Here is a 72,089-nt window from a genome sequence, read left to right as displayed (position 1 = left end):
GACACCAGGTTTTGGGAGTGTTTATATATGTATTAGTGAGTTTTTCTTCCGCTAAATTTAGATATTATATTTTCAAACTTAAAAGAAATTATGGTTTATTGAGATTATTGGCTTGCCTAGTATCGAGGGGTGAGATTTTGGGTCGTGATACAATTCATGGTAAGTGATTCCTACCTATTGCAAGTTAAGTACTTGGTTTACATATGGATTTAAACATGGAAATTAGTAGGGATTTGGGATTTTGAAGAAAAACCTAGAAATTTGTATTTTTGGATTTTGACCACGAATGGGCATCGAATTGGATGAAAATTATAAATTTGAGTTCTTGAGATCATGGGTAACGTCTTCCTCCGTAACTTTTCGGAATCTGGGCATGTGGGCCTGTGGTAAATTTTAAGAATTTTATCATATTAGGTTGGGTAATTAATTTAATAGTCTAAATTTAAATTATTGAGCATGTATTAATTATTTTGTATAACATTTGAATAGTTTTAGATTTTTCGGCACCGAATTGGGATTTTTACACGACATCATGATCGGAAGTGGGCTTTGAGACAAGGTAAGCCTCTTGTCTAACCTTGTAAGAAGGAATTTACCCCATAGGTGATTTAAATTAATAATTATTGCTAATTGTAGGCTACGTACGCACGAGGTGACGAGAGTCTGTGCGTAGCTACTCATATTGCTAAAGTCCGGATAGTTTAGGAATCGCGCCGCACGTCCCTCGGCAGTGTACACGACACTCTGGATCGGGCCGAACGACCTCGGCAGACATCGTGCCTAATAATAATAATTACACGATACCTTGATATTTTATTGCAGCTTGTGAAGCAAATTGATAAATGAAAAATTATTGGAATTTAATGAATTAATTATTTCTGCTGGTTAAGGAATATTATTGTCATTTCTATAAATCATGTTGATTTAAATATTTCCATTTTAATATTACTGACCCTTAGTGAGTGTCAAAGTCGACCTCTCGTCACTACTTCTTCGAGGTTAGACTTGATACTTACTGGGTACACGTTGTTTACATACTCATGCTACACTTGCTGTATATTTTTGTGCAGGTACCGATATGTCTAGCGGCCTTGTGGGTGCAGATGTGTGATTAAAATGCGGGGACTTAGCTGAACTGCATTCTATATTACGATCCGCAGTCAACAAAGTCTCCTTCAGAGTTATTTATATTTTCCTGTCTAATTTATATTCCGGGCAGATGCTGTATTTTATTTTACTCTCTAGTTAATGCTCATGCACTTGTGACACCGAATTTTGGGGGCACTTATGACTTGTTCAGTAGTGTAGTTGGGAAATATTATCATGTACTCTGTAGATTTTATTCCTTATGATTTAATTGAAGAAAATCTTTGATTTCAAAAATACTAAAATGGGTACTTAAGTTAATTAATTATGGTTAGCTTGCCTGACGGTGGTGTTAGGCGCCATCATGACCTCTAATGGATTTTGGGTCGTGACATTAGCTGTCACGACCCAAAATCCATTAAAGGTCGTGATGGAACCTAACTCCACTATCAGACAAGCCAACAATAAAAGCTTAACTTAATTACTCATTTTAGTATTTTTGAAATCATAAATTTCCTTCAGTTAAATAATTAGAAATAAAACTTACAGAGTAAATGATAATATTTTCCCAACTAAAATGTTGAACAACTCATAAGTACTCCCAAAACCCGGTGTAACAAGTGCATGAGTATCAACGAGGAAGTAAAATAAAATACAACATCTGTCCGAAATATAAATTAGATAGGAAAAATACAAATAATCCTGGAGGAGACTCTGCCGGATGTGGATCGTAACCTGAAATGCAGCTCGCGGCAAGTCCCCGCATCATCCGTGCCTCCTTGCCCAAAGGACCACCGGACATAAAAATACCTGCACAAAAATATGCAGCAAGTATGAGTACATAAATTAACGTGTACCTAGTAAGTATCTAACCTAACCCCGGAGGAGTAATGACGAGGGGTCAACATCGACACTCACTAGTGGTCCAATAATATTAGGTACAGTAAAGAGGTGAACAAATATGACGCAGAGTAAATAAATAAAATAAACAAGTATAAATACGTGGTACAATTCTCTTCTTTACAATAGGCTCAAGCTCTCAATTAGCAAATTTCCTCCTCAACCGGAGTATATATATATATATAATCGGAGCATATATATAAATATATAGTGGACCTCACCAAAATGGGTCGTTATACTTCAAATCAGGAAGAACTCACAGATACACTGGCTTCTTGCCAAATGTTACGCACGATTTCATGAGGATATTTTATAGAAATGCCGAGGCGTACGGCCCGATCCCATCATAATATGTGCACTGCCGAGGGTCGAACGGCACGAACCATAGATGCATCTATTAACCTACCGAGGCGAACGGCCCGTTCCCATGAGAGTATGGTACATAAATTCTGCCGTGGTGAACGGCCCGATCATATTAGAGTGTGGTACATAAATCCTGCCGAGGTGAACGGCCCGATCCCATTAGAGTGTGGTACATAAATCCTTCCAAGGCGAAAGACCCAATCCCATTAGAGTAAGAATCTTTAACGGGTCCTTGACCCTACTTACGAATAAACGTGTGAGTTATAATTTCTTTAATGAAAAACTTTTCAATGAAACATACATATATATATCACGGACAAATTTTCATAAGAGGAGTACAATTATTTCGTGACTAATCATGAAACTCGTGAAGTCTCTACAATAACGAGTCTATCACTCTACGCATGTCTAGTCTCAAGTCGTAATGCGAAATAAAAGAATTAAACGAGTAGAGATAATCTCTATAGTGCAAGTATAGTATGGTGTGAACCTAAGTCTACCCGGACAATAACATGAATCTAGTTATGTACGGACTCTCGTCACCTCGTACGTAGCCCCTGCATCAAGTTACACATATTAAATATATCACCTAAGGGTAGTTTCCCCCTCACAGAGTTAGATAGGAGACTTACCTCTCTTCAAAGTTCCGTAACCGGATCCAATGTCGCTCTAACACCTCAAACCGGTGCTCGTCGCTCCAAAACTAGTCAAACAATGTGCAAACTAATAAGAATATACTCTAATACTCATAATAAATCAATTTAGACACTCCGCTCGAAAAGTCGATAAAGCAACCCTCGGGCCCACGTGCCCGGATTCTGAATATTTTCGAAGATGAACATTACGCATAACACAACGAACTCAAATATATAATTTATTCCCAATTCCATGTCCAATTTCGTAGTCAAAATTCAAAAATATAAATTTCTAGGTTTTCCATCAAAATCCCAAATTTTCACAAATCTTTATGCCTAAATCTATGTATAAACCTTGTATGAAACTCACAATTAGTAGAAATCACTTACCTCATGCTTGGTGATGAAAGTGGTGCTCCAAAATTGCTCATAGGTCGACTCCCATGGAGGAAAATGAAATGAAAATGGCTAAACTCCCATTTTTTAAAACATCACTGCCCAGACGACCCTCTTCGCGAATGCGGCAAGCCCCTCGCGTTCGCGAAGCACAAATCAGCATCCAAGCAAAACCTTCTTCGTGAATGCGTTAACTCCTTTGTGTTCGCAAAGAACGAAACCAGAACCAGATATAAGCAGCAGCAACTTAGCCCAACTTGGTCCGAAACTATCCCGTAACATACCCGGGGCACCGAGACCCCGTCCAATCACACCAATCAGTCCCATAACATAACACACACCTGCTTGAGGCCTCAAATCACATCAAACATCATCGAAATCATGAATCGTACCCCAATTCGAGTTTAATGAACTTTAGAACTTCGAACTTCCACATTCTATGTCGAAACCTATCAAATCACATCCGATTGACCTCGCATTTTGTGCACAAGTCATATTCGACACTACGGACCTACTCCAACTTTCGAAATCAGAATCAGGCCCCGATATCAAAAAGTCCACTCCAGGTCAAGCTTCTTAAAAACCTTCAAATTTCTAACTTTCGCCAAATGACCCTGAAATGACCTACGGACCTCCAAATCCACATTCGGACGCGCTCCCAATATTAGAATCACTATACAGAGCTATTCTCAGACTCGAAATCCCAAACGGACATTAATAACATTGAAATGCACTTCAACCCAAATTTATGAAATTCTTCCAAAACGCCAACTTTCCACAATAAGCGCCGAAACGCTTCCGGGTCATCCAAAACCCGATCCGGACATACGCACAAGTCCAAAATCATCATACGAATCTATTAGAACCTTCCAATCCCGATTCTGAGGTCGTTTACTCAAAAATAAACCTTAGCCAACTCTTCCAACTTAAAGCTTCTAGAATTAGAATTTTCTCTCCAACTCAACTTCGAACTTCCCGAATTCAATTCCGACCACACGTACAAGTCATAATACCTGAAGTGAAACTACTCAAGGTCTCAAACCGCCGAACGACGCGCTAGAGCTCAAAATGACCAGTCAGGTCGTTACATTAGCCATTATTTTCGTTAGGTAGGCCATTTTAATGACTTTTTTCAGCTACCACGCGCTCCCAGGCGAGTATCTACACATGTTATGCCATGTCGGCGACGAGGGATGGGGGTTTAATACGAATGGCAATATAGTTCAGGGGGGTTTTGAGGACACCAAATAGTTTAAGTAGGAAACTGACAAAAATATGATAGTTTAAGAGGAATTTAGGGTATTAACTCTAATTTTTATTGAATTGGCTAAATGGAATTAATAATCATCATTTTCTTGTACTTACACTTTGTCTTTTACTTTTATTATATATCTCAACACAAATTTAAATATAATATTTATATAATTTCAAAAATAGTATACCTATTGAGACAGAATACACGCGCAACATGCGTGTGGGGAAACTAGTTATTATAAAAGTAGGAACCCCAAAAGTTAAAAGTTGAATTACCGAATTACCCTTTTAAATAACCTAAACAACTTATTTAGGTATTTAAAAATAATATTAAATAATATTAAATAAATAAAATAAAATCTAATTTAAAGTGCCTCTTCTAAAAGTTGTGTTCTTTTATAGAGTAACTACAAGTATTGTATCCCTTCTAAATTAATAAACCAACAAATTTATTTAAAGGGGTGTAATCCTTCAAATAATTAGTCACTAATGTAACTACCGTTTCTATTTTTTATTTGGTTTGGTTTCAATTGCTGCTACTGTGAAATTACCAAACCACCCTTTTTAAATACCCTATTTATTAAAAAACCTTATTTGAAGAGGTGTAATTTGATTTTGAACCATCGCTACCGTTGGCTATATTTAAAAAAAACGGATTTTAACCAAATAATTACAACATCTTATTTAAATTATGACCCAAAGGAGACTTGAGAAGACAAGATTTTGGACATAGAAGCTCCAAACAAAATGAATTATCAGCAAGGTTCTAGGTAATTACTCTTTCTTTTATTCTCGAAGAGAAACATATATAAATTTAAAATTATCTAACAAGATCTGTAAATGGTGCAAGACTCTAAGGTGTTCGTGTTTACTTTTACTTAGTTTTAAAATTGTACTGAGTGTAAGTACTTGCTTTTTTAATAAATATGTTTAGTATTAATGAATGATATACACGAATAATTATGAAAAAAATAACATAAATAAGATATTATTGCACAAACATATTATCTGATAAAGGTATGTAAAAATTTGTTTTTGAGCTCCAATTAATATTTTCTTTTACATTTTTTGATTGTCAAATGACAATTATCCATGTTAAAAAAAACTAAAACAAAAGAAAATCCAAGAGATTAAAAGAAGTAACATAATTATCAATTGAAGCAGAGAAAAAAAATACATATATTGAAGAATAATATTAGAAGTCTAAGAATACTATAATGGATTATTGCTGATAGATTAAAAGTTTATATGTCATAAATATCAATTTAGGAGAGCAATAAATTAGGTGGGACTATCAGTTCATGTAACTACTTGGATTCAATAAGTGTATATGGACGATTAATTTGTTATTAGAATTATTAGTTTATTCATGTTTAATATGTAATAAAATAAAGAGTGTATACGAAAACGGCAAAAAATCTTGCTACCGGGCTATGTTTTTATAAGTAACAAACTAACTTTTAACCAATCAAATACAATATCCTATTTAAATTATGATTCAGAAGTGTAACGACCCGACCGGTCATTTTGAGAGAATTAGCCCCGAACCCCTATTTATTGCTCCCTCTACTTCAGTTAGTGGTTATGTAACTTGCCGGGAGGATTTATTTTTGGTTTCGGAGTGAAATGAGACACATAGTCCCTAAAATGGAGGTTTAAGTCAGGAATTTACCATAGCTCGAACTGTGTGAAACGACTCCGGAATGGAGTTTTGACGGTTCCTATAGCTCCTTAGGGTGATTTTAATCTTAGGAGCGTGTTCGGATGTTGAATTGGAGGTCGTAGGTCATTTTAGTGTGAATTGGCGAAAATTGAAATTTTGATAAATTTTGGGAAGTTTGACCGGGAGTGGACTTTTAGATATCGGGGTCGGATTCTGATTCCAGAAGTTGGAATAGGTCCGTAATGTCAATTATGACTTGTGTGTAAAATTTGAGGTCAATCGGGCTTGATTCGATAGGTTTCGGCGTCGGATGTAGAAGTTTGAAACTTTGAAGTTCATTAGGCTTGAATCGATGTGTAATTCGTGTTTTTAGAGTCGTTTGATGTGATTTAAAGGCTCGACTAAGTTCATGTGATGTTTTAGCACTGGTTGGTAGGTTTGGTTGAGGTCCCGGGGGGCTTGAGTGAATTCAGGGTGGTTAACGGACTAGAATTGGACTTGTGAGGATTGCTGAAGCTGGGCATCATCTAGTGCAATCGCACCTGCGGAGCCCCATCGCAAGTGCGAGCTCACAGAAGCGAGCAATGGGGCGCATGTGCGGTTTGGAAGGAAAGGGCCAGAGATCTCAGGTGCGATGTGGAGACCGCAGAAGCGGAGTCGCTCCTGCGGAAGATGGAACGCAGAAGCGGAAGACCAGGAAGGTCGTCGATCGCAGAAGCGAAAGTACTCCACAGAAGCGGGCGCGCAGGTACGGCCCTTTTGCTCGCAGAAGCTGAATTTTGGACTTAAGTAAAGTCTTGTAACAACCCAGCCGGTCGTTTTAAGTATTATAACCTCGTTCCTCCATTTACTGCTCTATCTGTTCTTTACAGTTGTTTTATGACTTATCGTGTAATGATCCAATCGGTCATTTTGACTGTTAGAACCTCGTTCCCCTAAATTAGACTTCCCGTATGTGCTTTTACTAATTTATGACTTGCGGGAATGGTTGGTTCGGGATTTGAAAGTGTTCGGGTTGAAATCGGAGCACTTGGTTCCTTAGTTGGCTTTAAAAAGGGCGAGTTTGACTTCGGTCAACATTTTTAGAAAATGACCTCAGAATCGAGATTTGATTGTTCCAATAGGTTCGTATGATGATATTGGACTTGGGCGTATTTTCGGATCGAGTTTTGGATGACCCGGGAACATTTCAGCGCCTATTGTAGAAGTTGGAATTTTGGAAGAATTTCATAAATTTAGGTTGAAGTGTATTTTAATGTTATCAATGTCCGTTTGGGATTTCGAGCCTCGGAATAGCTCCGTGTGATGATTCTGGTCTTAGGAGCACGTACAAATGTTATTTTGGAGGTCCGTAGGTCATTTCGGCGTCAATTGGCGAAAGTTGGAAATTTGGATGACTTTTGAGAAGTTTGACCGGGAGTGGACTTTTTGATATCGGGGTCGGATTCTGATTTCGAAAGTTGGAGTAGGTCCGTAATGTCAATTATGACTTGTGTACACAATTTGAGGTCAATCAGATGTGATTTGATAGGTTTCGACATTGATCGTAGAAGTTTGGAATTTCAAAGTTCATTAAATTTGAATTGGAGGGTGATTCATTATTTGGCGTGATTTGAGGCCTCGACTAAGTTCGTAGTGTATTTTGGGACATGTTGATATATTTGGTTGAGGTTCTGAGGGCCTCGGGTGGATTCCGGACGGTAAACGGATCAAGTTTGGATTTTTGAAGAGCAGTTGTTGCACCAGGCTTCTGGTGTAACCGCACCTGCGGAGGACTAGCCGCACGTGCGAGCTCGCAAAAGCGGCCAAGTGTTGGCGGCTCAGAAGTCGCAGGTGTGGACGTGAGGGGCACAGATGCGCGACCGCAGGAGCGGTCCAAGGACCGTAGAAGCGGGATCCAACGCAGGTGCGGCGCATGCGCAGCAGAAGCGGTCTCGCTGAAGCGAGCCGCTGATCACAGAAGCAGACAAGCCGCCTAAGGGGGAAAGCCGCATATGCGAGGTTATTTCCGCAGATGCGGAGCCGCAGATACGATTGGCTAGCCGCAGAAGCAGTAATCGTGGCTGGGCAAAATGTTTTTAAAGCTGGGTTTGGGTTCATTTCACCCATTTTTCACACGGCTTGGGCGATATTTGGAGCTCTTCAAGGGAGTATTTTCGCCATCCAATGCAAGGTAAGTGATTCCCACCTATTGCAAGTGAAGTACTTGGTTTACATATCGATTTAAACATGGAAATTAGTAGGAATTTGGGATTTTGAAGAAAAATATAGAAATTTGTATTTTTTGATTTTGACCATGAATTTGGGCATAGAATTAGATGGAAATTGTATATTTGAGTTCTTGAGATCATGGGTAACGTCTTCCTCCAAAATTTTCGGAATCCGGGCACGTGGGCCTGGGGTGAATTTTAGGAATTTTACCATATTGGCTTGGTAATTAATTTAATAGTTTAATTTTGAATTATTGAGCATGTATTAATTATTTTATATAACATTTGAATAGTTTCGGATTTTTTGGCAACGAATTGGGATTTTTACACGACATCGTGATCGGAAGTGGGCTTTGAGACAAGGTAAGTCTCTTGTCTAACCTTGTAAGAGGAAATTTACCCCATAAGTGATTTAAATTAATAATTATTATTAATTGTGGGGGTTACGTACGCATGAATTACTTGTGATAATTGTATCCTTATTTAATTAAAGCAATAGAATTATGTTGTAAATTGTTAGAGGAAATGGTAAAAGATTGAACTCTCACATACTTGAAATTTTGTTCAGAATATTTAACTGTTGTAGAAATTTGTACATCCACCTGCGTTAATCTAAAAAATGTATAAGAAAATATCCTCCCTTCTTGTGGAGCAGGCCGAACGCCTCGGCAGTATAGATACATCTATGGATCGTGTCACACGTCCCTCGACAGTGTACACGACACTCTGGATCGGGCCGAACGACCTCGGCAGACATCGTGCCTAATAATAATAATTACACGATACCTTGATATTTTATTGCAGCTTGTGAAGCAAATTGATAAATGAGAAATTATTGGAATTTAATGAATTAATTATTTCTGCGGGCTAAGTAACATTATTGTCATTTATATAAATCATGTTGATTTAAATATTTCCATTTTAATATTATTGACCCTTAGTGAGTGTCAAAGTCGACCTCTCGTCACTACTTCTTCGAGGTTAGGCTTAATACTTACTGGGTACACATTATTTACGTACTCATGCTACACTGGCTGCACATTTTTGTGCAGGTACAGATATATCTAGCGGCCTTGTGGGCGCGGATGTATGGCTAAAATGCAGGGATTTAGGTGAGTTGCATTCTATATTACAATCCGCAGCCAACAGAGTCTCCTTCTGAGTTATTTATATTTTTCTATCTAATTTGTATTACGGACAGATGTTGTATTTTATTTTACTCTCCAATTAATGCTCATGTACTTGTGACACTCGATTTTAGGGGAACTTATGACTTGTTCAGTAGTGTAGTTGGGAAAATATTATCATGTACTCTGTAGATTTTATTCCTTATTATATTATTGAAGAAATTTTTTTATTTCAAAAATAATTAAATGGGTAATTAAGTTAATTAATTATGATTGGCTTTCTTGACAGCGATGTTAGGCGTCATCATGACCTCTAATGAATTTTGGGTCGTGACAACATGGTATCAAAGCACTAGGTTCACTTAGGTCTCACGAGTCATGAGTGAGTCTAGTAGAGTCTTGCAGATCAGTACGGAGACGCCTGTACTTATCTTCGAGAGGCTACAGGTTTGTTAGGAGCACTTCCCTTCTTGATTCCTCATCGTGCAAATTGATTCCTTTGAGGCTTATGCCTTCGTTTCCTTCCTATTCAATCTTATGCGACGTGAAGCGCTTGTTATAAATTGGGAATCGGGGAAGTTTAATGGTACTACAGATGTGGTGCAGGATGTTTCTCGAGGAATTTGAAGGCCGCTCTGTCGTTTCAGCTCAGTATCAGTATTACCTAAGGTTTTGAGGTTTGGCATTGATTGTTATGACAATTCGTGTGTTGCTATCGCACAGTATTCGTGTAATGGTAGGAGGCTTGTCTATGCTTCGAGGCAGTGAATGACTTGAAAGTATGTTTTACTCAGTGCATGATTCAGAGATTCAGTATTTTATTTCCGACGAAGAAAAGGCAACCGGACTATGAATGCTCAGGTTTAGGTCGATGGGGTAACGAGACATGGTATTTTCGAGCGTGGTGGAATTTTTCGTCTGTGATGTGGTGACGTCATCCTTGATGGAATGTGTTAAGTTTGCCGGTGTTATGGTCCTCTTCAATTCGCCTTTGGGGCAGAGTGTTGTGAATGGTGCCGGGGATGCGGCTGTTAGGGGTCGCAGTGTGCTGTGGTTCAGAATCAAATCGGCGATCCTAATGTTGATGGCTCAAGGAAGATGATCTTCGGGGAGGTTTAAAGTTGGTGGAGATCTATTAGTTCAAGTGCTACGGAGATAAATATTGATTTAAGGAAACAACTAGGCAGCGAAGGATGAGGAAGGACATGTGGGAGGTGTCTCGCGGTGGTTAAACTTCTAGAAGGCCAAGCGTGAGAAACAAGAGTCGAGTAATTGCTTAAATGAGCGAGTTTGACCAAAGTGGGAGAGTGTCAGAGTAGCATATGGGTTCAGTGGTAGAATGAATATACGCCTTGAGAAAAGTTTGGAGTGATTTAGGATTCATGGTGGACAGTGACTAAGTCTACGGACTTAATTTGGAATGTTGGTTGTTATACTGGGAAAGATTTGGATGCGGCAGAAATGCGTTTGCTTGATATGAAGAGGAATGCAACATGACTTTGGATTGGAATGTATTGTCTCACCTTTAGTTGATGTCCATGAGGAGTGAACGGACTTGTACAACTGGTGAACAAGCACGAGCTTAGGATGGTTTATTGGTTTCGTGGTAATTATACTCGGTGCAGCATGGTTGGAGGATGTCGGCATAGAATTTTCACAGGTGGAATATCTCCTACGAGCAGGTTAGTGGTTGCGTGGTGTTGATAGAGATCCTACAAAGAATTCTACTGACTACCCAGTAAGAGGTCGAATATGTGAATGTGGTTAGTGATTCAGAATGTTCATGAAATGTTTAACATAAGGATTTCGAGGAATTTGGTGGGGCGATTATGCGAGATCATGTCAATGGGGGATAAGGAGTCTTGGTGGGTTCCAGAGTTATGTAATTGTAGCTTCAAGCTAAGTGGGAGAGCCCCACCGTCTACGATTGGATTGCATGGTTATTTACTTGTGAGGTTTCTGGTTATCTGCACATTGTTGAGTTATTACGACTAAGGAAAGAAAACACCCGTGGTAGTTCGAGCGAAAGATTGGAGGAATGTGTGATGTACTTGGGCTTTATCAGTTCATGTTCAGTTTTGAGAAGACTCAGTGTTTATGCTTCGTGTGGAGGTGATGTACAAGGAAAGTGATCGAGCCGGGTGCTTCTTTGAGAGGGTGTTCATGTGCTAGCAGGGCCTTGAAGTTGATTATAGTCGAGACCAAGTCAGGGTGAGTGACTCTCAACAACGGTCTTAGTGGATTAAAAATAAATTAATATTAAATTAAGTGTGGTGCCTAAGGATTTCGAGTCCGTAGTATGGTTAAGTATCGAGCTTTTGCAGCAGATTATAAAAAGGGCTTGGAGTGTTCTACGTTATCTTCGGGCTGCGATGTAGCATGGGAGGAATGGAAGAAAATGACTTCGGATTCATAGAGGAATTATCACAATGGGTGTACCAGTTGAGGATGTAAACATGCGCACAAAGAGGGTATGAGATGGTACTTGGGTTTTGAGGCAATGCGGGCCTGTGAAATGGAGTCACTCGGGGCGAGTGCGGATTGAGTTCGATATAATTTAAATGGAGCTATTGTTATTTCTAAGGAAAGTCTAGGGTAAAATTAGAAGAAGTCGGATCAGTTAACAATGGTTGAATTGGCAGGATGGTGGCAATGATCAGTTCCTTCAGCGTGTTAAGTTATACATGTGGTTGGTGGCGGTACGTACGAGGCCCTGACGGCCGCCGTAATTAATTTTATTTGGAGGCACTCGAGTATTATGGCTTGTTATGTGTAAATGGATCCAGAAAAAGTTATGGTGGTTTAGACCACTACTTGAGGATTGTGTTTTATGCGGTTATGGGAATTCAGTCGCGTGTTGCAATGATTCACCTGAAATGCATTAAGTAAAAGGTTCATATATGATGAAGTGTGTATCCTATTAGTGGTTCAGGAGTTATGATGAAATTCTTGAGTTTTCGCGTGTTGGTGCAATAGGTGCGGTTTGAGAGTTGAGGATCAAGGTTGCAGTTCGGTATTGGCAGGGATGTCACGAGCTCAAACGAGCAGGGAAAGATTCAGATGTTTAGAGTAAGCTGGTATTGTCTTTAGCGTCACTGAGATCGGTGTCATGTGTAAGAGGCTTTGTGTATTGATTTGCAGACTTTCGATTCGCTTACAACACTGTTTGACTGGTGGTCTGGATATGTAGACTTTGCTACCTGGTGCGGAAGGTCGTGTGAGTATATCCCACAGGAAGATTGTATAAGTGTGACATGTAGTCACTTGATCGATTAAAGATTTAGAACCAAGTATGGAGATTATGGTACTATCGCTAATGTGTGAATTTATGCCTGAAGGGTGCTCGGTTTATTCGATTTTGGAATGTAAAAGTCTATTTCGGATTTGACGGTTGTTCTTGTGTGTCATGGGAAAAAGGGTTATTGTGGATCCTTGAAAGGTTATTAGCATAGTGCGGTACGATCAGAATCGGCTTGAGACCAGTGGATGGATCTAAATATGAATGTGGGCTCTATATCAGGTTGGATGTGTTCATTTCGGCATATCGTTGTTTTTGGAGAGGTCTTCGGGCCTTGGATGTTATTTCTGTTATCGGCCCTTCCGTGTGGTCTCTATTGTGCCATATGGGTTATGAGGTGGTTTGATTATTCTCACTCGTATTGAGATCCCGTATAGTTTGTGGTGTTATATGAGCGGGGTGGCTCTCGAGATGCAGGTCATTTATTGCACCTTAGTCATGTTTGAGTTTTGTAGCGTATGGCGCTATTTGTCTCCCCAGGGATAGTATTGTGCACTTGGCGTGCTTGTGGTTGACATTCGGGTATTTCGTAGGTATAAGCGTTTTGGCTTGATGGGTACTTCTCTATTTATTGTCATGTGTGGATCGGGTGGCACGCCGCCACGGGTATGTTGTTTGGATCGGGTTGCACGCCGCAATGGTATCATGTGTGGATTGGGGTGCACGCCGCAATAGTGTGATGTTGAGTGCAGTTCCCCATATCTATTCCTGCGTGTCTTATTTCTCATGTTCTGAGAAATGTTCATAACACCTTTTCGGTTGTTTAAATTGCTACGTGGGTTGAGTAGTTCCTTCCAGAGTTCGTTTTTCCTTATGTATCACATTCGAGTTTGTAGCTTGTTGAGACATTGTGGTATCATATGAGATTTTTGGCAGTATCCGAGGTGGCTTATTGCCTGAGCAGCTTATGCTGGGTGAAGCGAGATCTTTGGACCTGGATCAGTGCGATTAGATTTATATGAAGCATGTTAAAGAGCAAATATATTTATTTGGTTCATAATGAGATAATGGTTCTTGTCAAGAGGAAAAACTCAATGATTTATTGACTAGGTAGTTGGTTATGAATCTCTACACATCTCTTCCGTCGTGGCAGCATTGCAAGAGTTGGGACATGACTTATATGTGTCTTGATGTATGTTGTGGGCATCAGATTCTTGGAATTTCGGCTATTGTTATCGAAGGATGTTATTATGATCATGTGAATTATGCGGTGCATGGTGTGAATTCAGTGAGAGTAAACAATCATGTAGTGGTACATCGTGTAGCGATTGAAACGGTGTTCGTATGTTGGAAGCAGGCCTAGTAGAGAATTTCGGATGATGAAATTTGGCTCTAAGGATTATTTGCCTAAATAAAGGGGAGGATCTTCAGATTTGCTCGAGCTAATGTGCTCAACTGAGTTGTGGTAGCACGGGTAGGTGCACGAGGGGCTAGACAATGATTTCTGCAACTCCGGAGCAGTTCTTAGCACATTCGAGGACGAAAGTATACCTAAGTGGGAGAGAATGTAACGACCCAATCAGTTGTTTTGACTGATAAAACCCCGTTACCCTAAATAAGACTCCCCGTATGTGCTTTTACTAGTTTATGAGTTGCGGGGATGGTTGGTTCGGGATTTGGAAGTATTCGAGTTGAAATCGAAGCACTTGGTTCCTTAGTTGGCTTTAAAAAAGGGCGAGTTTGACTTCGGTCAACATTTTTAGAAAATAACCCCCGAATCGAGATTTGACTGTTCCAATAGGTTCGTATGATGATTTTGGACTTGGACGTATATTCGGATCGGGTTTTGGATGACCCGGGAACGTTTCAACGCCTATTGTAGAAGTTGGCATTTTGGAAGAATTTCATAAATTTAGGTTGAAGTGTATTTTAATGTTATCAATGTTTGTTTGGGATTCCGAGCCTGGGAATAGCTCGTGTGATGATTCTGGTCTTAGGAGCGCGTCCGGATGTTAATTTGGAGGTCCGTAGGTCATTTCGGCATCAATTGGCGAAAGTTGGAAATTTGGATGATTTGGATTTTGACCACGAATTTGGGCATCGAATTGGATGGAAATTGTATATTTGAGTTCTTGAGATCATGGGTAACGTCTTCCTCCAAAAAAATATTGGAATCCGGGCACGTGGGCCCGGTGTTAATTTTAGAAATTTTACCATATTGGGTTGGGTAATTAATTTAATAGTCTAATTTCGAATTATTGAGCATGTATTAATTATTTTATATAACATTTGAATAGTTTCGGATTGTTCGGCACCGAATTGGGATTTTTACACGACATCGTGATCGGAAGTGGGCTTTGAGACAAGGTAAGTCTCTTGTCTAACCTTGTAAGAGGGAATTTACCCCATATGTGATTTAAATTAATAATTGTTGCTAATTGTGGGGGATACATATGTGCGAGATGACGAGAGTCCATGTGTAGCTACTAATATTGCTAAAGTCCGGGTAGTTTAGGACTCAAATCATGAATTACTTGTGATAATTGTATCCTTATTTAATTAAAGCAATATAATTATGTTGTAAATTGTTAGAGGAAATGGTAAAAGATTGAACTCTCACATACTTGAAATTTTGTTTAGAATATTTAACTGTTGTAGAAATTTGTACATCCTCTTGCGTTAATCATATATATATATATATATATATATATATATATATATATATTCTCATTCCGGAGGTTCATAAGAAAATGTCCTCCTTTCTTGTGGAGCGGGCTGAACACCTCGGCGGTATAGATGCATCTATGGATCACGCCGCACATCCCTTGGCAGTGTACACGACACTCTGGATCGGGCCGAACGACCTCGGCAAACATCATGCCTAATAATAATAATTACATGATACCTTGATATTTTATTGCAATTTGTGAAGCAAATTGATAAATGGAAAATTATTGGAATTTAATGAATTAATTATTTATGTTGGCTAAGGAACATTATTGTCATTTCTATAAATCGTGTTGATTTAAATATTTCCATTTTAATATTATTGACCCTTAGTGAGTGTCAAAGTCGACCTCTCGTCACTACTTTTTCGAGGTTGGGCTTGATACTTACTGGGTACACGTTGTTTACGTACTCATGCTACACTTGGTGCACATTTTTGTGCAGGTACAGATATGTCTAGCGGCCTAGTGGGCGCAGAGGTGTGGTTAAAACGCGGGGACTTAGGTGAGTTGTATTTTATATTACGATAGTCAGCCAACAGAGTCTCCTTCAGAGTTATTTATATTTTCCTGTCTAATTTGTATTCCGGACAGATGTTGTATTTTATTTTACAATCTAGTTAATGCTCATGCACTTGTGACACCGGGTTTTGGGGGCACTTATGACTTGTTCAGTAGTGTATTTGGGAAATTATTATCATGTACTCTGTAGATTTTATTCCTTATTATTTAATTAAAGAAAAATTTTGATTTCAAAAATACTAAAATGGCTAATTAAGTTAATTAATTATGGTTGGCTTGCCTGACAGCGTTGTTAGGCACCATCAAGACCTCTAATGGATTTTGGGTCGTGACATACCGGGTTACTTGTTTCGGGTCCGGAAAGATTTCGGAGTGAAATGGTACACTTAGTCTCTTAATTGAAAACTTATATTGAAAAAGTTGACCGGATATTGACTTATGTGTAAACGACCTCGGAACTTAATTATGATGATTCCAATAGCTCAGTATGGTGATTTTGGACTTAGGAGCATGTCCGAAAATATTTTTGGAGGTCCGTTGTGGAATTAGGATTAAAATGGCGAAAGTCAAATTTTTGGGGAGTTTGACCGGGGGATTGACTTTTTGATATCGGGGTCGAAATCCGATTCTGGAAGTTGGATGTGACTTGTGTGCACAATTTTAGGTCAATCGGATGTGACTTGATATGTTTCGGCATCGGTTGTGAAAGTTGAAGTTTCAAAGTTCATAGATTTTTGATTTGAGGTGAGATTCGTCGTTTTGATGTTGTTTGATGTGATTTAAGGCCTCGAGTAGGTCTGTGGTATATTTTAGGACTTGTTGGTGTATTTGGTTGAGGTCCCGGGGGCCTCGGGTGAGTTTCAGACAGTTAACGGATCAAATTTGGACTTAAGGAAAATGTTGGAACTGCTGCCTCTGATGTGATCGCACCTGCGAGGGTCTTGGCCGCAGGTGCAATGCCGCAGGTGCGGCGGGGTTGGCACAGATGAGGGACTTGGGCTGGCCTGGGGTCTTCGCAGGTGCGGCGATTTTTGCACAAAAGCGCGACCGCAGATGCGGTCCTACGCATCGCAGAAGCGATCTGGGCTGGCCAAACTATTCTCGCAGAAGCGAGTTGTTTTCCGCAGAAGCGAGGGTCGCAGGTGCGACCTCTTGTCCGCATCTGCGAAAGGGCTGGACAGAACCCTTTAAGTTCGAGGGTTCGTGATTTTTCGCCATTTTCGGATTTTGGAGCTCGGTTTGGGCGATTTTGGAGAGGAACGTTTCCACATGATTTGGGGTAAGTGTTCTTAACCCCCTAATGATTATATTCCATGAATCTATCTTCATTTTTGCAATTGGTTGACGAATTTAAAGAGGAAATTAGGGGTGTTGGCCTAAAGTTTATAATACGAATTTTTGAGTTTTGAACATCGATTTGGAGTCGAAATTGAGTGAAATTAGTATGGTTGAACTTGTAATTGGATAGGTTGTCGAATTTTGTGTGTTTCGTCAGATTCTGAGACGTGGTCCCCACGGGCGATTTTTTAGCTAAATTTCGGATTTTGTGGGAAAATATTAGTATTTTGATATGGAATTAATTCCTATAAATTGTGTGGACTGAATCAAATTAATTGTGACTAGATTCGAGCCGTTCAGGAGTTGATACGTACAGAATGGAATTTCTGGAGCATTTTTGACCTTGCTCGGAATTGGATTCGTCTTGTTCGAGGTAAGTAACTCTTCTAATCTTGGAGCTGAGGGTATGAACCCTGAATATACATATTATGTGAATCGCTTAGAGGTGACGCACATGTTAGGTGACGGGCATGTGGACGTGTACCATAGAAATTGTGACGTAATTATTTTCGTGGAATTCTGTAGTCAAATAATCTTGGCATTTTCCATGCAGTTTTATGTGTTAAAGAAATTAAGATGAGAATCATATTAAAAATCATGTTGAGGCTATGTGCCAGTATTATTGGGACCCACAGAGGTCATATTGCGGTGAATTATTTGTTTTAAATTGAAAATTTATACTCAGTCATATTTATTTCATTGCATATCATATCTCAGTCTCTGTTGTTATTTATTGATACATCATATCATCATTTTCGGGTTTTTTCATGACATTGTGAGCCCATGAGAGAGAGACTGGAGATATTGATGACTAAGAGAGGCCGAGAGCCTAACTGTGAGGATATTATTATGTGGATCGGAGCTGCCCGCCTGCAGCAGGCCATATTGGCTTTACATATATTATTGTTATTACGTGGATCAGGGTTGCCGCCTGTAGCAGACCTTATAGGCTTTATATAGCGCTTGGGCTGAAGGAGCCCCTCCGAAGTCTGCACATACCCCCAGTGAGCGCGGTTGATATTATTGAGGGATGGATCTTCCCTGGACATTGATCGTCCGAAGTATTATATACCTGGAGATGGATCTTCTCCACGGGCTGGATTGGCCCTACTCGGTACTGGGTGACTGATGATCAGTTGATGAGTATATTCCGGGATGGATCTTCCCTGGGCCGGATTGGCCATATACAGTACCGAACGATTGGGCATGATGAGTGGAATGTGTGAGAAAGTGATATTGAGTCATCTGAGAGTGTGAGTACATGAGTTCATCTCTAAGATGCATTGTATTGACATGCACACATGACATATAGGCATAGAGATGTATTTTGCTCATGTTGTACGGTATCACATTATTCATGATTTCTCACACATATTGACAGATGGGCATAGTGATGCATTTGTTTTGCGCTGGTTATCTGGAAAGAAAATGAAACATCTTAGTAATGACCCGACGGGTCATTTTGAGAGTAATAGCCGAGATCCCCTATTTACTGCTTCTCCCATATCTATTCATGCTATTGTGACTTGCCTAAATGGAGGTTTAAACCTTAGAATTTGGACCGTAGTCGGACCTGTACGAAGATGACTCCGAAATGGAATTCCATCGGTTCCGTTAGCTCCGTTAGGTGATTTTGGGCTTAGGGGCGTATCCAGATTCTGTTTGGAGGTCTGTAGCTCAAATAGGCTTGAAATGGCTAAAATAGCAATTTAAGTTTGGAAGTTTGACCGGGGAGTTGAATTTTTGATATCGGGGTCGGAATCCAGTTCCGAAATTTTTATAGCTCAGTTATGTCATTTATGACTTGTGTGCAAAATTTGAGGTCAATCGGACTTGATTTGATAGGTTTCGACATCGAATGTAGAAGTTGGAAATTCTTAAGTTTCATTAAGCTTGAATTAGGGTGTGAATTGTGATTTTAGCGTTGTTTGATGTGATTTGAGGTTTCAAATAAGTTCGTATGATGTTTTAGGACTTGTTGATATTTTTGGTTGAGGTCTCGAGGGCTTCGGGTGAGTTTCAGATGGTTAACGGATAAAAAGTTGGACTTAAACAGCTGCTGCAAAAGCTGCTACAATTTTCTTCTGCTAGAAATGCAGAAATCGAGCCCAGAAAAAATCGAGCCCAGGATCGAAGCCCAGAAATCAAGCCCAGGGTCGAAGGCCAGGGTCGAGGGCCAGGATCGAAGCCAGGGTCGAGGGTCATGATCGAGGCTCAGGATCGAGGTCCATGATTGAAGGCTCAGGATCAAGGGCCATGATCGAAGGCCAGGATCCAGGGCCAGGATCGAAACCATGATCGATGCCCAGGATCGAAGGTCATGATCGAGGCCCAGGATCGAGGGCCATGATCGAAGCCATGATTGAGGGCCATGATCGAAGCCTTGATCGAGGGCCAGGATCGAGGTAGGACCGAAGGCTTGGGGGGAGGCAATTTTTGGAGCTTGGGGAGAGGCAATTTTTGGGAGATTTTCAGAGAAAACATCGGGGTAAGTGTTCTTAACTCAATTATGGTTAGAATACCCGAATCCATCATTTGTTTTCACCATTTAATTAGTGTTTTGAGATTGAAATTTGGGAAAATTTTAGAAAATTCATATAAACGAATTTTTGAGATTTTGGTGTCGATTCAGAGTCGGATTTGAGTGAAATTGGTATGGTTGGACTCGTAATTAAATGAATTGTCGAATTTTGTGAGTTTTACCGGAGTCCGAGACGTGGGCCCCACGGGTGATACTTCAGTTAATTTCGGAATTTTATTAAAAAATGTAGTATTTTCTTATGAAATTAATTCCTATAATTTTTGTTAACTGTATCGAATTATTTTGGCTAGATTCGAGCCTTTCAAAGTCGTATATTCGTGGAAAAGGCATTCTTACCGATTGATTGAGCTTGGTTCGAGGTAAATGGCTTGCCTAACTTTGTGTGGGAGAACTCCCCGTAGGATTTGTATTATTTTTGATATATGAGCGCCGTGTATGTGAGGTAACGAGTACGTACACTGACTAATTGTGTAAAAACTCGATTTTTCTACTAAGTAATAACCTGATTTCCTTATTATTTGAGTTCCATGAGCATGTGTGGTATCCGACTAGACTAGAATAGCATGCCTACTTACCTTAACTGTTCACTTGAACTACATGGAGCATGTTTAGTGAATTTACCTGTCTTTCCTTAACTGGTACTTAGGTTGAACTGTAGAATTTCGTGCCGTAACTATTGAATTTTATTGTTTGGCTGCATATTTACTTTGGGACTACGGAACGGTATTCCGGGAGATCCCCCTGTACTACATATTTACTTTGGGACTACGGAACTGTATTCCGGGAGATCCCCTTATACTGTATATTTACTTTGGGACTATGGAACGGTATTCCGGGAGATCCCCCTGTACTGCATATTTACTTTGGGACTACGAAATGGTATTTTGGGAGATCCCCCAATTCTGCACATTTACGTTAGGACTACGAGACGGTATCTCGGGAAGTCCCCTGTTGTTAATTCTGTGTACTGAGCTGTTATCTTATATGATTTCCTTCTTGTTAAATTATAGTTTTTATTTTACTGCGGTATTTCATTCTATCTTGTGTTATTATATATCTACCAGTAGGGCCCTTACCTGACCTCGTCACTACTCTACCGAGGTTAGGCTTGGCACTTACTGTGTACCTATTGTGGTGTACTCATGCTACTCTTCTGCACATGTTTTTCGTGTGCAGATCCAAGTACTCCTTATCAACCGCACTATCAGTGAGCCGGGACACCTTTGGAGACTTCAAGGTATATCTTCCGCGTACGCAAATCTCGGAGTCCCCTTCTACTCTTCCCCATGTCCATTATCTTCTGTATTTTCTTTTGATAGACTCTGATGTATAGAGACACTAGATTTTCTTCCTGTAGTTTGTGATTCATGAATGTTCCGGGTTTTGGTAATGTTGTGTAGTATATTGAGGAGTTGGTTATTGTACATGCCAAGTGGCATGGTACTCAGTTATAGTGTTATTGCTACAGTTAGTTGTTAAATTTATGTTTTTATTTCATTTATACCGTAAACTATTAGGCTTACCTAGTCATAGATACTAGGTACCGTCATGACTTCATACGGAGGGGAAATTGGGTTGTGACAAGTTAGTATCAGAGCTCTAGGTTCATAGGTGTCGTGAGTCACAAGCCGGTTTATAAGAGTCTCGTGGATCGGTACGGAGACGTCTGTACTTATCTTCGGGAGGCTATGGAACTGTTAGGAAAATTTCACTACTTTGATTCCTTGTCGTGCAAAAATTGTTGACTTCAAAAATTCTAAACTTCTATATTCTATTCTCTCATAAATGGTGAGGACACGTGCAAGCGGATCTGATGACCAGACACCCGTGCCCCCTGCTAGAGCCGCTAGAGGCCAGGGCCGGGATAGAGGCCGAGGACGTCCACGTGGTGCAGCCAGGGCACCCGCACGAGCTACTACAGAGGAGCCCCCTATAGCTCTAGCTGGAGGGCAGACACCTGAGGTACCTGTTTCTGCACCAGCCCTTCAGGAGACTCTAGCCCAGTTTCTGAGCATGTTCAGCACCTTAGCTTAGGCTGGATTGATCCCACTTGCTCCTGCCACATATCAGGTCGGGGGAGGAGCACAGACTCCCATCGCCGGTACTCCAGAGCAGCGGGTTCAGGTCGACCAAGTTCCTGAGATTGTACCAATACAGCCGGTAGCTCCAGCTCAGCCTGAGGTTAGGGCAGCAGCTTCTGAGGTGGAGCAGCTCAGACTTGAGATATACAAGAAGTACCACCCACCTACCTTCAGCGGATTATCTACAAATGATGCTTAGGGTTTTCTGGAGGAGTGTCATCGTATTCTCCGTACTATGGGCATAGCGGAGACGAGCGGTATTTCTTTTACTACATTCCAGCTTAGAGGAGCAACCTATTAGTGGTGGCGTGCTTATGAGCTGAGTAGTCCGGATGAGGCAGTTTCATTTACATGGACTTAGTTCTCGGATATGTTTTTGAGAGAGTATGTCCCTTAGAGCCTCTGGGACTCATGGCGCATGGAGTTTGAGCAGCTACGCCAGGGATCCATGATTGTGTCAGAGTATGCAGTCTGTTTCGGTGATTTGGTTCAACATGCACCGGCCTTGGTTGTCACAATTCGAGAGAGGGTTCGACGGTTTATTAAGGGACTCCACCCTAGTATCCGGATTAGTATGGCTAGGGAGTTGGAGATGAATGTTTCTTATCAGCAAGTTATGAGTATTGCCAGGAGATTGGAGGGCATGATTGCATGGGATAGAGAGGAGAGGGAGGCCAAGAGGTCTCGAGAGACTGGTTCTTATTCTGGTGCTCGTGCCCCAGCAACTCGCCATGGCAGGGGTTATGTGAGTCACCCCGTTCATTCATCTCTTCCAGTCGCCAGTGATATCCCAGCCCCTTCTAGGCCCCAGGAGCCTTATTATGCACCGCCAGTATCTAGTGTGCCTCCTGCACGGGGTGTTTCTAGCGGCCAGTCCAGCAAATCTGGCCAGAGCCAGTCACAATGGCCACGCCCTCCCAAAGCTTATTTTTGAGTGTGGCGACACTCGCCATATGGTGAGAGATTGCCCCAGATTTAGGAGGGGTGCACCTCCACAGACTTCTCATCCACAACATGCTCCACCGTATCCTCAAGCTATGATTATAGCAGCAGCTGTCACCCCAACTGCTCAGCCAGCCCGAGGTGGAGGTCAGGGAGGTCGAGGTCGCCCTAGAGGGGGAGGCCAGTCTAGATATTATGCCCTTCCTACTCGTACAGAGGCAGTTATTTTTTATTATGTTATTACATGTATTATTCCAGTCTGTCATAGAGATACATCGGTATTATTTGACCCAGGCTCTACATATTCCTATGTGTCCTCTTATTTTGCCCCGTATTTGGGCGTATCGCGGGATTCTTTGAGTTCCCCTATTTATGTGTCTACTCTTTTGGGAGATTCTCTTATTGTGGACCGCGTGTATCGGTCGTGTTTGATTGCTCTTAGTGGGTTTTAGACCAGAGCCGACTTATTATTGCTCAGCATGGTAGATTTTGATGTTATCTTGGTCATGGACTGGTTGTCGCCCCATTATGCTATTCTTGATTATCACGCTAAGACCGTGATGCTGGCTATGCTAGGTTTATTGCGATTAGAGTGGAGAGGTACCTTAGAGTATACTCCCAGCAGAGTTATTTTATTTCTTAAAGCTCAACGAATGGTTGAGAAGGGGTGAGACGTGTATCTAGCTTATGTGAGAGATGTCAGTATTAATAACCATACAGTTGAGTCAGCTACAGTAGTGAGGGACTTTCCAAATGTGTTTCCAGCTTATCTTCTGGCATGCCGCCCGATAGAGATATTAATTTTGGCATTGATTTGTTGCCGGGCACTCAGCCCATCTATATTCCTCCATATCGTATGGCTCCTCCTGAATTGAAGGAGTTGAAGGAGCAGTTACAGGAGTTGCTTGATAAGGGCTTCATTCGGCCCAGTGTGTCACTTTGTGGTGCTCATGTATTATTTGTGAAGAATAAAGATGGCTCTATGCGGATGTGTATTGATTACCGCCAGTTAAACAAGGTCATAGTGAAGAACAAGTATCCATTGCCTCGTATTGATGACTTATTTGAACAGTTACAGGGTGCCAGAGTGTTTTCCAAGATTGACTTACGTTCAGGCTATCATTAGTTGAAGATTCGGGAGCCAGATATCCCGAAGACTGCTTTCAGGACCAGATATGGTCACTATGAGTTTCTTGTTATGTCTTTTGGGCTGACTAATGCCCCGGCAGCTTTTATGCACTTGATGCACAATGTGTTCCGGCCTTATCTTTACTCATTCGTCATTGTGTTTATTGACGACATTCTGGTGTACTCCCAGACTCGAGAGAATCATGAGCAGCACCTGAGGACTGCGCTTCAGACTTTAACGGAAAAGAAGTTAAATGCAAAATTTTCAAAGTGTAAGTTTTGGCTAGACTCAGTGGCATTCTTGGGTCAGATAGTATCGAGTGAGGGGATCAAGGTAGACTCGAAGAATATTGAAGCAGTGTAGAGTTGGCCCATACCATCCTCAGCTACAAAGATCGGAGTTTTCTTGGTTTGGCGGGGTATTACCGTCGATTTGTAGAGGGTTTCTCTTCTATTGTTGCACCTATGACCAAATTGACCCAGAAGGGTGCTTCGTCTAGGTGGACCGAGAAATTTGAGGAGAGCTTCCAAAAGCTCATGACAACTTTGACTACATCCCCAGTATTGGTGTTGCCTACAGGTTCAGGATCTTATACTGTATATTGTGATGCATCGCGGATTGGTCTCGGTGCGGTGTTTATGTAGGATGATAGGGTGATTGCCTACACATCCAAACAGCTGAAGGTGCATAAAAAGTACTATCCTGTCCATGACCTGGAATTAGCAGCTATTGTTCATGCCTTGAAGATTTGGCATCATTATTTGTACGGTGTTCCTTATGAGATTTACACCGTTCACCGGAGTTTGCAGCATCTGTTCAAGCAGAAGGATCTTAATTTGCATCATAGGAGGTGGTTGGAGTTACTTAAGGATTATGATATCACCATTCTCTATCATCCCGGGAAGGCCAATGTGGTGGCCGATGCCTTGAGTCATAAGGCAGAGAGTTTAGGGAGTTTAGCATATCTACCAGTAGTAGAGAGGCCATTGGTGTTGGATGTTCAGGCCTTAACTAGCCAGTTTGTGAGATAAGGATATTTCTGAGCCAAGTCGAGTATTGGCTTGTGTGGTCTCTCGATTTTCTCTTTATGATCGTATCAGGGAGCATCAGTATGATGACCCCCATCTGCTCGTCCTTTAGGATAGGGTTTGACGAGGTGATGCTAGAGATGTCACTATTGGAGATGATGGTGCATTGAGGATGCAGGGCAGGCTATGTGTGCCCAATGTAGATGGTTTTCATGAGTTGATTCTCCAAGAGACTCACAGTTCACGGTACTCTATTCATCCGGGTGCCGCAAAGATGTATCAGGACTTGGGACAACATTACTGGTGGAGGAGGATGAAGAAGAACATAGTAGAGTATGTGGCCCGATGTCTAAATTGCCAGCAGGTGAAGTATGAGCGTCAGCGGGTAGGTAGGTTGCTTCAGAAGTTAGGGATTCCGAAGTGGAAATGGGAGCAAATCACTATGGATTTTGTTGTTGGACTCCCACGGACTCAGCGAAAGTTTGATGCAGTTTGGGTGATTGTGGACAGGCTGACCAAGTTAGCTCATTTCATTTCATTTCTGTGATGACTACCTATTCTTCCGAGCAGTTGGCTCGAAGATATGTCCGCTAGATCGTCAGACTTCATGGCGTACCGATATCCATCATCTCTGACCGGGGCAAGCAATTTACATCACGGTTCTAGAGAGCTGTACAACATGAGCTGGGTACTCGGGTTGAGTTGCGCACAGCATTTCATCCTCAGACGGATGGACAGTCCGAGAGTACTATTCAGATACTGGAGGATATACTCTGTGCGTGTGTGATAGATTTTGGCGGTGCTTGGGATCAATTCTTGCCACTTGCGGAGTTTTCCTACAACAACAGCTACCAATCGAGCATTCAGATGGCTCCATATGAGGCCTTGTATGGTAGGCGGTGCCGGTCTCCAGTGGATTGGTTTGAACCGGGCGAGGTTAGGCTATTGGGTACAGACTTGGTTCAAGATGCCTTGGATAAGGTTAAGGTGATTCAGGATAGACTTCGCACAGCCCAGTCCAGAAAGAAGAATTATGCGGACCGTAAGGTTCGCGATGTTGCATTCATGGTTGGTGAGCGGGCCTTGTTCCGGGTTTTGCCTATGAAGGGTGTTATGAGGTTCGGGAAGAAGGGCAAGTTAAGCCCTAGGTATATTGGGCCTTTTGAGATTCTTGAGAGAGTTGGGGAGGTGGCTTACAGACTTGCACTACCACCTAGTCTCTCTGCAGTTCATCTAGTGTTCCATGTTTCCATGCTCCGGAAGTATCACGATGATCCGTCTCATGTGTTAGACTTCAGTTCAATTTAGTTGGACAAGGATCTATCTTATGTTGAGGAACCAGTGGCTATTTTGGACAGGCAGGTTCGAAAGCTGATGTCAAAGGACATTGCTTTCGTGAAGGTTCAGTGGAGAGGTCATCTAGTCGAGGAGGCGACTTGGGAGACCGAGCAGGATATGCGCAGCCGTTATCCTCATCTTTTCACCACTTCAGGTATGTCTCCATGCTCGTTCGAGGACGCACGATTGTTTTAAGAGGGGGAGGATTTAACGACCCGGCCGGTCCCCTATTTACTGCTTCTCCCATATCTATTCCTGCTATTGTAACTTACCGGGAGGGTTCGTTTTGGTTTTTGGAGTGTTTTGGGACACTTAGTCCCTAAATGGAGGTTTAAACCTTAGGATTTGGACCGTAGTCGGAACTGTGTGAAGACGACTCTGGAATGGAATTCCTTCGGTTCTGTTAGCTCCGTTAGGTAATTTTGGGCTTAGGGGTGTGTCCGGATTGTGTTTTGGAAGTCTGTAGCTCAAATAGGCTTGAAATGGCTAAAATAGGAATTTAAGTTTGGAAGTTTGACCGGGGAATTGACTTTTCGAAAAAGGTCCAAATATGCCCTTGTACTATACGAAATTGAGCACATTTTCTCTTCGTCAATACTTTAGCTCAAATATGCCCTTACCGTCATATAGTTGGTCCATATATGCCCTCAGAGTTACACAATTGGCCCATATATGCCCTTTTCAAAACGGAATTTACCCAAACTAATTAGCTCTTTCGTTAATTGTGTTAAAGTGTATTATAAACACTATTTTTTTTTATTAGTACTTTTTTTCTTTACCTTTCTCTTTTCCTTCTTCTTTTTTCTTTTCTTCTCTTTTTTTTTCCTTTTTCTTTCTCCCTTATCTGATTTCCTCCATTACTGATGTCTTCTCCATTTTAGTCACCAATATTATTTGACAAAACTCATGAATTTCAATTACTAAGAAAATTCTCCCATAAGAATATTTTTATAGTTCATATGTTTGTCATTTTTTTTAATTTTTACTGAACAAATATTTAGTTCTAAAAAATTTAACAAAGTAAGATTGAAATAATATTTGTGTAACAAAAAACCCGAAAAATCCAACAAAACCGAACAATCCAAACTGATATAGTTGGTTTGGTTTGATTTTGATAAAACGGAACCAACCCGTTCCATGTACACCCATAATTTACACAGTTAATAAAAAAAATAGAAAATGTCCAGCTGAAAAAGATGAAAAAAGACTAACAACTCAAATTTATAACACTATAACTTGAACTATAGGATTTTAATCATTAAATTATCTTTCTGGAAACAATTTAAATATTTTGGTCTTTTGAGTATTGTTAAAGGTTGAGATGTTTTTATTATTTTAAATTTTAAACCATAATTTTTGAAACAATTTAATTTCGTTTATTTAGAGGGCCGGTGAAATTGGAACTTGATTACCTTATGCGAGAATTTTCTTAGTAATTGGAATTCATGAGTTTTGTCAAGTGAAATTGGTGACGAAAATGGAGAAGACATCAGTAATGGAGGAAATCGGATAAGGGAGAAAGAAAAAAAAGAGAAGAAAAGAAAAAAAAAGTAAGAAAAGAGAAAGGTAAAGAAAAAAAAGTGCTAATAAAAAGGAAATAGTATTTGTAATACACTTTAATACAATTAACGAAAGAGCTAATTAGTTTGGGTGAATTCCGTTTCGAAAAGGGCATATATGGGCTAACTGTGTAACTCTAAGGATATATATGGACCAACTATGTGACGGTAAGGGCATATTTGACCTAAAGTATTAATGAAGGGCAAATGTGCTCAATTTCGTATAGTACAAGGGCATATTTGAACCTTTGCCCTTGACTTTTTGATATCGGGGTCGGAATCCAGTTCTGAAAATTTTCATAGCTCTGTTTTGTCATTTATGACTTATGTGCAAAATTTGAGGTCAATCGGACTTGATTTGATATGTTTCGACATCGAATGTAGAAGTTGGAAATTCTTAAGTTTCATTAAGCTTGAATTGTGATGTGAATTGTGATTTTAGCGTTGTTTGCTGTGATTGAGGTTTCAAATAAGTTCGTATGATGTTTCATGACTTGTTGGTGTTTTTGGTTGAGGTCTCGAGGGCCTCGGGTGAGTTTTGGATGGTTAACAGATCAAAAGTTGGACTTAAACAGCTACTGCAAAAGCTACTACAATTTTCTTCTGCTGGAAATGCAGAAATCGAGCCCAGAAATCGAGCCCAGGGTCGAGGGCCAGGATCGAAGCCACGATTGAGGCTCAGGATCGAGGGCCATAATCGAGGCTCAGGAACGAGGTCCATGATCGAGGCTCAGGATCGAGGGCCATGATCGAAGGCTCAGGATCGAGGGCCATGATCGAAGGCCAGGATCGAGGGACAGGATCGAAGCCATGATCGATGCCCAGGATCGAAGCCATGATCGATGCCTAGGATCGAAGGTCAGGATTGAGTCCCAGGATCGAAGCCATGATCGAAGCCTCGATCGAGGGCCAGGATCGAGGCAGGACCGAGGGGTGCCTAGTTAGAATTATAAAACATGGGACTTCGTCCCCCACTGCCATTTTTGACGAATTGGAGCTTGGGGAGAGGCAATTTTTGGAAAATTTTCAGAGAAAATATCGGGTGTTCTTAACTCAATTATGGTTAGATTACCCGAATCCATCATTTGTTTTCATCATTTAATTAGTGTTTTGAGATTGAAATTTGGGAAAATTTTAGAAAATTAATAAAAACGAATTTTTGAGATTTCGGTGTCGATTCGGAGTCGGATTTGAGTGAAACTGGTATGGTTGGACTCGTAATTGAATGGGTTGTCGGATTTTGTGAGTTTCGCCGAATTCCGAGACGTGGGCCCAACGAGCAATTTTTGAGTTAATCTCGGATTTTTATTGAAAATATAGTATTTTCTTATGAAATTGATTCCTATAATTTTTGTTGATTGTATCGAATTATTTTGGCAAGATTCGAGCCATTCTGAATCGGATATTCATGGAAAAGGCATTCTTACCGATTGATTGAGCTTGGTTCGAGGTAAGTGGCTTGCCTAACTTTGTGGGGGGGGGGGGGGGGAACTCCCCGTAGGATTTGTACTGTTTTTGATATATGAGCGTCGTGTATGTGAGGTGACGAGTACGTACACGGGCTAATTATGTAAAAACCCGATTTTTCTACTAAGTAATAACCTGATTTCCTTCTTATTTGAAATCCATCAGCATGTGTGGTATCCGGCTAGACTAGAATAGCATTCCTACTTGCCTTAACTGTTTACTTGAACTACATGCAGTATGTGTAGTGAATTTACCTATCTTTCCTTAACTGATACTTAGGTTGAACTGTAGAATTTTGTGCCGTAATTATTAAATTCTATTATTTGGCTGCATATTTACTTTGGGACTATAGAACGGTATTCCGGGAGATCCCCTTGTACTGCATATTTACTTTGGGACTACGGAACGGTATTCCAAGAGATCCCCTTGTACTGCATATTTACTTTGGGACTACGGAATAGTATTCCGGGAGATCTCTCTGTACTGCATATTTACTTTGGGACTACGGAACGGTATTCCGGGAGATCCCCATGTACTGCATATTTACTTTCGGACTACGAAACGGTATTCTGGGAGATCCTCTTGTTCTGCACATTTACGTTGGGACTACGAGACGGTATCTCGTGAAATCCCCTGTTGTTATCTCTGTATACTGAGCTGTTGTCTTATATGATTTCATTCTTGTTAAATTTTAGTCTTTATTTTACTGCGGTATTTCATTCTATCTTGTGTTATTATATATATACCAGTATGGCCCTGACCTGACCTCGTCACTACTCGACCGAGGTTAGGCTTGGCACTTACTAGGTACCGATTGTGGTGTACTCATGCTACTCTTCTGTACATGTTTTTCGTGTGCAGATCTAGGTACTCCTTATCAGCCGCACTATCAGTGAGTCGGGATAGCTTTGGAGACTTCAAGGTATATCTGTCGCGTCCGCAGACCTCGAAGTCCCCTTCTACTCTTCCTCATGTCCATTATCTTCTGTATTTTCTTTTGATAGACTCTGATGTATAGAGACACTAGATTTTATTCCTGTAGTTTGTGATTCATGAATGTTCCGGGTTTTGGGAATGCCGTGTAGTATATTGAGGAGTTGGTTATTGTACATGCCAAGTGGCATGGTACTAGGTTATAGTGTTATTGCTATAGTTAGTTATTAAATTTATTCCGCAAATTGTTAGGCTTACCTAGTCATTGAGACTAGGTGCCGTCACGACGTCATACAGAGGGAAAATTAGGTCGTGACAAAGCGATTGGGCATGATGAGTGGAATGTGTGAAAAAGTGAGATTGAGCACTCTGAGAGTGTGAGTACAATAGTTCATCTCTAAGATGCATTGCATTGATATGCACACATGACATATAGGCATAGAGATGTATTTTTCTCATGCTGTACAGTATCACATCATTCATGATTTCTCACACATGTTGACATATGGGCATAGTGATGCATTTGTTTTACGCTGGTTATCTTGAAAGAAAATGAAACATCTTACTTATTGTTGAAAGGATATTTGGGAAAAATTATGGTTTTCAAACTTATTCATATTTTTGGCAACTTCGGTAAACGATTTGGGTTTTCACTGATGTACTTGAAAGGCAGAACTATTTTCAGAAATCATGATTTTACTGAGTATTTTTAAATCTGAGTTACTTCTTGTATTATTTGCTTTACGTTGTTATGGACTGTTGTTGGCTATTGGTGTGGACTCAACCTTGGTACAAGCTCGTCACTACTTTCAACCTAAGGTTAGGTTTGTTATTTATTGAGTACATGGGGTTGGTTGTACTCATACTACACTTCTGCACCTTGCATGCAGATATTGGCCGTTGATGTTGCTGCGTTCGTTGGGAGCTGGATCTGAAGATGTACCTGCATTCCAGTTGTAGCTGCCTCTTCTTCATGGTAGCCTTAGATTTATAAAACTCTGTTTATGTACTTTTCAAACAGATGATGTATTTACTTCATACCAGCTTTGTATACTCTATTCTTAGAAGCTCATGGTTTATACTAATAGTTCTTGGAGAATGTATAAGATTAAGATTTTTCTTTACTTAAACTGCTTTAATAATTATTAATGGAATTGGATAGTTGATAATTGGCTTACCTAGCTGGTTGAGTTAGGTGCCATCATGAGTAGTTGGATTTTGGGTCGTGACAAGTCCGCACCTGCGATGAACCATCGCAGGTGCGGGGCCGCAGATGTGGTGGAGCCCTCGCAGAAGTGAAAATGCTGGGCAGGAAAAGGGGAAATTTTGAGGGTTTGATCCTATTTTCATTTTGGGACTTGGAGAGCTCAGATTGAGGCAAAAATTGAGGAATGTTCAGAGGAAAACATCTGGGTAAGGATTCTACACTTGTTTTTGATTAATATCCAATAATCCATCGTTAATTTCATTATTTAATTAAGGATTTGGGTTGAGAAATTTGGGAAAGAAGTTGGAAAGTTCTTCAACCAAATTTTGGGGTTTTGATTCAAGTTTTGGTGTTGGATTTTGGTAATTTTGGTATGGGTGAACTCGATATGGACTGGGTGTTCGTATTTTGTAACTTTTACCCGATTCCGAGACTTGGGCCAAATTTTCCATTCTTTGCTAAAGTCATAGTTTCATTATTTAAATTAGTTTCTTGTAGTTTTATTCACGATATGTAATTGCTTTTGGCTAGATTTGGGCCATTCGGAGTTGGAAAGTCGAGGAAAAGTCATTCTTACCGATTGACTGAGCGATATTTGAGGTAAGTGACTTGTCTAACTTTATGTAGGGGAAATTCTCTTAGGATTTGGTACTGTTGTAACACTATGTGATATGTGAGCACTGTGTACGCGAGGTGACGAGTGCGTACACGAGCTAATTGTGGAAATTTCGGTTCTTGCATAGTTGTTTTCTTTTAAATTCCTTAATTGAGTTACCTTAGCATATGTAGTGATCATGTTTAGCCTAGTATCGCATGTCTACATGCCTTAACTCTTACTTGCAATGTGTGCAACATGCTTACCTGATTTACCTGTTTTTCCTTGATTTGAATTAAATTTTTAACTGTAAGATTCTGGCTGTAAATTCGTGTTTCCTTCGATTACCTGCTGCATATTTACTTTGGGACTACGAGACGGTTCCTCGAGATATCCCCCTGTACTGCATATTTACTTTAGGACTACGAGGCGTTTACTCGGGAGATCCCCATGTACTGCATATTTACTTTGGGACTACGAGGCGTTTACTCGGGAGATCCCCCCGTTTTGTATATTTACTTTTGGACTACGAGGCGGTACCTCGGAAGATCCCTCTGTCGTGCATATTTACATTTGGGACTACGAGGCGGTACCTCGGGAGTGCCCCTTGTTGTTTACCTCTATTTACTGTGCTGATATTTTCTGAAACTTCTTATTGTTTAAACTCTCTGTCATTTCAAAATATTATTATATCTTCTGCCTTACTTTTCTTTTAAGCCAGTAGGGCCCTGACCTGACCTCGTCACTACCCTACCGAGGTTAGGCTTGGCATTTATTGGGTACCGTTGTGGTGTACTCATACTATACTTTTGGACATCTTTTTGTGCAGATCCAGGTTCTTCCCACCATACTAGATACTAGTGAGTTGGACAGCACGTGGAGATTTCAAGGTATATCTGACAGCGTTCGCAAACCTCGGAATCCCCTTATATCCTTACTATGTTATTTTTCTTATTTTTCTTTAGACTCTGATGTATAGAAACACTTAGTATTTGATCTTAGAAGCTAGTGACTTGTTTCCACCGGGTTTTGAAAGTTGTAATTATTGAATGATAGTTTTATAATTATTTCATGTGTTGAGAATTGGGCTTCAGTTTTATATTATGTATTTCCACAAATCAGTTAGGCTTACCTAGTCTTAGAGACTAGGTGTCATCATGACATCCTACGGAAGGTGAAATGGGGTCGTGACAAGAAGTGAATTTGAGAAGCCAAAACTTTGGAGATATAAACTCCACAAACAAATTAGATTACAAGAAAGGTCTAGGTAATTACTTATTTTATTCTTGAAAAAAGCATATATGTATTTTAGATCATTTAACAATATATGTTAATGATGTAACACTCTTATTTTCCTCAGGTTTACTTTGTGCAATAGTTTTTAATTATACTAAGATATCCAAATATCTTTTTGTAACAAATCGCTTCCTGTAATTATACTGAGAGTCATACAATCGCTTTTCAAGACTTTGAAAACATGGAATGTAATAGATTTTGTAAAACTTTCATTACATAACGTATTAGTGAGTATATTAGTTTTTTAATATTAGAATATTATGAAAAAGTTTTAGACAATAAATTATTTCACTCTACATTTATCTTGATATTAAATATTCATATTTAATTTTTATACACACTACAAAGTATTTGAATACAAATACATTGAGCTCTATTTTATAAATCAACTAAAATTTAGAATAGATGAGATCACGTGCTTTGCACGTGTAGAGAGACTAGTTTTATTAAGTATTTAATACCACCTGTCAATACTACACCATCACTTATTTAGTAGATGGTGATAAACAGAGGCATCCTCTTTCTCTAGATTCAAATTAAAATGTCTCTTTATCGCATGTGTCACGATCCAAAATTTACTACAGGTCTTGATGGCGCCTAACGTCGCCGTCATGCAAGCCAACGTTGATTTATCAATTTATTTACTCATTTTATTGCTTTAGAGATAATAATCTCCATTACTTAAATAGTATAAAATGAAATTTACAGGGTAAAAAGATGATAACCGCGTGAACTACAATAACGAACAACCGGTAGGAACCCCCAAAATTCGGTGTCACAAGTGCAAGAGCAATTTTTAAGGAGTATAATAATAATACAACACCTGTCCCAAATGTAATAAGACAGAATAAAATAAATAGTACAATGGAGACTCGGTGGACTACGAGGGGACGACATCGACACTTACTAAAGGTCCAATAAAATAATTGTAATATAACATAAGCAAATATGAGGCATACGGAAATGATGGGGTAAATCTATAAGTTACATAATCTTCTAATTTCTTCTTTCAAAGCATGAATTTCTAAATCTTTTATTCTACCTTAACAGCTTAGAAAAATGTCAAGTGTCATCATCAAATAAATAATGAGTATTATATAAAATGCCAGGCATTAGTGGAAAGATTAGCTCGTGAATATTCAGACTACTAGCGATATAACGCACGATTCTGCCGAATTTGTTCGGCCCGATCCAGAATAATGTGTACACTGCTGAGGGTTGAGCGACACGAACCATAGATGCACCTATATACTGCCGAGTCGTTCGGCCCGCTCCACAAGAAAAAGAAGAAAGTTACTGAATTATGAGACACGTGTTTACAATACCGTACATGAGTACATAATGGATATAATCTTTACCGTTTCTCAAATAACTCGCCCACAACTCAAAGTGTTAAGGCTTGGCCTAGTATACATATATTTACTTCTAAATCAATTTCATTTGTAACTTTAATTAATTAAGCTGGTGAAATGAGTTCACATAATTCAAATATTAGATGATAAGATCCTAAGTCAACCCGGATATAAACATGTTGTAGCTACGTACGGACTCTTGTCACCTCGTGCGTACGTAGTACCCACAACTAGTTGCACATAACAATAAATATCACCTAGGGGTAGTTCCTCCCATCCCCCTCCCCTCCTCCCCCCCCCCCCAGGTTTAGACATGAGACTTATCTCACTATGAAGTTCCATAACCGACTCCAACGCCCTCAAATCGATGCCCGTCTCTTCAAAACTAGTCAAACAACGTGCAACCCAATCAAAATGTACCCCAATACGTATAATTTAACAAATGAAAATAATTTCCAACTCCACTCAAAAGCCAACAAAGACAACCCTCGGGCACACATGCCTGGATTCCGAAACTTTTTAATGATAAACTTGATCCATAACACCACGAACTAAAATATATAACTTATTCCAAATTTCATGTCCAATTTTGTGGTCAAAATCCAAAAATACCAAATTCTAGGTTTTCTACCAAAATTTCAAATTTCTAGTAATTTCCATGTTTAAATCCATATACAAACCATGTATTTAACTTGTAGTAGGTGGGAATCACTTACCTTATGTTGCTTGATGAAAATCTCCCCTTGAAACTCTCCAAAAATCGCCCCAATTAAGTGAAAATGGAAGAAAATGGGCGAAATTCCGTTCTTAAAAGAACACACTACCCATCGACCTCTCGCACCTGCGACCACTTGACCGCTTCTGCGGTTCCGCAACTGCGGCCAAAATACCGCTTTTGTGGTCCCCCTTCAGCCCCCTGACTTCGCATCTGCGGACCAGACTTCACTTCTGCGGAGTCGCACCTGCGACCAAGAATCAGCTTCTTCAGTCTCGCAGGTGCGGCACAAACCTCGCACCTGCGCCTCCAGCCTGCCTCACTCCCTACCGCTTCTGCGACCCCTGGGCCGCTTCTGCGGTCACGTAGGTGCGAAAATTCCTTAGCACCTGCGGCCTCTTCCCAGCTCCCTTCTAGCCGCTTCTGCGGTCCACTGCCTCGCTTTTGCAAGGCCACTTATGCAACGAAGCTTCCGCAAAAGCGGTTGCACCAGCAACCAGAATCCTCTAGCTTTTCCTTAAGTCCAAAATACGATCCGTTAACTATCCGGAATCCACCTGAGGCCCCCGGGACCTTGACCAAATATACCAACACATCCCAAAATACCTTACGAACGTAGTCAAAGCCTTAAACCATGTCAAACAATATCAAAATTATGAATCACGCCTGAATCAAACTTATTAAGTTTCAAATTTCCAAATTCTATATCTTGTGCCGAAACGTATCAAATCAATCCGGAATGACTTCACATTTCACACACAAGTCATAAATGACATAACGAACCAATTCTAAGGCTCAGAACCCCACACGGACATCGATAACATTAAAATTCACTTCAAACCAAACTTATGAAATTCTTAAACCTTTAAAATACCAACCTTCCATAACAAGCGCCGAAATGCTCCCGGGTGATCCGATACTCAACCCGAACATACGCCCAAGTCCGAAATCATCATGCGAACCTATTGAAACCCTCAAATCCCTATTCCGAGGTCATCTACCTAAAAGTCAAACCTTAGCCAATTCTCTAACTTAAAACTTCTGAAATTAGAATTTTCTTTCCAAATCAACTCTGAACTTTCCGAAGTTCAATTCCGACCACACGTACAAGTCATAATACCCGAAATGGAGCTACTCAATGCCTTAAACCGCCAGACTCGCTAGAGCTCGAAACGACCGATCGGGTCATTACATTCTCCCCCACTTAAACATACGTTCGTCCTCGAACGTGCTAAGGACTGCTCCAGAGTTGTCCAAAATCACTGTTTACCACCTCGTGCACCTACCTGTGCCACCACAACCCAGTTGAACACATTAGCTCAAGCCAGACTGAAGATCCTCCCTATAACGTAGCTAATAATCTTCAAAACCAAATTTTAACTTCCGAATTTCTCTACAAGACCTGATTCCAACATACGAACACCGTATCAATCACTAGACACTGTACCAAAACATGATCATACACCTTTGCTGAATCCTCACCATGCACCACATAATCCACATGCCCATAATACATCCTCCGACCACAACAGCTAAAATTTCACGAATCTGATGCCCACAATACACCTCATGACACATATAAGTCCTGTTCCAACTCTCGCAATACTGCCACGACTAAAGAGACGTGTAGAAACTCATAACCACCTGTCGAATCAATAATTCATGGAGTCTCCCCTTCTGACAAGAACCATTACCTCATTCTGAACTGAATAATGACATTTTCTCTTTAATGTACCTTATATAAATCTGATTGCACTAATTTCAGGTCCAATAATCTCGTCTCACCCAGTACAAGTTGCTCACGCAATAAGCCATCTCAAACACTACCAAAAGTCCTATATGACACCCACAACTCCCCAACAAGCTACAACTCGAATGTGATACATAAGGAAGAACGAACACTGGAGAAGGACTACCTAGCCCGCGTAACGAATAGATGTTGTGAACCTACCTCGGGGATGAAAACAAGGCACACAAAATAAGTGTAAGGAACTGTGCTCAACATCTCGTTGTTGCGGCGTGCAGCCCGATACGACATGACACGGTTGCGGCGTGCAACCCGGCCCATATAACATGCCCGTGGCGGCGTGCCACCCGATCCGTACGTAACATCAAGAAGAAAAACACACACATCAAGACGTAATGCGTATGCTTATGAAATGCCCGAATATCAACCACAAGCACGCCAAGTGCATAATACGAATCACGGGGAGACGGATAGCGACATACGCTACGGAACCCAAGCACAACTAAGGTGCAATGATGACCTATATATCGAGAGTCACCTGCTCACATAACACCGCAAGCTACACACGACCTCAACACGTGTGCGAATAATCAAGCTGCCTCACAATCCACATGGCACAATAGAGATTTACATGGAATAGCTGACGACGGGAATAACATCTAATGCCCGATGACTCCTCTGTAATCAATGCTATGACGAACGAACACATCCGACCTGACGTAGAGCACACACTCACACTAGACCCACCAACGGAGCTCACACCGATTCTGATCATACCATACTGGGACAATAACCTTCCAAAGATCCACAATGGCCCTATTCATAACACATAAGAACAACTGTCAAATCCGAAACAAACTCCCACAGTCCACAAGCCAAGGAATAGAATGCCTCTCAGGCATAAACTCTCGCATTTGCGATATTACCATAACCTCCATACTTGGTTTTAATCTTTAACAATCTAGTGACTAACATGCCACACATATACAAATCTCCCTGTGGGGTACGCTCCCACGACCTTCCACTCAGGTAGCAAAGTCCGCACATCCATACCACCAACCACTCTAATTCGGTAAAGCAAATCAAGAATCCGCAAACCAATACACAATGCCTCTTCCACAAGACACCATTCCCAAGAGACACTAAGATAACGCCAACTTACTCTAAACATCTTAACTTTATTTTTCCTGCTCATCCGAGCTCGTGACATTCTTGTCAACACTAAACCACAACCTTGATCCTCAACTTTCAAATTCCCATGCTGCTCACTGCACCTATCATGCCGCTATGCGATAATACACGCATTCACCATAACCCTTGAACTACTAGTAGAATAACCACTTCATTGGCTAGAAACCTTTCACTTAGATCATTTCAGAAGAACCAACGCAACACACAACTGCATTCCCTAACCGTAGAAAAATACAAACCTCAAGTAGTGATCTAAACCATCGTGACTCTTCCAGAATCCATTTACATAGCAAGGCTATTTGAATCAAATACCTCCCAAATCAATCAAGTTACGGTGGTTGTCAAGCCCGCACGTACATCCACAAACCACATGTATAACTTCACACCGAAAGAACTGATCATTGCCACAATCAAGCCGACTCAACTGTTACTAACCGACCTAACTTCTTTCAATTTACTCTTGACCCGACTTAGAAATATAATAGCTCCATTCAAAACATAACGAACTCAATCTGCACTCATCCCGAGTGACCCGAATCGCAAGACCACATCGTCTCAATACCCATAAATCATCCCATACCTTTCTTAAGCGCACAATAGCATCTCCAACTAATACACCCATTTTGCAAGCCCTTCCACGAATCCGAAGCTATTTCTCCCTTTTCTCTGATACTGCACCGCATACCCGATGATAACATACAACATTCCAAGTCCTTAGTCACTGCACTTAAATTCTTGAGCCCACTAGGACTGTTGTTGAGAGTCAACCACTCTGACCTAGTACCGAATATAACCAAACTTCAACGCTCTACTAGCACATGGACACACTCTCAAAGAAGCAACCAGCTAAATTCTTTTCCTTGTACATTACATCCATAAGGAGCATAAACTCGGAGTCTTCCCAAAACCTGAACATGAACTGATAAGGCAACATATAACACACATTCGACAAGTTCCTTGCTCGAATCACTCCCGATATTTTCTTTTCTTAGTCATAAATAATCCACCAACACATCGATAACCAAAAACCGCACAAGCAGACAACCATGCGATCCAATCGTAGACAGTAGGGCTCCCCCACTTAGCTTTAAGCTACCATCACATAATGTAGAGCCCACAACGATTCCTCCTTATCATTTACCATGATCTCGTACCATTAACCCATCAAATTTCTCGAAGTCTTTTGTTAAGCTTTTCATGAACATTCTAAATCATCAGTCACAATCACATATTCGACCTCCTACCAGGTAGCAAGTAGTATTCTTCGCAGAAGCTTCGTCAACATTACGTAACCGCTAACCTGCTCATAGGAGATAACCTACCTATGGAATTCCATGCAGACATCTTCTAACGGTGTTGCACTGGGTACCACTACCACGAAATTAGTAAACTCTCCTGAACCCATGCTCGTCCACCAGCTGTACAAGTCTGTTCCTTCCCCGCTGACATCAACTAAAAGTTCAACAATACCTTTTAACTCAAGGCTATGTTGCATCCGTAAGTATAATCAAATCTTCACACCCCTCTTTATTTCAAGCAAACTCCTCTCTGCTATATTCAATCTTTCTCCGTATAGTAACCACCGTTTCAATTATAATCTACAGACCTAGTCACTCCCACCATGCCTCCCAAGTCGCTCTAATCTTCCTCAAGGTACGTGGCTATCCTACCACAAAATCCATATGCTACTCTGCCACTCCCACTTCGGTCAAACCATCTCCTTTAAGAAACTTCTCGGCCTTCGCTTCTCATACTTGACCTGCTAGTAATTCATCCACCGCGAGACACCTCCCGCCATGTCCTTCCTCATACTTCGCTGCCCAAATTTTGCCTCAAATCAAATCCATACCTATAGCACCGGAACTAATGAATTGCTACCAACTCTAAACCTCCTAGAAGATCATCTTTCTCGAGCCATCAACATTAGAATTACCAATTCGATTTGAAACTGCTACACACCACTATCTATGACAACCGCTTCTTAAGCACCATTTCACAACACCCTGCCCCGAAGGCAAAAATCAAAGAAGACCATAACACTGGCGAACCTTAACGCATTCCCAACAAGGACGACGATACCACATCACAATGAGAATTCCACCACGCTCAAAAATACCAAGTCTCGTCACTTCATCAACCAAACCTGGACATCTATAGTTCGATTACCTTTCCTCCACTGGAATTAAATGTTGAACCTCTAAATCATGCACTGAGAAATCCTCATGTCGAGCCATTCACTATCGCGATCCATAAATGGGCACTCTACCATTACACCAATGCAGGGCGATAACAACTCATGAATATTATAGCAATCCGTGCATAGCCTCAAAACCATAGGAAGTGCAGAAACTGAATTAAAACGATAGAACACCCTTCCGCAAGACGACGATAATAGTCTTCCCAAACACGCAGGGAAAAATATCTTGCACCACGTCTTCAGTACCAATACAACTACTCAACGTCCAATTGATAACAAACGTTTCACGCCGCATAAAATTGAGTAGGAAGGAAATAAAGGCACAAGCCTCAATGGAATCAAACCGCACGATGAGGAAATCGAGAAGGGAAGTGTTCCTAACAGCCCTGTAGCCTCTCGAAGATAAGTACAGAAGTCTCTGTACCGATCCACAATACTCTACTAGACTTGCTCATGACTCGTGAGACCCAAGTAAACCTAAGGCTCTGATACCAAGCTGTCGCGACCCAAAATCCACTATAGGTCGTAATGGCACCTAACGCTGCCGTCAGGCAAGCCAACGTTGATTTATCAATTTATTTACTCATTTTATTACTTTCAAAATCATAATCTCCATTACTTAAATAGTATAAAATGGAATTTATAGGGTAAAAGGATGATAATCGCATGAACTACAATAACGAACAACTAGTAGGAACCCCCAAAACCTGGTGTCACAAGTGCATGAGAAATTTCTAAGGAGTACAATAATAATACATCACTTATCCCGAATGTAATAAGACAGAATAAAATAAATAGTACAATGGAGACTTGGTGGACTACGATGCGTAGCCTGGAATGCAGCTCACATATAGTCTCTTCAACAGGTGCGCCTACACGCCAAGGTGATCGTCAAATGAACCTGTCAGATCCTACACATTTAGTGCAGAAGTGCAGCATGAGTACGTAAATCAACGCGTACCCAGTAAGTATCTAGCCTAACCCCGGAGAAGTAGTGATGAGGGATCGACATCGACACTTACTAAAGGTTCAATAAAATAATGTAATAAAACATAAGCAACTATGAGGATACGGAAATGATGGGGTAAATTTGTAAGTTACATAATCTTCCAATTTTTTCTTTCAAAGCATGAATTTCTAAATCTTGTATTCTACCTTAATAGCTCAGAAAAATGTCAAGTGTCATCATCAAATAAATACGGAGTACCATATAAAATGCCGGGCATACTCGGAGAGATTAGCTCGTGAATATTCGGACTACTAGCGATATAACGCACGATTCTGTCGAGGTCGTTCGGCCCGATCCAGAATAATGTGTACACTGTCCAGGGTCGAGCGGCACGAACCATAGATGCACCTATATACTGTCGATGCATTCGACCCGCTCCACAGGAAAAGGAAGGAAGTTACCGAATTACGAGACACATGTTTACAATACCGTACATGAGTACATAATGGATATAATCTTTACCGTTTCTCAAATAACTCGCCCACAACTCAAAGTGTTAAGGCTTGGCCTAGTATACATATATTTATTTCTAAATTAATTTCATTTATAACTTCAATTAATTAAGTCGGCATAATGAGTTCACATATTTCAAATATTAGATGATTAAATCCTAAGTCTACCCGAACATAAACATGTTGTAGCTACGTACGGACTCTCGTTACCTCGTGCGTATGTAGCACCCACAACTAGTTGCACATAACAATAAATATCACCTAGGAGGTAGTTTCCCCCTCACAAGGTTAGACATGAGACTTACCTCGCTCCAAAGTTCCATAATTGGCTCCAACACCTCTCAAACACCTCAAATCGATGCCCGTCTCTTCAAAAATAGTCAAACAACGTGCAACCCAATCAAAATGTACCCCAATACGTATAATTTAACAATTGAAAATGATTCCCAACTCTGCTCAAAAGCCAACAAAGACAACCCTCGGGCCCACGTGCCCGAATTTCAAAATTATTCGAAGATATACTTTACCTATAACACCACGAACTAAAATATATAACTTATTCCAAATTCCATGTTCAATTTCGTGGTCAAAATAATAAATACCAAATTCTAGGTTTTCTACCAAAATCCCATATTCCTACTAATTTCTATTTTTAAATCCATATACAAATCATGTATTTAACTTGTAATAGGTGGGAATCACTTATTTTGTGTTGCTTGATGAAAATCTCCCCTTGAAGCTCTCCAAAAATCGCCCCAACCAAGTGAAAATGGAAGAAAATAGGACAAATCCCGTTCTTAAAAGAACACAATGTCCAACGACCTCTCGCACCTACGGCCACTTGACCGTTTCTGCGGTTTCGCAGGTACGGCCAAAATATCGCTTCTGCAGTCCCCCTTCAACCCCCCTGTCTTCGCATCAGTGGACCAGACTCCGTTTCTGCGGAGTCTCACATGCAACCAAGAATCCACTTCTGCAGTCTCGCAGGTGCGGCACAAACCTCGCACCTGTGCCTCCAGCCTGCCTCACTCCATACCGCTTTTGCGACCCCTGGGCCGCTTCTACGGTCACGTAAGTGCGGAAATTCCTTCGCACATGCGGCCTCTTCCCAGCACCCTTCTAGCCGCGTCTACGATCCACTACCTCGCTTATGGAGGCCGCTTCTACGATGAAGCTTCCGCAGAAGCAGTTGCACCAACAACCAGAATCCTCCAGTTTTTCCTTAAGTCTAAAATCCGATCCGTTAACTATCCGTAATCCATCCGAGGCCTCTGGGACCTTGACCAAATATACCAACACGTCCCAAAATATAATACGAACTTAGTCGAAGCCTTAAACCACGTCAAACAATATCAAAATCATGAATCGCGCCTCGAATCAAACTTATAAATTTTTAAATTTCCAAATTCTATATCTTGTGCCGAAACGTATCAAATCAGTCCAGAATGACTTCAAATTTCACACATGAGTCATAAATGATATAACGAAACTATTCCAAAACTCGGAACCCCAAACGGATATCGATAACATCAAAATCCACTTCAAACCAAACTTATGAAATTCTTAAACCTTTAAAATACCAACCTTCCATAACAAGCGCCGAAATGCTCCCGGGTGATCCGATACTCAACCCAAACATACGCCCAAGTCCGAAATCATCATACGAACCTATTAAAACCCTCAAATCCCTATTCTGAGGTCATCTACTCAAAAGTTAAACCTTAGCCAATTCTCTAACTTAAAACTTCCGAAATTAGAATATATATATATATATATATATATATATATATATATATATTATTAATTTTTTTTCTTTTGGTTAAGTTCTTTTCTTTATTCTTCTATGAGGACCACAGAAACCCTTCGCTGCTTTATAAAAAGTGCATCTTCAGGCCCAATTTAATAGGTTTCAACTGCTGTGACCATTCCTTTAAACTTTAATTTCTTGGATCTAGTGACATGCTGATAATTGAGTGCAAGTGCAATAACCATAGCTTATCTTATTTCCCTTTCACCCTCTGTCACATAAAGAAGAATCTATGTAGATAGCTATCAGGGAATGAGATTGTACGTCAGTTGTTGCTAATTTTACTAGGTAATTGATTAATTAATATGATAGAAATTTGTCCGTAATTACCTTATAGCATTATAAGTGATTTGATTATATAAATAGTTTGCTTGGGAAAATGACATAGAGAAAAGGCGCGGCAAATCATGATAGAAGCATTGCTCCCTATGAAACTCAAATTTTTTGAACAAATGGTAAACAAGAAAAGGAAATATATATTAGGATTTGTTCCGTCCAAACTTTTTTTTTTTAGTTTCTACTATTTTAATTTCCACCTTCTTTAGGACACCATTTTCTAGCTTTTCAAAGTAAGGTTTACCTACAAACTAACTCATTTCCCATTTTGCTGATATGTGGCAATACCTTTTTCATGCTTTATTCAAAAACAGATGAAAAAAAAGAAAGAAAGTAAATAAATAAAGAATCTACAAACTTGAGTAAGTATCATATTTACCACGTATAGACGCCGCCCATTCTAAAGCCCTTGACCTAAAAAACCCTAAAACAATACACCCTAGACCTAAAGAGTAGGTTGTTTCAATTTCTTTGCAATTCACGCAAATTCCAAAACCCTAGACGTAAAAGCCATAGGAGTACGTTTTTTTTTTTTGTAGCTCAGTACTTCAACTTCAATGGCCACGAAACTGAGGCAACCGCAGCCTTTGATAAATGTCCATGGTTATGGTCACGAGGATTTGTGGTATTGTATTGATTTACAGTCCTTGCCTGAGCAACTTTCTCCGGTTGCCGAAATTGCCTTCGAAAACTAAGGAAGCTGGGCCGTTATGGGTGAACACATCTACTGGGCTGGCGGAATCAAACATTGTAAAGCATACTCCTCTACCGAATTGTATAGGCGGCACAAAATCGCCTATTCCTCTATGGAATTATATAGGCACAAAATCACAAGCCCAAATCCCTCCTCTTGGGAAGTCGTATCTTCTTCTAAGAAACTTCGTAAGCACGAAGTCTGTGTTTTCGCCCTCGATAGGAAGATCTATGTTCTCGGAAGCAAAAAAAATTTAGATGTAGCCGACGAGGATTAAGGGAGGTTCTGTGGAGAAGTTTACGACGTTGACACCCAAACTTGGGATCTGTGTGCATTGAATATCTAGGATTTTGCTATTTTTACTAATAGTTCTACGGCCCTTATGAAAAATAAGGAAGGAGAAACGATCGTTATATGTTACTTAGATTCTGACGGGCCATTTGCTATTTTACAATGTACGTGAGGATGATTTCAAATTTGAAGTTCATCCCCACTTTAATATTGGAGAACGGCCAAGCTGCTATGACATCCCTAATGGGTTTGATGGGCTTGATGATGATGAATTTGACCAACTAATAATGTATGTGGCGACAAATGCAAGGCTAAGCAACTCAATATTGTATTGGTTTACCCCTTGTGACCTGCGCTTGTATGGATACGATTTTTCCAAGCAAAGATGGTTTAAATCAACAAGTCTTGAAGAGAACTTTGTATGGAAACTTAGTGAGGAATTTGAACCTTTTATGATGAGTTATCATAGAACTCCAGTTTTGGTTGACCTATATAATGGAAATTGTTTTGTGATTGCTCCTTTGCGTTCTGAAAAATTGGGAGTGGCGGTACTTGCTGTCTCCAAATGTGCAGACTCTTTAGTTGTGTCCGTGGAGTTATGCCGCATTTTATCTGTTGTTCCTTGTTTCACTCCTCTTGATGAGATGGCAAGGGAAAACTAACTAATGGCATTTTGTTCACGCCACTGCTTTGCAACTTAAGATTTATAATAATAACGTGCTCTCAGGAAGAAAAGGCTCGTTTTCTCTCGGCGCATTATAACTAACATGCGCGTCCATGGGGGGAAAGAGAATGAGAATCCCTTCGCAGAAGGCAATTGAAGCTCAGGAATCTGCCGCAAGTGGAGCTGGATAGCAGAAATCGAAAGGAATACCAGCAATTACCGGCAATCGAGAGGATGTACCGGCAAAGACCATTGAAACAGAGCTAGGGAAAACTATGGAAATTGAGGATACAATTGAGCAATTAGAGTGGAGGAAGGAATCACAAGCATCGGAAAGTGAGAGTAAACTATCATGGGCAGACGAGGTGGAAGCATCAGCAGATTTGGAGACGAAGGCATCGATTTGGGACAACTTTGATATAGCAAAGGTGTCGAACGCTGGGTTCAAGCTAGAATTCGTCTCACCGGACAAACATGGTGAGTCATCCATATGTAAAATTGAACTAGAAGATATAAGCACAGAAATAGCACAACAACAATAACAACAACAACAATAACAACCCAGTATAATCCCACTAGTGGGTCTAGGGAGGGTAGTATGTACGCAAACCTTACCCTTACCCTAGGGTAGAGAGGTTGTTTCCGATAGACCCTCGACTCCCTCCCTCCAAGAACTCCACACCTTGCTCTTGGAGTGATAAGAGAAATAGCATATTGGAAAAATGCAATAGTATGCTACATGTTAGGAGCTTACCCACCATTTTCTATATTGAATGGCTATATTCAGAGGAGTTGGGGAAAACATGGAATAAATAAGGTCTCTATGTTGAAAAATGGCATAATATTGGTTCGGTTTGATACTGCTATTGGTAAAAATGATGTGATCCAAGGAGTGATATATCATTTTGACAACAAACCATTGATCGTAAAAGCTTGGGAGCCAGATATGGAATTCACAAGGGAAGCACTATACACAGTCCCTATTTGGGTGAAATTGCTAGGATTGGACTTCAAATACTGGAGTCCTAAGGGCCTGAGTAAAATAGGGAGTCTCATTGGAAAACCTATAATGGTGGACCATAACACAGAGAAAAAGATGGGGTTGAATTTCACAAGATTATTGATTGAAGTGGAAGTAGATTCAAGTCTACCGGATAAAGTAATTTTCAGAAATGAGAAATGGAATCTGATTGAGAAAAAGGTATAATATGATTGGAAACCTACCTTGTGTGCTTGTTGCCATAAATATGGGTACTCAGAGGAGGAATGCAGGAAAAGGAAAAATGACGAGCCAGCTACCCCAAAACATCAAAAAGAAAAAAGGTAGATAAAAGAAGATGTAATCCCAGCAACTAAATATAGGCAAAGACCAACAAATGGAAAGAAGGAAGAGGAAAAAGGAAATACACAGAAGAGTACAGGGGGAACAGAAGGAACTCGAAGCAATATAAAGAACTACCAGAACTCAGGAAGAACAACTTGGGTGACACCATTGAACACTGTCAAACATCCACCAAAATATCATGAGCAGGAAGGAGGTCAACATAATTCATTCCAGATATTGGACAAGCCAGAGGCTAGTACAGTGTTACCTAGGAGCCCATCTAGGAAAGGGGGAGGTACTAACTTACCTCTCTCAGGACATGGATAATATTTTATACAGGAATGTTAGGGGCCTCAATACCCCTAACAAACAAAAGGAAGTAAAACTCCTTTGTAGTAGAGAAAGAATTGGTTTGGCAAGTCTAGTGGAGACCAAAATAAAAGGAAGCAAGATTGAGCAAGTTGTCAACAAATTGTTTGAAGGATGGGGGTCTATAACTAATTTAGACTATCATCAAAATGGAAGAATATGGTTAGTTTGAAGGACAAACTACTTTTAGATAAGAATGGTAAGTGGTATGGAACAGGCAATTACATGTGAAGTGGTTTATAGATCACTACAAAAAATAATGATTCTAACAGTGGTATATGCTTTCAACACCAAAGAGGAAAGAAGACCTTTGTAGAATTATTTAGAAACAGCGGGTGTAAATATTAGTCAACCATGAATTATAATGGGAGACTTTAATGTTGTATTGCACATGGATGATCGAATTTGGGGCAATCCAGTTAGTATGGCTGAAGTTAAGGAATTTCATGAATGTGTGGAGAACTATGGAATCCTTGAATTGCCAAAACAGGGGAGCAGGTATACATGTAAACATGGTGGAAGCAGAATTTTCTCAAAAATCGGCTAGGTATTTGTGAACTCGGAATGGCTGGATAGTATGCCTGATTTTAGTACTACTTTCCTACCTGAGGGGATCAGTGATCATAGTCCAATGAAGCTATCTTTGCTGAACTCCCCAAAGAAAGAAAGGAAGCCATTCAAATATTGTAATGTGTGGTCTAGTCACCCTTTATTTCTGGAAAGGTTGAAAGCTGGATGGAACTTGAGCATAGAAAGATGTCAAATGATGAGGGTAGTGAGGAAGATGAAACTATTGAAGAGTGATCTGAGGACGATAAATGGTCAACATTTCAGAAATATACTTACTGGAGTGGAAGATGATAGACAAATTCTTATACAAGTTCAGCAGACACTATAGAAGGATCCACATAACAAAAAACAACTGCAACAGGAGGAAAAAGAGGCACATCAGAAATTCAGAAGATCATCTTACTTGGCTGAACTCTTCCTGCAACAAAGGAGTAAGGCCACGTGGATAAAATTGGGAGATGATAACACAAGGTATTTATTCTTTATAATTAAACATAGGAAGCTGTAACAAGCTATTATTCAGTTGAGGGGAAAATATGGCAGGCTACAGTCAGACCGGAAGATATTGCTCAAATACTAGTAGACTTCTACATAGACTTACTAGGGAAAAAAGAAAAGGAAAGAACTAATGCATTTAGAAGTTTTATAAAGAATGGATATGTTTTATCTGTAGAGGATCAGTTAAAATTATTAAGACCTTATACAGACAAGGATGTAAATGAGGCAATGTTTGGTATTGATAGAAATAAGAGTCCAGGGCCAGATGGCTTTGGAAGTGGATTCTTCCAAGATGCTTGGAATGTGGTAGGAGAGGAGGTAATAGGAGCTGTACTGGAATATTTTGAGAATGGTAAGCTGCTAAAACAGATCAACTCAATTGTAATTACACTAATACCTAAGGTGAAGATTCCACAGAATGCAAGCCAATTTAGACTCATATCTTATTGCAATGTCCTTTACAAATGCATATCTAAAATGATATGTGCAAGACTTAAGGACATACTTCCACTGATTGTGGATAAGAATCAGGCAGCATTTGTTGAGGGTAGATCACTCATTCACAATGTGCTTATATGCCATGACCTCTTAAGACACTACAACAGAAAGACATCATCTAGGTGTCTTATGAGGATTGATTTGAGGAAAGCATATGATATGGTGAGTTGGGATTTCATTGAAGAAGCTTTGAATGGATTTGGATTCCCTTGATCAGTGACTCAGTTGATCATGACTTGTGTAACCTCTACAAAATTCACATTGAAGGTTAATGAGGAAGGATTTGGCTTCTTTGAAGGGAGAAGAGGGCTGAGGCAAGGCGATCCTCTATCACCACTTTTGTTTGTATTGGTTATGAAATATCTCACTCGAGTGCTGAAAATAATGAGTGATCTGCCGGACTTCAGATATCACCCTATGTGCAAGGCTACCAAGTTGACACACCTGATTTTTGCAGATGACTTGATGGTCTTTTGCAAAGGAAATTTAGCATCTATAACGAGAGTTATGGAAGCACTAAACCACTTTATTGTTGTGACAGACTTGATGGCAAACTTAGAGAAGTCAAACATCTTTCTAGCTGGTATGGAAGAGGATGAACATGCTAGGATCTTGCAGTATATAGGATTCTCTAAAGGAACACTGCCTATCACATACTTAGGATTGCCCCTTTCATCTAAGAAGTGGAATAAAATAGAGTGCTTTCAATTGATGGAAAAGATAACCGAAAAAATAAAGCAAGCCTATGCAAAGAATCTTTCCTATGCTGGTAGACTACAAGTGATCAATGTAATATTGTTCTCTATATACAATTTCTGGGGTGCAGTCTTCATCTTACATCAAAGTGTATTGAACGAGTTAGACAGGAAATGCATAGATTACCTATGGGGGCAATGAGGAGAAAAGGAAAATGACATTAGTTGCTTGGGACAAAGTGTGTGTGCCTAAGAAATATGGGGGACTAAATATTAAAAGCTGCAGCGAATGGAATATAGCATCTGTGGGCAAACTGTTTTGGCAAGTGGCTGTGAAGAAAGATGTGTTATGGGTGAAATGGGTAAATGAAGTGTATATGAAGACAAATGGAGATTTCTGGAATCACACTCCACCACAGGATTGTAGCTGGTACTGAAAAAAATAAATGCCCTTAAGGATACGATGAAGCAATGGTATCATAATGGAGAGTATGTCATGACTACTAAAGGTGAATACTCTGTAAGCAGAAGCTATCTAACTATACTAGGGAGTCCTACAAAAATGAATGTTGTAAATCTGGTGTGGAGTACTATTATGCTGCCTAAACAAAGAGTAATTCAATGGTTGGCATATCAAGAGAGGTTGTTAACAAAGGAAAGATTGCAGAGAATACAAGTGCCTATTCATGATGACAAATGTAGCCTAAGCACAGAGGATACTAAGGAAAAGCAGCTTCACCTATTTACCACATGTAGTTGGATCAAAGTGGTAAAGAATGCTATAACAAAATGGGCGGGGATTCAACTAGCATAGGAAGATCCAACAACTAGCTTACGATGGATTAAGAGAAGTAGATAGAAGCAGTTCAAGAAGGAGATAGTTGTTGCAATTGTGGGAGCAACTATATACTATACCTGGAAAGCAAGAAACTGGAAAATATTTCGAAACATAGATGTAAATACAGATTTTGTAATAGGGCAGATACAAAGAGAGATTAGGGAAAGGATAGACTGGATAGGGAATATAAAGAGAGCTAGGAAATGTCACAGTGTGATACAAAGGATTTGTAAATAGTGGTCTTTTGTTTTTTCGGAGATTCAGAGAGTGTAACAACCTTCATAGGAGGTGGTTATAGTACTGATCGCTCCAACGGGTTGTAAAGAATCATTTGGTTTGTTAATGGTAATATTTCACAGTTATTACCAAAAAACTTAAGATTTATGAGTTAAATTTGTACTGAAGTATAGTGTGATGGACTTGAAAATGTCTCAAGTAACAATAATGTATGCGTGAACTTATGCTCCTCTCTTTCAATCATGTAAAATAATATTAGTATATTTTCCAAAAATAATTTAATGTATATGTGTATGCTCAAGCTCAAAGTGTCGTATGATATAATGGTTCCACGTGTCACGTAGAGGCGGATCTAGCATTTCGAGAAGATGGTTGCACTATATGAAGAGGTGGATCCAAAATATAAATTTAACGGGCTAACGTTCAACCATTAGGTTCTAACTATTTGACGTATTAGCTTTTGTACATATTTATCTATACTATATGCCAGAAACTTTGGGATCAATTGAACCGATGGACAATTTGCTATATCCTCGATCAACTACTACTAGTTTTAATATACATTTAATTTTATTATTTAAAATCTTACGATGAGAAAAGGAGAATAAATTTTAATGTGTTAGACTTAGAAATTAGAAAAAATAAACCAAAGAAAGAAAGCAAAAAAGAAGAAGACAAAAGTACTTAATAAAAACACATGAAAGGGCATCAACCCCTAACCTCACTTGGAGAAGTGCAAGATTTCAGCTTTATGATTTATGCGATCTTAAAATCCTTATGACCGAACCCATTTTATTTTTAATGTTATAGGTCCATATCTACTATCTAATGCATTTATAATAGATTTTTAGAATAAATTATGCTCCAAATAAAAATATTGTAAATTCAGATAAACCCAATACCTTAATGCTGCATTCGCCCCTGCAAGATATACTAGTGTTTTATGTTGACGTAGCTTTGCCTTATGGTGCAACGGTAACTTGGTTGGTTTACACATTAGGTCGTTAAATAAAAAGTAAAAAAAAAATAAAGAATTACCACGTATAGTGGTAGTAGAACAATTAGTCCAATATCCATATTATTTTCCGTAGTTAAAGAGATAAAAAAATTTATAAACATAAAAGAGACAGAATGTACCTTGCTAAATGCTGTATATCTGTAAAGAAGCAAGAATGTAGCAAATTTATATTTGCTGTATCCGGGACAAGGTGTAGAATGAGGCTTTTCAAGGCATATATATAGTTGAAGCTTTCTACCTTAAGTCCCAAGATAGAGCAACTTCCATGTGGCAATTTCTTCTAATCCATATGCTAATTAAGAACCACTGCCTTCTTTATGTGGTAATTACTGGTTGTCAAGATCACCATTATCTTGTGAGTTAATCCCATTAGGATGGTCATTCGTCTTGGAAGTTTTCACAGGGGGACTGATTAACTGAAGAGTTGGCGCGAGCGGATTTGGAAGGACATGTTGTGAATTAGTAGTACTTGAGTTTAAAAAATGGAAGTGGTTGAGCTGTGAATTAGTGGTACTCATAAATGGAGCTGGAACAAGAGATGACAATGTTGTAGCAGTTGGACAGAAATATAATTGATGAGAGCCTGAAGGAAAAGACATATAATTGGATGATGCTACTGATATAGGAAGATTATCTTCTGTTTGTGATGAAAAGGTATGGTTATTATTTCCAAATAGAGCTAAAGACAAGTTATGGTAGTTATTATTGAAGGGCATATTGCTATTTAACATGCCTGCAGGTAAAGAAGAAATGTTTTGAGATGAAAGTAGTGGAACATAACTTCCAATATTAGTACCATCCTGATTTTCTTGCTCATTTGAGGCAATCCACTTGTCTTTTCCAAATGCTGCTTCTCTCATTAAATGGTCACCTATTTTAGCCCCAGATTCATTGATAGACAACAATTCTTGATTTGATCCATCTCTCATATATGTATTTGTATTATTGAAGAAGTGAGAAAGAGATGGTGGTGGCATTTGCAAAGGTGGAAGTTTATCAATTTCATGTTTAGTAGCATCAAGTAACCAGTCTATAACTTTGCTAGGTTGGCTGAGCCCAAGTCTATCTTGAAGATTATACAAGTGAATTGCAGTAGGCACTGAAAGTCTAATTCTTCTGTCTCTTAATCCCCTTACAGTGCAAACCTTACTATGCCTATCTTTCCCTCCAAATGAACGCGAAACGCGCACAATTCTTGGATTTTTAAAGCCTGCCCATGACTGCCTTGAACTTGATGATGGAGTCCTTGAGATTTTACTCTTATTGGTGTCATGATCATGATCTGCTTCTTGCTTATTAGCCTGAGATTTGTTTCCACTTGGATTCATCATCAACTTGTTTTTGTCATTACTGATGATCTACAGAAAACCAACAAAATAGAAAGATGAAGAAATTAAAGTAGGTTCAATTAGATGTAGTAAAGATTTTAATTTGTTTGATGAGGATTTAAAAAAAGATCTAGCTACTCTTTCCCACAAGAAGATTGAGAAAACTAAATGAAGAAGTCTTGATTTGCTATGATGATTCTTTAACATATTGCAAGTTATGATTCAACAAAAATGTAACAAAAGAGGTAATTAATCAAGAGAAATTTATTAGTGTGAGATTTCTTGTTAACAATTCTAGAAGCTTACTGTGAAGACAATTAGGTAGGACTTGATGTTTATGCAACTTGAATTTTCCATCCATAAAATTGAACCTCAGTAGATAATTAGGGTAAACAAAATCTTGGTTTGATCACTTACCAATATATAGTTGGAGAAGAAAAGATTCTTCCCTGAGATGTACAATGGTTATTACCGCCTTTCGATTATTAGTATTGGCTCGTGAAGTAATAATCCCTCCTTCTTCTTAAAAAAAAATCAATTTTTTCTCTTTAATTTCCTCTTGTTCCTCCTGCCTTGTATCAAGATGAGTGACTAAAGCAATTTTGACGAGAAACCTAACTCATGTGCAAAGAATAAACTTATATTATAGGATAAGTTAAAGTTTTAGAAAAGGAGAAATGTAATAGAATCTTACTATGAAGAAAAAGGTATGGCGAATTTGTAGCCACGTGTTATCGATTCAAGATAATACGTAACGTATTAATAGGAATTTAAACAAGTTTAGACTACACAAAGAACAATTTTTGCATAATGAAGAAGTAGTTAGTTTGCTGGTTAAATACTGTTAATTATGATGCTACATAAGTAAGGTATAGGGTGTTAACCTCAAAAGGACCACCCTAGAGTTGGAAAAAGAAAAAGGAGTTATTGCTTTTCTCTTCTTTTTTTCCAACTAGCTAGTGAAAAGTTAGTATCTAATCAACTAGGTTTTTATTGCATCTCTGTCCTCTTTAAAGGGATTAAAAGTTGTTTCTGCTATTTGTTGTAGTAATTCCACTAATTGAGATAAATGGCATGAATAGTTATAGCTACTATAAAACAATTATTAATCTAATGTCAGAAAGAAAAACCGACAAGTTCAACTTATATACACATACAGTTCAAAGAATGTTTACACTTTCAACCGTTGTAAAATAATGTCTTATTTCAAAATTACAAATTTCACTAGCTTTATAATTTAATGCCAGAAAGAAAAATCGACGAGTTTAACTTATGTACACTGACAGTTCAACAAATATATACATTTTCATCTATTGTAAAATAATATCTTATTTCAAGATTACAAATTTCACTAGCTTGTTTTACGGAGGGTTACCTATAAGTATCTTTTGAATCACTTAATATTGTAAAAATTTCTTTATATTGTTTTAGATCAAACTCAAAACTAATTATATAAAACTGTAGCAAGTGGAAAGCCAAATTAAGTTTGTGGTGCATGATGTTGTAGTTCATTAGGTGGATGAGATAATTGATAGTAGAACAGCTACACTTGTAGAGGAGGGACCAACCATACAAGTTCTTAAAAGCCTTTCCACTTAGTACATACAGAGAGGACCACACTCATTTTGCAGTGAGATAGCATGCAGCAATATAATTTGGAGGAAAGAATATAACTCCATAGACAGAGAAGCTAAAGTTGTTGAGCGGAGTTTTGGCTTAACTGGTAAAGTTATTGCCATGTGACCAGGAGGTCACGAGTTCGAGCCGTAAAAACAACCTATTGAAGAAATGCAGGGTAAGGCTGCGTACAATAGACCTTTGTGGTCCGGCCCTTCCCCAGACCTCGTGCATAGCGGGAGCTTAGTGCACCGGGCTGCTATTTTAGACAGAGAAGCTAACTTATATAAGTCCAGAAAAGGTTTTCGGGGAGTTGGAGCCTGGAAAAGTACTGTAGCTGGCTGCAACTATAGCGGTCAAAAAGCTGATCCTTACTTATTTGTTCTTACATTATAATGAGCAGCCTCTATCTTCACAAGGTAGGGTAAGGTCTGCGTACATACTATCCTTCCCAAATCTCACGGTTTGAGATAATACTAGGTATGTTGTTGTTGTTGTATGTTATAGTGAGCAGCTAAACCACCTAACATTTTGGAACCCTCCATTGGGTATTGAAAAAGCAACAAAGCATTGTTCTTACTTGAACCAGGTCCTGGAAACTACTGTGAATTAAAACTTGTTATGTTAGTTAACTTTCCCCAGAATTGAAGACAGTCTTCTGAGAGTATTTTGGTTATTTGAAAATGTTTAGATATGCTTGCTCGCAGTGCCAGTCCCAAGTCCGGATAAAGGATGAGAATTGCGATAGGTTGACAACTACAAACATAAAATTAATCAATTTATGATGATATCCTCACAATATATATTTAGATATATTCAGACGGACTTAAATGCAATGACATGAACAATGAAGATTCATACAGCCGATGATGCCGATCCAACTTACTTAGAATTGAGGATTTGAGGTATAGATTGTTGCATATTCTTGCTGAAATTGATTATGCTTATGTATGTATACAAAAGAAGGCAGGGAAATAAACTGTGGGTTCAGAAAAGAAAGTTCAAACTGTCGCCATATGTGAGTTGAAGATATAGATATTAATTACTCACATAATAACAAATAAGCAATCATAAATGGACCCGGAAATCCCAGACAGTCTGTTTTCCTAAAGGCCAACAGAACAGATAATGGACTGTGCTAACTGCAGCTACTTCAAGCTCTGTAACAGAGCCATGCATTATCATCTTTTATATATATATATATAAATTAAATTTATCTGTAATTATTAACTTATAACTATCTGTGTATACATAGAACGTAGACCACAATAACAACAAGTCAAAACCAACAACATAATCATTATAATCACACAAGTGAAATTTGGGAGTAAAAGCAAAATAAATAACCACTACACCACAACAACTTACTATATATAGAACTTAGACTTATATCTTACACCTTTTACTCTTAAAACGGGTACTCCAGTAAATGATTATGCACGTCCTTTTCTTATTTATAACCCCATAACAGTGACAGTCAAGGACTTTAATGTAACCAGCCCTAGCCTCTCTAAAATTTTCTGAAAAATGAAAATATATCAACATGATGGGCAACGCAAACTCCAAAAGAGTTAGATTGGTTAGATGGTCACTCAACTTGGATTAATTGGCTATCAAAGTCATTTATCTTTTTCTCATCTTCCAAGTGTCACTTTACTTTGCCTAATTAGCTTTAGTGGTCATCTTCATTAAAGGTAAAAAAGAGCAGTTCGATGCACAAAGTATTCCACGTTCATACATGATCCGGGTAAGATCCGCAAACTAAGAGGTGTGACGTAGACGACCTACCCTAATGCAAATATTAATAGCTATTTCTACGGCTCGAAGCCGTAACCATAAAATTTTGGGATTCTACTGTAGTATGCCTGTAGTGTCACTATCGGTTGAGACAGTTATTTCTCATAGGATATACTCCAACCCAATATACATCACTTGACACTTGACAGTGGGAACACCATCCCTAAGGAAACAAGAATTGGCAGACGTGACGAAGTCAATGATGACTGCTACTGCGTGCTCCCAATAATGCTTTTATTTCCAGAACAAAAAGCAAACTGCCTGTCCCTCCTAAATTTCTATAACCCACGGGCACCAACCAACTTCTTTTTTTCTTTTTCTTTTTTTAATTTTACTGAATAAATAGGATTAGTAAACCTTGAGCTAAAGAAAATAAAATGAACAAGATACTAGTAAAGAAATTCTAACTAGATGTCAGTAGCTTGGAGGTTATTGAATTCAAACTCGTGATATATGATTCAGATTGTGGTGTTTTGGCTAATAAATTGCGGGGTAAATGATTGGCAAATTACTCAATTATAGTTCAAAAGAGAATGAAAGACTGAAGGGGTGTATTTGATATGAAGGAAAATGTTTTTCATGCAAAATGTTTTCCTAGAAAATATTTTCATTTAAAATGAGAGGTTTTATCACTTATTCCCTTGTTTGGTTGGTGAGTAAAAAATATTTTTCGAAAAATATTTTCTAGTATTTGGTTAGAGAGTAGAAAATATTTCTTTTAGGAAAATAGTTTTTTAGAAAATACTCTTTTTGTTGAAATGAAAAAAATACTTTTTTTACATCACGAAAAGAAAGTATTTTTTTGTTGAAATGAAAAAAAATACTTTTCCTACATGAAAAAAAAGTTTTTTTTATTAAAATAAAAAAATACTTTTTTATATCATAAAAAAAAAATATTCATTTGTTGAAATGAAAAAAGAACCTATCTATAACATGAAAATAAAGTACTATTAATAATATTTTTATTTAGAGTGGGGGTGGGTTGGAGGGGGTGGGGTGAGGTTTGGTGTTGGGGTGGGGTGGGGTTGGGTGTGTGGTGGTGGGGTATGGGGGTGGGTTGGTGAGGATGGGGAATAGGGTGGGAAAGGTTGAGAAAGAGTTTTGAAAAATGTTTTCCCTTCTCTTAATAGGAAAAACATTTTCCTCCAATTGGAGGAAAATATTTTCTAAACATTTAGATCACCCAAACATGGGAAAATTAGAATTTTTTTTCATACCAAACACACCCTAAATGCCGGGCAAATTTCACAAATAGTCATATAACTATGACTTTTTTTCATCAAAGTCATATAACTTTGTTTCCTCACATAAAAATCATATAACTATGACTTTTTTTTCACCAAAGTCATATAACTTTATTTTCTCATACAAAAATCATATAACTTTCACTAACTCACACAAAAATCATAATGGTCGGAAAATAAATTTTCCGATAGTATTTTCTTATTTTATGTTTTTTTTATTTTATTTATTTTCAGTCTAATAAATAATTACCCAATTAAAATAGAAGAAATATGAGTATATTTTTAGTTGCTCCTAAAAATAATAGCCGATAAAATATTTTTTATATATATGTGTATTATATACATATGACATACATATTCTATATATATTTTGGTTAGCAAACGCAATTAGTTTCGGTCGGCCGGTTAATTTTATATTTTTCTCTTAAAATAGGAATGACCTAACCTAGCCTGACCCAATACTCATATACGTAAGTTAAAATAATACTAAAAGTGAATTCTTCTCCCATAAAAAATTTAGTTCGGAATGCATGAGATTCTGACAAAAAAATAAAGAAATAAAAGGCATAATTAGAGAGCACTTGAAATAAAAATGCTACCAATTTGAATAAAAATCTTGAAAAGAAAATAAAAGATAGAAATATCATATTTTGAAGGATTTATTATTCACTTTTAGGGTGGGCTAGATCGGGATTATTATTTATCAAACTAAAAATAAAAAATAAAAAACTACAAGATAAGAAAATACTACTAAAAATTATATTTTTCGATCATTATGATTTTTGTGTAAGTTAGTAAAAGTTTTATGATTTTTGTGTGAGAAAACACAGTTGTATGACTTTGATGAAAATAAGTCATAGTTATATAATTTTTGTGTGAGAAAACAATGTTATATGACTTTGGTGAAAAAAAATTATAGTTATATGACTATTTGTAAAATTTACCCATTAATGCGGTTAGCTTTGAATTTGGACGTCAAAACACAAAACCAAGAAGTGGTCAAAATTTCTTTTTTCTTAGTCATCTCAAATTATTTTCCGATCGTTATAAAAGGATGATTGTTTCCACTTTATGTTCAACAGTGTAAGTTGCACGAAAAATGGTTCTTTCTTCTCTTTCCTCTGTTCAGGAACTAATTCCCCCACCAACAAATTAAATTCAATAATAAAAATAAGAAAAGTGGTGTATTAGTTAGGGATGTTCAAAACCAAACCGAAATCGAAAATCGAACCGAAATCGAAACTTAATGGCTTATTGGTATCGGGTTAACGGTTTAACGGACGGGGAACGGATTGAAATTTTTTTATTAATGGCTTATCGGTTTGGGGGCGGATTATTCAATTTTCTTAACGAATAATCCGTTAACCCGTTAAGAATATATATATATATATATATATATAAAATTTATTTTTATCCATATATATATTAAATATCAAAAACTCTTCCACTTCTTCCAGCTATTTGCTTAGCTTATTCTCCCACCCTACTATAAGATTGTTTAAGCTGCTGTCTATGGTTCATCTCTGCTTTTGTTTTTTAAAACTAATGCCTGTTGTCTATGTTTAATAGAAGAACAACAGTGTTGTTGCCACAACTTTTATCCCACAATATTGATGATAGTACTGTCTTGAATTATGTTCGGGGAAATAGCGCATCTGCGTTTCCGGTAAATTGTTTACTACTTATAATCCATACCTATTTCTATACATAACTGCCTTTTGCTCGGTGTTGTTTGTATGGTTAATGATATAGCGTGAAATGCCTGGTTGAGAGTTTAAGTTAGAAATTTGAAGTTGTTGTTTGAACTTTGAAGCTGCATAAATTCAAGCTCTGTTAGGCGTTAGCTGCAGACCAAACATTTCTGTGTATTCTGCTCACTTATGGATTAATCATTTTGAAATATGTATCCTGGGCTCACTTTGAATATAGACTGAAATTTCCTATTCTGAATTTGTATGCTAGGCGTTAACAGACATATGTATGTCTGGACTCATGTAATGTAGTCTGCTTGGGGATTTAATGGTAGGCATTAACATACATGTATGTCTGGACTCATATGTGGTCTGCTTTGGGATGTAATCTAGCCTACAATGTGTTCTACTTTTTTCACTCTACAACACATGACACACTACATCATTCTTATGTAGGCGTTAGCAGACATGTTTGTCGGGACTCAATGTGTAATTTTCTATTATGAATTTGTATGCTAGGCGGTCAACAAACAATTAATGCACGCAATATAGATTTAATTAGGCCGATAAACCGCCCGATAAGAGCTAAACCGATACCAATCCGCCCGATATCTTATCTGGTGGCTAGCGGATTAATACATTTAAAAGCCGATAACCGTTAAGCCAAACCGTTAAAAGTAATTAACCGCCCAATCCGCCCGATAAGCAGCCCTAGTATTAGTCAAAGATTTTGAGTAGAGTCTAGACTTGCATATAAGATTAGGATTTAGGAATAGTACATAAATCTTTTTTGTCAAACTACAATACTACACTACTCAAGGGCAGTGGCGCGAAAAAAGAAAAAATTATTTCAGCCAAGGGGTTCAAAAAAGAAAAACTTATTTCAGCCAAGGGGTTCAAAAAAGAAAAAATTATGGCCAATGAGAATTGAACCAGCAAGCTCACAAAGGTTTTAAACATCCTTGACAACTAAATTATACTTTTGGGCAGTGACAAGGGATTCAAAATATAATATATAAAAATATAAAACAAATTTTACCTTATATGTACAGTGTAATTTTTCGGAGAAGGAGGTTTAGGTTAACTCCCTACCACCCCTGCTCAAGGGTACAACGAAGTTTAACTCACGATGCGAGTGCGACGTTCTTAAATACTATATTATGATTATTATTATTATTATATTATTATTGAAGCTCTTTTCCCCTTCTTAAATACTGAAGCTTTCTTGGAATTAAGTTCTTTTCTTATGCATTTGCCTAGCTTTCTTTTACTCTCTTCGTCCCAATTTAGTTTATGTACTTTTTTTAGTTAATCCTAAAAATAATATTATATATTTTTATATTTAAAAATAATTTAATTTTAAATCTTTTATTTTATCTTTAATGAGATTTTCCATGACCATAAAAATATTCATAACTTATTTTAGACACATATTTGAAGAAAAAAAATCTTAAATTCTAAGTCGAATCAAACTGGTCGCAAAAAATGGAAAGCAAATAGATGAATAAGTTTTCGTTTAGAAACCTAAGGTTGGAATTGATTGGACTATTTTAAAACGATACGATATTGTTTATGCCAATCATTATTGGACTTATCATCATCTCAATCAGGTAAGTCGTCGCTTTGTTCACGATTCCCATTGTCAGTTGCCAACCCATCAAATTAAATGTGATCTCAATTACACTGACATGCCAGTCATCTTGAGGAATCATATTAACCGTAGATCTAAATCTTATTTTTTTCTCATTAAACTGTCATTTTTTAAGTGAAGCATTTATGTAACCTTAACACGTCTGGGATTTGAAAATCCAATTTTAAGAATATTCTTTGGAATTACTGGTTAATCCACGGCAACGAATCTGCAAAATACGTCAATAAAACTTCAATCTTGTGTAGGACTTATCTCTGAAACAAGTTGGCAATTCTTTGGAAAATTCTTAAGGGACAATCTCCATGGTTTCACCAAGTAAGCATTACAAACCCCCTTTGGCAATTCTTGCAAAAAAATGAGATTTTGTCTCTGTAATTTTCTTTTTTGTTAGTATTTGTTGTATATAGTATTTGAATCAAATAGAGCAGAAATGGATTTAGTTTCCATATGGTCGAATTAATGTGTATATGTTATAATATTTTCAAAATGAGATTTAGTTTCCATATGGTTGTTGTTGTTGTTGTTGTTGTTGTTGTTGTAATTTGGTTCTTGAAAAAATGTATTTTTCAGCTTAGATTTTGTATATCTAGGACACCTTTTAGAATATAGCAGCTGCATTAAGTGAATTCATATTGACAGTTGGTTGCTTCATGGGTTTTAAGTACTCTGTGGGGTCAAATCTTGGATTAATAAATTAATCCCTGTTTGACTGTTTCCAAAGTGCACTAAATCAGTTGCATTGGATCAAATCCAATATGTTGCAGCTAGGAAGTTTACTAATCAAATTAAAATTATTAGGAGGTTTAAATAATGTACTGTGACAATAAGTCATAGAAAATCTGCATTCAGTTGATGATATCTGCATAATCCACTTTTGAGTAAATGGGAAGGTTGAAAAGTTTGTCAAGAGCTTTACCTGTGTGCTTTGTCTGGTAATTACCAAATCTTGTGAAAACTTTCCCGGATAAGAACGAGTTATATGCAGCTGTCTTTGCATTTATTTTTATATCTAAAGTAACTTGTTGTGATATCATTAACAATATTTGTTATGGGGAGGAGTGGTACTGATACAAGAAGATAAGTATGTTAAAGCTTGCTCGCATCTCATAAATGCAGTATAGTTTACACCTATGAAATCAGTTAGTATCTTTTACTGGTGAAAAATCTTATGTAACTTTAGAATTTTACATGCTAACTAGGGGTTACTGAATTCGGTTTGTACAGCACTTTGTAGGTCAATTTGGTGCCACAAACCGCAGAAAGGTGTTAGCATTCAGAGTAGAAACTGTTCGATCTGAATAGTTTTGTTGGCTCTCTTTTTTCCCATTAATATCATGTGATGTTAGGTGAATTTGTAGTCTCCTTTGTTTCCCAACCATAGGACCACAAATGATGTTTTGCAGTTCTTCTCTAATAATACATAGCATTGTTATGATATGTTTAGATATCCTTGAGCTGCAAATACTATTCAGTTATTCTTTGGCTGACCGAATGGTTGGTTGTTAAATGTACATACTTCACACGTTTATCGTGCTGCTTGTTGCTAAAGAATGTGAATTGACTGCTTATATAAGTGCTAAATGATCCTAGTTTTGATACGGAGGCACAGCTGTTGTTGCGTGAGTAATCCAGCTTGTTAATTTCCAAAAGTTTTCCATGTTTAAGATTGAAAGATATGAGGTTATAACTTTTCTCAAGCCGCAATAAATTTGATTAACAGAGTTGATCAATTGCTGATATCAATTACATGCATTCATGTATATACTGATCTCTAACCATACATGCACCATTACATATACCATGTGTTTGCGTGTGAAACCGTTGACCGTAGACAGACAAGCATAGGTGAGTATAATTGTCTGCGTGTATGCACAGAATATTACCTCTTTCTCAATGTACTTTGCAGGTGTTGTCCCTTATATTTTTCTGCTACTTTTTGTTGGATGCTCGGCGAGACCTCTCTACCCACTTCCTGGCAGAAGAAATGATAGAAATAAACAGCCTTTACAAACATTTCGAGCGTACAACATTGCACACCGAGGTTCAAATGGAGAAATTCCTGAAGAAACTGCAGCAGCATACATGGTATGTCTGTAACAGAATCGTTATATAGTTTTTAAAACAATCCGGTTTCTGAAAGTAGCAAGTAGGAACCGGATCTAGTCTCCAATAACAAAGCTTCACTTAAGGCCACATGGTTGATAATGAAATTGGTAAATACTGCCAACAGTTGTCGGGGAAATGCTTTTTACTCTTTGTAATAACACCTTTCTGCTTGCAATAAATGATGCTAAATAGAAGCAGTCTGTTTTTCTAGATAAACTGCAAAATATGCTCCTGAAACTTTAGTATTATGCAGAGAGCTATTGAAGAGGGTACTGATTTCATCGAGACAGATATTTTAGCATCTAAAGACGGTGCTCTTATATGCTTCCATGATGTCACCCTCGACGATACAACTGATATAACAAATCACAAGGAGTTTGCTAATCGGAAGAGGACCTATGAGGTTCAAGGGGTCAACACTACTGGATTTTTTCTCGGTACGGATGTTACAATATCACTCGTGCTAACTTCTGTTTTTTTCAAGTCGATAATACATTTGGTCCTTCTGCTGTCATTTCGTGTCAGCTTCATTTTCTTAATTTAAACCATGTGTATTAGAAAATGTAAATAAGTATGTACTTCCAGGTTGTATACTATTTATTTACTGATATGATATGTATGATTACTTCGTCTGTTAGTAATTTCTTGTACCAATATGCAGTTGATTTCACCCTTGAAGAATTGAAGCTTCTGCGAGTAAAGCAAAGATATCCTTTCAGAGATCAGCAATATAATGGTTAGTTTTCTAAGGTTCCTGTAAAATATGATGTGACCTTTTCTCTAAATGTTGTGCTGGTAACAAATGTTATGTAGAAAAATATTTTCATAGTCTGACCATGGGTTTGCACTTCTTTACTGAAGATATGTGATTAGTGCATAGAAAATAAGATAGGGAAAATGTATGCTATTTGAAATATGTAACATGAGCCAAAATGTTGCTTTGATTGACCTTTCCCAATAATAACATGCATATTCCTGCTATAGTTTTTCAGAAAAACGCATCCCATTGCCTCCAATATTTTTCACCGTCTTTATTGTCAATTTAACATGCAGGAGAATTTTCTATTATTACTTTTGATGAGTTCATCTCAATTGCATTGGATGCCCATAGAGTAGTTGGAATATATCCAGAGATAAAAAATCCAGTCTTTATCAACCAACAGGCGAGTTCTTTCCCTTTCTGCTACAAAATAGGGGAAACTTATTTTTATCGCAAAGTATGTTTTGCCGGAAAATCAGTTGATACCTTTATATGTTATTCTCAATTTTAAAACCGGTATCCTTATGTGTTACTTTCAGTTATCTTATACGCTAACAGCAGGTTCCAACAGGTTAAATGGCCAGGCGATAAGAGATTCGAGGACAAGTTTGTTGAGACGCTGAAGAAGTATGGATACAGAGGTTCATATATGTCAAAGCAATGGTTAAAGCAGCCTGCATTCATTCAATCTTTTGCTCCAACGTCACTAATTTACATATCAAATCAAACAGATCTGCCTAAGATCTTCCTCATTGATGACGTGAATATGCCAACACAAGACACCAATCAGGTTTTCATTCCCCCGCACCTAGCTAGCACTGTATGTGACAAAGATGTTCACTATCTTTATGGAGAAAAAGCTAAATGCCGAAAAGAAAAGAACAAAAAAAAGCGGGGGGGGGGGGGGGGGGGGAGCTTTTACCCACAATTTAGAAGCACATACAAAAAGGAAACCCGTTTACATTTGGGACTTCGATAAAAATGCCTACTATCATCTGCAGTCTATATGTAGACGTGGTAAAGATTTGTAGAAAGCATTTAATATTAAAAGATTCTTGTTTTAAAGTTTAAAGGTTAACAGGTACATTCTACAGCCTTGATAAATAATAGAAGTTTACTCTCTCCTGATTAAGAAATGAACCTACATTCTAACATGCATTCTCTTTTCGGGGACGTAGCATGTTGAAAATATTCCCTAGACTATGTTGCTCGGACTCTTCGAAAATGTTGCCGGGTGTGTGTCGGATTCTCCAAAAGTAGTGCAATTTTTGAGGATCCGACACTGGTGTGGCGGCATTTTGGAGAGTCTGCGCAACATTGTCCCTGGAGAAATCTGTTTGTCACACCATTTTGCTATTACTAAGAAAATTAGTGATCTTTTTTTTTTTTTACATTTCAGTCATATTGGGAGATTACTTCAGACAGTTATCTCGACTTCATCAAGGAATATGTGGTGGGGATTGGGCCTTGGAAGGACAACATAATTCCTGTTTCTAGCAATTATCTGCAAACACCTTCTGATCTCGTAGCAAGAGCACATGCCCATAATCTACAGGTATGTGATCAATCATTTTTTTTCTCGGATATTGTTGACATGTGAAGTTAATCGGTGCTTTATTATTCCTTTCATAGATCTCTTTTCCACAGTTATTGATTTTATTGTGAACTAAGATTAGATTACTTTTAAATGAAGGGAAACAAAATAAGTATACATCTTATATAAAGTGTTTTGAATTGGAATGCATGTTGTGTGCTTTCTTTGGATTGTTGAGTTGGTTCCACAAAATAAGTCTTTCTTGTTCTCTTTCCTATCTTCTATTACTATCGGTGCTTCTTTTCATCTTTTCTTTATTTGAGGATCTATTGGAAACAACGTTCTTCTCCCTTCTAGGGTAAGGGTAAGGCTGCGTACATTCTACCTTCCCCATACCCCATTTGTGGGAATACACTGGGTTGTTGTTGTTCTCTTTCCTATCTTGCAATTCATCTTCATTCCTTACACGTTCGTCCTCTGAGTTTCAATAACAAATCCAGGTTCATCCATACACTTTCCGGAATGAGAACAAATTCTTACACTTCAACTTCAGTGAAGATCCGTACAATGAGTATGACTACTGGATAAACAAGATAGGCGTCGATGGGCTCTTCACAGATTTCACAGGCAGCCTTCACCATTATCAGGAATGGACCAATCCATTTGCATCTGGAGAAAAAGAAGCAACTAGACTTCTGCATAAGATTGAATTGATGCTCTCCAAGTTCAAATACTTCAACTGAGATCAATTGCATTTAACATTGTCTTATCAAGCCAATGCTATTTATAGGTCTATGTATATACCATCTGGCTTTCCTTATTTAACATTGCTATTTATTTGACTCCCTAGGAAATTTGATAAAGTAATTCGACTTGTTACTTATTACATTACAAAAAACAGTGGAATATATTGATTTTAGGGTGTGTTTGGTATGAAAGGAAAATGTTTTCCTAGAAAATGTTTTCATGGAAAATGAGTGGTTTTATCACTTATTTTCCCTTGTTTGGTTGGTGAGTGAAAAATATTTTTTAGTATTTGGTTAGGGAGTACAAAATATTTTATTATGCTACTCTCCTCCCCCCCCCTCCCCCCCAAGTCTCTAAAAATTCACACAAACCCAAAGGAACTAATGTGATGCTTTACTTTTTTACGCAAAAATAACGTCGTAATTTGTGCTCCATATCTAGAAAGAGAATACTCTTTTTTTAGTTAAAAAAGAAAAATTATTCATTTTATTGAAATAAAAGAAAATACATTTTCTACATTCATGAAAAGAAAATACTCATTTTATTGAAATGAAAAAAAATCTATCTATAACATACAAAGAAAGTACTATTAATAATATTTTTATTTAGGGTGGGAGTGAGGTGGAGGGGATGGGGTGGGTAGGTGGGGGTGGGGCGGGGGTTTGGGGTGGGGGTGGGTGGTGGTGGGGTATGGAAGTGGGTTGTTGGGGATGGGGAATAGGGTGGGGAAGGTTGAGAAGGAGTTTTGAAAAATATTTTCTTCTCTTATTAATAGGGAAAATATTTTCCTCCAATTAGAGGAAAATGAGTTCATGAGGAAAATATTTTCTAAAACATTTAAACCAACCAAAAATGAGAAAATTAAAAAATATTTTCCTTTATACCAAACACACCCTTAGTGTTATTGGTAAAAAATAACCTCAATTTCAAGGTTGAATCCCAAATAAATTGTTTTTCAATCAAGGTCATTCATATATGAATTCTTAGTTTCATTTACTCTCTTCACATACATTTTATTATGATAGTAAATTTTTCTTTTTAAGGCTTTTAATTTGGACCAGATTCTAACATTTGGTCCTTTTTTGCTAGGTTATTTCTTTGTTCACTTTAGGGTGTGTTTGGTATAACGGAAAATATTTTCTTGGAAAACAAGTAGTAATCTTACTCACTTTTCGGTGTTTGATATGCAAATTAAGGAAAATAACTTCTCAAGAGTATTCATAAATAATTTAGATACAATAAACATGAAGCCATAAACTTTCGAACCAACCACCTTCCGAACCCACAAATTACATAAACTTCTGAACCGCCAAACTTTCGAACTTGTAAACTCTATAATTTCTATACTCGCAAACTTCCAAACACATAAACCTCCAAACTCATAACTTTGGAAATCGTAAAATTTCGAACATGTAAACTGAAAAATGAAAAAATCAGAACTGAAAATATATATATAAAACAAATTTTGCCGAGGGGGTGGGTGAGGTTGAGGGGGTTGGGGTGGTGCAAAAAATGAAAACAATGAAAAAAAAGAAAATTTAAAATACAAAAAAATGTAATTTGTTTTTCGGGGGGGGGGGGGGGGGATAGGGGTTGGCATCGGCCGGTGCGGTGCGGTTTGCAAGAAGTTCGGTTCAGTTTGTTCGGTATTCGGTTATTGATTTGGTGCACCGATAACCGAACCAATATAACTTCGGTTGGTTCGGTATTTGAAACTACGGTTCGGTTGGTTTTCGATTTTTGTTCGGTCGGTTATTGTCCTAGTTTATCAACATTAAGCATAGATTAATTACCATATGTCATGGGCAATCTTCTTTATATTTTAAAATTTAAATCACCTTTGTAAAATAATTGGCTCCAACCACTGCTGCTAACCTTATATTTTATGACCCAACAAACCTTTTTACATGGTCATTTTGGATTGAAACTAGCTTAACAAAAAAATAGCTAATGTATTTGCTTCTAAAATAAAAAAGCTTCACTCAAGAAAAAAAATAAAAAGGACGGGCTGCACTATTTTCTTAAGGACATGCACCTTCAGTGAACTGAAACATTAAGGATGTGCACCTTCACTCCTTCAGTAGAATTGCAATTTCCAGATAACACGAGTAAGTAGTAAGAAAAAAGCCAAAAAATATCTTACAACAAAGAAAGCAAAAAGCCAAAAAGCAAAAAAAAAAAAAAAAAAAAACACTTGAAGAAGAAAAGAAGCAGGGGATTGGCGAAGAGCAGACTAAGTAGTGGCCAGCGGAGTAACAGTGAAGGCCGGCGGATCAGCGACAGTCGAAACTCGGAAGAGAATAAGAGCGACGGCAGTCGGACTCGGTCACTCGGATGACCAGCAGTAGTCACCAGTCGCAGAAGAGTAAAGTGAAATAATCCTAAATTCTAAAATGAAAAATCTTATGAAATTAGGGGTGTTGGACTATTGGTCTTCGATAATATTAAAGAGTAAAGACTATTTACTTATTTACTTTTTATTTTATTTGTAAATGATAATTGATAATAGGGCCACTAGGTCCAAACTCCAAATTGGGCTTTCAAAGGTCCTCCATAGTCCAAATGTTCCGGGCCTCCCATAGTAAATACTATGTTCCATATAGAATTATTCGGTTTTTCGGTTAACCGAACAACCGAGGTACCAAAACCGTAAACTGCACCGAACACCGAAATTTAATAATTTCTAAACCTCACACCTACCGAATAACCTGTGAGACCCCAGGTGTTTCTCTCTTCTCTTACGTAATATACATAACGTGGCGTAGTTATATTAGGTATATATGATTGGGTATAGCACATTGGGAGAATAAGACTGAAAATGTGTGGTAATATCAAGGAACTAAACTAAAGCTTTAAGTCAAAGGAATCTCTTAAACAAAGGTTCATGGTTAAAGAAATGGCTCGGGTAGCACCCCGCGTGTTTGGAAGGTTTAAGTTAACTTGCACCTGTGGGATAAGACTATAAGCGTATAATATACTAAAGAATAATGTGTTATGACGTATTATAATATCACACTGGTCACATGTTAAGTTTTGGAGTCAAGCAAGTTGCGAAATAAAGGTCGGCAAAAGTTATCGTAAATTTCTCTAATAAATTTTCTAAACTTTGTGTCAAATGTATTAGATTATTTCTCCCAATATATAACGAGTTATGGGACCCACAACCTATCAAATCGAAGGTCTACGAATCTAGTTTGCAACCAAAGAAATCTCACACCAAACCGACATTGGAGTAAAGAGTTATGACTGTTTTACCGCGGACTGTCCGGACTGAAATCGGGTCGCGAACCGGGCCGGGTCAAACAAGTGGTATAAGTCGGAAAATCCGACTTTTAAGACCCCAAAACATTTCATCTTCGTCCCAAAACAGTGAGAAAGCTTAAGAGAGGGTTTCATGGTATTCTTGAGTGATTAAGGTGCATTTTTAACGATTTCTATCGTTAAAGTTTGCCCCCGTGCCTAGAAGCGCAATCTCTACGCTTTGCAATCGTTTTCCCCTTCTATTAGCTGTGTTTGGAGCTATTTTTGGAAGATAGGAAATTGTTGCTCTTGTTGGTTATTCAGGATTTATACTTGGTTTACCAAGGTAATCATCTTGGGACTCTTTTATGATCGTTTTTACAAAGTTCTACGGGCGTTTCGTCAAATTGGGGTTATATGGCAAATCTGCTGATTTAAACTCATTTATGAACTATTTATAGGTACGTATAAGCTGCATATATATAGTGGTTTCGAAGCTTAGGACGTAAGGAATGACTTTCGTGAAGGAACCACAGGCATTCGGACGTTCGTTGGAGAGGTATGTTAAGGCTAAGCTTTGTCCTTCCTTTTAGCACAAATTTTGGGAAATTCCTAAGACGCCAAATGTTATATTTTACTATTCTGTTGCTAGAAAGACCTTCTTTTAAAGGCATTGGTATCGTAGCAGAAGTATTTTCATGATGCTATTAGGTTGATATTCCACTCGTTCGGTTAAAAAGGGTATTCGACATCTATATATGTCACTTTGTCGGCTTTCTTAAATATATGTCCATATATATGAATTCTTATTCGTCTTTGGGTTGTGTGACTTAAAAATAAAGTCATTTAGTATTTACGATCAGTCCTTCTTCCTTGTCTTTTTGTATTTTCTTTTTAAAGCTAATCTAAAATTAAAAATACTACACTAATATTAAAAATTAAAAAAAAATACAAGAAACTATTAAGGAAAAAGTTATAAAATAGCTAGTCTTACCAAAATTAGACGAAAAACATATTTTTGTGAATTTCTTTATTTTAAATTTTTTTTTTTTTTTTTTTTGCACATAAAACACAACTATTATCTAAAATGTGATACTTTTTGTATGATTTTTAATTTTATCAAATAAACCTACTAAAAAGTAAAATAAATACTAAAATATCAAGATTAAACTTAACAAATATTTAAACACTAAAAGGTGATAAAAATCTAAATATGATAAAAATTAGGTGCTCACAAGGTGGACATCCAATCCTACGTTGCACTAATATTTGATAAGGTGGGTGCCACATGGCATGCCACCTCAGCGCCCCTAAGCAATTGTACCCCTCCCTTGTATTGTTTTTTTCACCATTAAAATTCTCTTCATCTCCACCACGATTGCCACCATTACCGCCACCATCGGCAATATTCCCAATATGTTTGTTCTTAGAAGAGTATGGGGCTCGTGGTGGTGGTAGTAAATCTTAATGTAAAACTTCTTTACACCAAAAATAACTCAAATCAAATCATGGATATCCTCCGTAAATCTAAGGCTTCGATATACTTACTGATTGTTCTTATGCTCTGTAAATGAATGGTCAAAAAATTATGTAAGCACTAGAGTAAGACAATCTACATCTACAGATTAGTCAGAGAGAAGGGCAAACAGCTATATTCATGGTCACCGAGGCCACCATTTGTTTTTTCTTTAATGTCATTTGCAAGATTCTTTACTTTTCTAGAACCAATATTTCCTCTTTAAAATGATTTCTGTCATTTGCACTGCTGGTATTTCTGGTGGACATATAGCCGAACTTGGAATGTTATTGGTAGACTTCCAGATGAGGATCGTGAGATTGATGAATGACTTCCCGATGAGGATTTTGAGATTGATGAGCAGTGATGTTTGACTATAATTTTATATTTTTAGTGCATTACTTACTTTACATCTTGGGGCTTTATTTGTGCTTAATTGAGTTTATTTTATATGTAGGTACGTTGAAGACGAAATTGGAAAAAAAGTAAATATTTTACGTGTATTTTATACACTACAAGAGTGGAATTATGATCATTTAATTATTGGATATACAATGAGTAAAGTGATATTACAAAAGAAGACAAAAGTCAATTGAAAAAAGAATGACAAAACGTGACATTGGGAAGTAGACAAAGCAACTCAAAAGTGAAGCAGAAAGAAGTCATGCGAAGCGAGCCATGTTGCTCGCGTTAGAGCAGGCGAGGCGAGGTATTTATCTCACGTTTGAGCGTGCGCCGCGAGGCCTACAGCGAGAGGAGGCGCGCTACAGAGCTCGCGAGG

At 38.5% G+C, this 72,089-nt stretch overlaps 2 protein-coding genes across 3 annotated transcripts; one reads left to right on the top strand and one right to left on the bottom strand.

Annotated features, from left to right (window-relative positions):
- Positions 1-41,401: 41,401 nt before the first annotated feature.
- Positions 41,402-54,075, bottom strand: LOC104090198 (transcription factor TCP17-like). Of its 2 annotated transcripts, XR_004505493.2 has the most exons (3): positions 53,823-54,075; positions 52,197-53,435; positions 41,402-41,688 (listed from the first exon to the last, which is right to left on the bottom strand). XR_004505493.2 is itself a non-coding variant. In XM_009595252.4 (2 exons), the coding sequence occupies exon 2, from the start codon at positions 53,406-53,408 to the stop codon at positions 52,404-52,406; it is 1,005 nt and encodes a 334-aa protein (XP_009593547.1). In that variant the 5' UTR covers positions 53,409-53,435; positions 53,823-54,075; the 3' UTR covers positions 52,121-52,403. The 2 variants fall into 2 exon arrangements, 1 of the variants encoding a protein (XP_009593547.1); XM_009595252.4 differs by lacking the exon at positions 41,402-41,688 and having other exon boundaries at positions 52,121-53,435.
- Positions 54,076-61,254: 7,179 nt separating this feature from the next.
- On the top strand, positions 61,255-66,840 carry LOC104090211 (glycerophosphodiester phosphodiesterase GDPD6-like). Its single transcript, XM_009595273.4, has 9 exons — positions 61,255-61,364; positions 61,651-61,720; positions 63,312-63,490; positions 63,765-63,948; positions 64,173-64,247; positions 64,565-64,674; positions 64,843-65,061; positions 65,671-65,826; positions 66,306-66,840. Exons 2-9 carry the CDS (start codon positions 61,708-61,710, stop codon positions 66,546-66,548), a joined length of 1,179 nt encoding a protein of 392 aa, XP_009593568.1. The 5' UTR covers positions 61,255-61,364; positions 61,651-61,707; the 3' UTR covers positions 66,549-66,840.
- Positions 66,841-72,089: the final 5,249 nt, after the last annotated feature.

The sequence above is a fragment of the Nicotiana tomentosiformis genome, chromosome 6 (assembly GCF_000390325.3).
Source record: "Nicotiana tomentosiformis chromosome 6, ASM39032v3, whole genome shotgun sequence".
Taxonomy (NCBI): Eukaryota; Viridiplantae; Streptophyta; class Magnoliopsida; order Solanales; family Solanaceae; genus Nicotiana; species Nicotiana tomentosiformis.
Note: the sequence above shows the minus strand (reverse complement) of the source record. Positions and strands in the feature narration are given on the sequence as shown.

Excerpts from the sequence above, each read along its gene's own strand:
- LOC104090198 (XM_009595252.4), bottom strand. The coding sequence starts at position 53,408 with ATGATGAATCCAAGTGGAAACAAATCTCAGGCTAATAAGCAAGAAGCA.
- LOC104090211 (XM_009595273.4), top strand. Across the intron at positions 63,491-63,764 it reads AAACTGCAGCAGCATACATG|AGAGCTATTGAAGAGGGTAC; the intron begins GTATGTCTGTAA and ends AGTATTATGCAG. Across the intron at positions 64,675-64,842 it reads CAGTCTTTATCAACCAACAG|GTTAAATGGCCAGGCGATAA; the intron begins GCGAGTTCTTTC and ends AGGTTCCAACAG.